The sequence below is a fragment of the Trematomus bernacchii genome, unplaced genomic scaffold (genome assembly GCF_902827165.1).
Source record: "Trematomus bernacchii unplaced genomic scaffold, fTreBer1.1, whole genome shotgun sequence".
NCBI lineage: Eukaryota > Metazoa > Chordata > Actinopteri > Perciformes > Nototheniidae > Trematomus > Trematomus bernacchii.
Genome location: NW_022987689.1, coordinates 2,606,828 through 2,678,139, shown reverse-complemented (window position 1 = coordinate 2,678,139; position 71,312 = coordinate 2,606,828). Strand labels below are relative to the sequence as shown.

The 71,312-nt window shown below is 38.0% G+C and overlaps 7 protein-coding genes across 8 annotated transcripts in view; 5 read left to right on the top strand and 2 right to left on the bottom strand.

Moving 5' to 3' along the window:
- LOC117488408 (meprin A subunit beta-like) overlaps positions 1-1,653 on the bottom strand; it is an 8,423-nt gene extending 6,770 nt beyond the window's left edge. The window contains exons 1-6 of the mRNA XM_034137278.1: positions 1,525-1,653; positions 1,411-1,429; positions 1,255-1,305; positions 1,108-1,151; positions 940-1,018; positions 1-43 (exon numbers count right to left, since the gene is read on the bottom strand). The exon at positions 1-43 is cut by the window's left edge and continues 75 nt beyond it. Of these exons, the coding sequence (XP_033993169.1) occupies positions 1-43; positions 940-1,018; positions 1,108-1,151; positions 1,255-1,305; positions 1,411-1,429; positions 1,525-1,599 (311 nt within the window). The 5' untranslated portion in view covers positions 1,600-1,653. The remainder of the gene's footprint in view (positions 44-939; positions 1,019-1,107; positions 1,152-1,254; positions 1,306-1,410; positions 1,430-1,524) is intronic.
- Positions 1,654-9,316: 7,663 nt separating this feature from the next.
- On the top strand, positions 9,317-14,549 carry opn7a (opsin 7, group member a). Its single transcript, XM_034138258.1, has 5 exons — positions 9,317-9,404; positions 10,664-10,826; positions 11,123-11,250; positions 12,819-13,153; positions 13,932-14,549. The coding sequence occupies exons 1-5, from the start codon at positions 9,317-9,319 to the stop codon at positions 14,547-14,549; spliced, it is 1,332 nt and encodes a 443-aa protein (XP_033994149.1).
- A 3,742-nt stretch (positions 14,550-18,291) lies between these two features.
- ripk1l (receptor (TNFRSF)-interacting serine-threonine kinase 1, like) lies at positions 18,292-23,415 on the bottom strand. The gene is made up of 11 exons (XM_034138024.1): positions 23,340-23,415; positions 22,820-22,982; positions 22,032-22,188; positions 21,812-21,949; positions 21,490-21,721; positions 21,225-21,374; positions 20,917-20,993; positions 20,720-20,795; positions 19,965-20,558; positions 19,692-19,832; positions 18,292-19,144 (listed from the first exon to the last, which is right to left on the bottom strand). The coding sequence occupies exons 2-11, from the start codon at positions 22,978-22,980 to the stop codon at positions 18,855-18,857; spliced, it is 2,016 nt and encodes a 671-aa protein (XP_033993915.1). The 5' UTR covers positions 22,981-22,982; positions 23,340-23,415; the 3' UTR covers positions 18,292-18,854.
- A 2,295-nt stretch (positions 23,416-25,710) lies between these two features.
- On the top strand, positions 25,711-29,789 carry dusp22b (dual specificity phosphatase 22b). The gene is made up of 7 exons (XM_034137724.1): positions 25,711-25,898; positions 26,338-26,371; positions 26,464-26,546; positions 27,274-27,323; positions 28,108-28,182; positions 29,079-29,250; positions 29,336-29,789. Exons 1-7 carry the CDS (start codon positions 25,878-25,880, stop codon positions 29,474-29,476), a joined length of 576 nt encoding a protein of 191 aa, XP_033993615.1. The 5' UTR covers positions 25,711-25,877; the 3' UTR covers positions 29,477-29,789.
- Positions 29,790-29,885: 96 nt separating this feature from the next.
- Positions 29,886-39,072, top strand: irf4a (interferon regulatory factor 4a). Its single transcript, XM_034137723.1, has 9 exons — positions 29,886-30,520; positions 31,811-32,010; positions 32,197-32,383; positions 33,105-33,187; positions 33,325-33,499; positions 33,942-34,022; positions 34,379-34,777; positions 35,749-35,861; positions 36,786-39,072. Exons 1-9 carry the CDS (start codon positions 30,511-30,513, stop codon positions 36,933-36,935), a joined length of 1,398 nt encoding a protein of 465 aa, XP_033993614.1. The 5' UTR covers positions 29,886-30,510; the 3' UTR covers positions 36,936-39,072.
- A 23,891-nt stretch (positions 39,073-62,963) lies between these two features.
- foxq1a (forkhead box Q1a) lies at positions 62,964-64,220 on the top strand. Its single transcript, XM_034137130.1, has one exon. It carries the CDS (start codon positions 63,123-63,125, stop codon positions 63,963-63,965), a length of 843 nt encoding a protein of 280 aa, XP_033993021.1. The 5' UTR covers positions 62,964-63,122; the 3' UTR covers positions 63,966-64,220.
- A 1,345-nt stretch (positions 64,221-65,565) lies between these two features.
- On the top strand, positions 65,566-68,818 carry foxf2a (forkhead box F2a). 2 transcript variants are annotated; one of them, XM_034137192.1, is made up of 2 exons: positions 65,566-66,862; positions 68,271-68,818. In XM_034137192.1, exons 1-2 carry the CDS (start codon positions 65,908-65,910, stop codon positions 68,438-68,440), a joined length of 1,125 nt encoding a protein of 374 aa, XP_033993083.1. In that variant the 5' UTR covers positions 65,566-65,907; the 3' UTR covers positions 68,441-68,818. The 2 variants fall into 2 exon arrangements, with proteins under 2 accessions (XP_033993083.1, XP_033993084.1); XM_034137193.1 differs by having other exon boundaries at positions 65,572-66,862; positions 68,274-68,818.
- Positions 68,819-71,312: the final 2,494 nt, after the last annotated feature.

Here is a 71,312-nt window from a genome sequence, read left to right as displayed (position 1 = left end):
TACTGCTCAAAGGCTTTCAGAATCACACCTTTTGCATTGATCTCTGCAGAGAAGATGATAAAGCAATTATGTTGAAGATTATGAAAAATGTCTCACAGACCCTATACTGTATAAAGTAATGCTGTGAATATTCATAAAAGTCCTATAATTATTTAAATGTCAAGGTTCAAGATCACTCCCATAAGACTTGAATGTCTGAATCGACTGTAAATGACTGAACATCAAACATACAGTACATCATACCCCCTGTGGTGTACATGTTCTCACTCACTCGCTCTAACGCTTTGAGCACAAGTTTGACGTCATTAAATATGACATACCAGTATACAGATATTGGAAATATTATTTCAAACAAAATCAGTTTGTTTTAATGTTTCTGCTCGTTTTAAACATTAGTCAGCCATATAACATGTAAATGTTTCCTTATTTGGTCATTAAAAAGTATTTCTGGTTGTTTCCATATGTTGTCACTTGTTATCAAAAACACAAGTCTATAGCAAAGAGAAGTGTCACCACTTTTCTAAATATCGTATTTCAATGACATAAAAAACAAATTTAGGTGGGAAAAAATGTATGACTTTTGCAATTGCTATTCTTTTTTACATATACAACAGTGAGAGATTGGATCCAATGTCACTAAAACACAAGGGCTGAAGTCACTTAAGATTGTGCAACTTTTTTAAAACACTATATAAAATACTTAACTGCAAGTCCTGCATTTAACGATGTACTTTAACAACCAAAAGGTCAAGTATTCTTTATGCAGAACGACGAGTCATTGGTTATCATTGTATGATTGGATCAGTATTATCAATACATTGACGTGTATGCAGCACTTTAAAAACCTAGTTGGTAAAGATGAAGCTTTTATAACTGCTTTACTGTATGTAGTGTTGGGTAAAACAGCTTGTAAATCCAGGCGGCAACAGCCACTCTTACCTAAGTCATCTTCCATGTAGTATGGGATCGTCTTTGGCCACCTGTACTCATCTCCTATTATGGAATTTCTCGTTTGCCTCTGTAGCAGTCAATAAAAACAATCACGAAGACAGGAACTTTAACAGCTTTATTCCATATCGAAAAATAAATGAAGTTATATTGACATACCTCATCAAGCACGATGTCCCCCTCTACAAGATTCAACCCTGCCTCTATGGACACCAAGCACAATAAACAAATGGTGAACAATGCTCTCTGAAAAGTACACTAAAAACCAATAATGTGGAGGTATGAGGATTAAAAATGTCTACATACCTTCATTGATGTCAAAAATGTCGAGGTCACGTCCACCGTCAACATCATAGTCTGTGAAATTGGTTATGAAAATAACTGTTAAGAAACTTTACTGAAAAGAAAGAAAATCAGAATAGTGACAAAAGTAAATCTTGCTTAAAAAACAAAATAACTCACCTAATATTTTTGTTGTGGGCTAAACAAAAGATAACAAAAATGTTATTCATTTCAAGTTGATTTAAAATGTCTAGTTATCAAACTACAGTACAACAAAATGAACCAATTCCTCACCAAGCAAAGGGTAGCACCACATAAGAGGCAGGCAATGTGAAGAGCAAATACACTCGTAGGTTTTCCCCCTGCCATGTCCTAAAATGTCCCTCTACTGTACATGGGACAGTGCAGACGACAGGTACTGAGCTATTACACTTAGAAGGCAGAAATAGAGGTGCATGCAGGGAATAAAATGAAACGTGATCACAAGTGTATAATTGACAGAGCTGTAAAGGTTCTGGGTTATACAGCAACTTTAAACTTCTCTGCTATCTGTTCACACATCTTTTTGCAGATAAGATGCAGAAAAACACTAAATCATGTAGCCTAATTACCTTCCAGAATAAGAGTAATGTACTGTATTCCTAAATTATAATGATTTGTTTTAAGAAACTGTTCTTACAGTTATAGATATTAATTGCAGCTGTTAAAACAATGATTTTGCTACTTTTGGTATGCTGATACGTCATAAAATGCAGCCTCCTGAAATTCTTGGGCAGTTTTGTATTTTCCTCAGGGTTCTTACAGGCAGTTCAAAGCTCATGACAAGCCAATGTTTGGTTTATTCTTGTCAGATAACCATTAACTTGGACTCTCTTGTTGTAGTGGCTTCATGGGCATTTATGAAACGGCAGCTCTGACATACTGTACGTGGTCTATACAATTCCTTTGCTCTGCCCTCCAACAGTTACAGCTTACAGCAAATTGCAACAATATGTTTTTTGAATACTTCTATTTTTAGTTATTCCCTTACACAGCAGCACATGCAGAAGATGCACACAATGTTTACTGCCTATTGTTAACACTGCTTTGTGCTACATCGATTGTTGACTAATAGAATATGAAGCTCGGGTCCTTATCAACACAAAATGATTACATCAAATAATTCCCCGCCGTCACTGTACTGACTCCAGAATCCAATTATGGAATCAAAGAAGCATAATTATAATTGCCACTCAGCCGTCGCCAAAATGAAGTGGCCAAGGGGCATGGATTTTTTTTTAGAAAGGGCACATTTTTTTAATGCGTATTAACAACAGCACAAGGTGGCTGTTTCAATATCAAAGAATACATGTATTAACCAAATATATTTTGAATTCTCCCTCTATTTTTCTGTCTCTCTCTCCCTACAGTATGTGCCTGCCACACTGACAAAGAAGCCAAGATTCCTCGTGTTTAAACCTTGAAAATGTGTGTAGGTATTGTCCTCACTAAGGCCATAACATACTTTTTTTGCAAATATCTAGAGTTTTGAAATATACGTTTTAGCTATCATGCTCATGTCTTGGATCATTCAAATGTAGAACCTCAGTTCAGAATGAATTTAAAGGTGCCCTATTATGCTTTTTTGGGGGTTTTCCCTTTCCTCTAGTGTCTTATTGGCTGTTGTGCATTGAAATGGCCTGCAACATCGGCTAAAATCGCAGATTCCCCTCCAGAGATGTAGTGTTATCACTTTGTAACACTCGCGCTTCTATTGGCTAGCGCTCCAAAACATTGTACATAAGCTAAGGGGTGCGACAGCTCAAAGCAGATGACCAATCACAACCGAGCCAGCCAGCTAACCAATCAGAGCAGACTGGGCTCTGGTTTCAGACAGAGGGTGAAAAGAGGTGCTTCAGCACAGGCAGTATGAGAAAAATAAAGCACTTTTATATCATTAAAGCTTGTAAACATGTCATAGTAGAGGCAACAAATACAAATATCAATCTGAAAATTAGCATAATAGGGCCCCTTTAAATAACTCCTCACTTTTAATTGCACTCCACAAAACATTGATAACATTTGCTGTGGAGTGTAATGCAACGTGTTCGCTGTGTTTTTTCTATTGATGTTTTCACAACGAAATACAATTGTAGGGTTAATTAATATCTACATATGGTATGATACAGCGGCTTTCTCTAAAACCTCTTAACCAGCAGGATACTGGACCCACACAATCCCTGGGCATCCTGCAAAGAAGTAATACTAACTATAATGTCAAAATGGTTGCTGTGAAACTGGCCCATCACAGTAGAACTAGGACAAAGCTCAAAGCTCAAGGAAACAATCAAACACAGCTGTCCCATTGATGCATACTTTGTTATGTGGTGTCACATTTTGGGCTGTGGTGATTACTTATTGATGTTTCCTCTGCTGTATATTGCTCAAAAGATGGATTCATGCATTATATGTAACTATTAGAGCAGAACTGATGCAGTTCAGGCTCTGCATCTTTCCCCCTGTCACTGAACCCAAGAAGATGTAATACTATGTGGAGCAACTGAACATCTTTGCCAGAATAAAACCAGGTATACATTCCTGGTCTGAAATCATGGTGCACCTCACTCCGTTCTATGTATCAATCTCCCGTTACAGTGAAGTCCATACTAGAAAAATGCTTGTGATATTGCAGTTTGAACATGACATGACTTTTAGTAAGCAAGACAAAAAGCAAAACTTAGTTTCCCTTTATTCACTAAACCAGCTAAAAAACAGCACAATTGAAATGCTGCTGTATTCACATAGGAATACTTCTTTATAATAGAGGCAGTACTAGTCACTCACACTTATAGAGAGAAGAGCTTTAAATGAAATATATGATCTGTATATATGGGGCTGGGGAAATCATGTTCACTGACACCAGATGAGATCAGTCCTGCTGTGAGCGCCTTCAGCTCAGCAGGACTTCAACATTCCCTCCCCCACATTAATAATAGGCTCACTCCTTTCATTGATCTGGGGATCAGAGGATGAATGCATCCGTACATTTCTTCCACATTAATATTTTAAAGTTTACACATAGATTAAGACTTGCTTGCATAGCATTTGGTAAAAATTGTTTTTGTACACAGCATCTCTGGTAAATCCTCCATTCAGTTGAGGGTTCCAGCAATGTTATATTACGTTCAAATTAAACGTTGAAGGCATCAACGTTTTATGATAGTTGTGAACTAGAAACTATTTTATTTTCTCGTTTATGTCTGTCTACTGTTGCTGCTCTACCCTCCCTTCTCCACCACCAGCATCCAGGCAATGTCCATGGTCCAGGGAGATCTCCAGCAGTTTGTTATGACCGCATCAACAGTTTAGTAAATGCAGGATTGGTGCCAATTTCTGTATTTGATGTGCCTTCTAACTGATCAGCTTTTAGTCATCATAAATAGGATAAGAGCCCGTCTGAACATATAAAACAGTCAGCCATACACATGTATCAGCACGCAAACATTGTTTTAAAATGAAAAGGATCATAGTTATTTGCAGGTTGTTTTACTGAAAAAAAACGAATTTCGGACTTCATCTATGAGCTCTGAATTTGTATTGGTATTTATGTCTGTGTGTGGGTTTAGTTCTTTAAAAAAGCAAACTCATAACTAATAAATCCCAAACTTCTCAACAAATAAACTAACGCACACAAAGATTATGGCTAATGAATCTAAACAAATTAAAGTAAGAAGAAGAGCTGAAAGGTGTTAGCACCTGATGGGGGTGGTCCCTTTTAAGGGCGGGCGATTATCCTCAGGACTTTTAACACAGGCATTTGTGCCTCTCATTAATATAAAAATAGGTCATCATTTCCAAATCAATTTGAAAAAAACACCTTGGGTTGCTCCCTTGTTTAACTGTGCAGATTCTGAGAGTATAGATGGTTATGCATGGTTCATGTATAGTTTGTTTTGAAAATAGACTTGTTTTTTTTTTTTAAACCTGAGAACAAAACACAACCTTTTAAAATCTAAAATGGGACTAAAGGAATCTAGGTGAGAGTTGTAGGAAAGTAATTGACAAGTATTATACATATACAGAAATGAATGTCCTGATAATTTAAAACACAACTAGTAGAAACTTTACTTTATTGGTCTCTACTGTTAATATGCTGATTTCATTTCCACACATTCGTTCTTTTTTTTGCAATGTCTCCACCCAAAACTGCCAATAACAAGAAACCTCTTTTCGTCATCCTAATGTCAGTGGACACATGCACATACCACCAAACCACACAGTCAGGCAGAGATGGGAATTCATGGTCTGCTGATCATTTCATCTGCCTGCAAAGGCCAGAATTATTCCTAAACTTTACAGTCAGCGCTCAATGATCTATGAACTAACACATTTAAGCACTGGCTGATGGTGTTACTGCGTTGACACCCTGCAGGAAAACTACCACTGATTTCTGAGTTTGTACTGCTTTTATGTAAGTGTTATCATTTATATTCCTATTATCATGTTTACATACTCTTTTTGATTATGTGTTGTTATTAGTTATTATTGTTTTATTTTATTTTTTTATTATTATTTTTTTTATTGTATATATTATTTTTTTACTTTTTATCTCTTAAATTTGATCAGTGTCTTTTGTTGTGAAGCACTTCGGGATTTGTCTTGGCAGATGAGAAGCGCTATATAAATTCAATGTATTATTATTATTATTTATTATTATTGTATTATGGTTTGAATTGCAGTGTGGTGTTTCTGGGAGGTCATGAAGCACAATGTAATATAAAACCAGAGGCCAAACATAATTCTCAGGTTTTGTTGATATTGGTCTCTTGCTTTCTAGTTCCATGTAGCTGCATGAAAAGTCTCACCTCATGGGGCTAACTGAGACTTAAAATCAATGCAGCAAAAAAATAAAAAAGTAAAAGCAGCACTAAAAAATTCATTGATTTTTTTTGTGAAATAGAGCACTGCTCTTTAGAGGCTAGGAACATCAAACTTGAATGAATATATATGTAAAATTCATACAATGATATGTGATAATGAAGCTCAGAAGAAATGCATGCAATGCATTTTAACAATAACATGTCCTTCTGTTGTAACGCATTTTCAAAACATGCACTAACCAGATATTGGACTTTAAATTGAAAACATGAAAAATGTATTGGCCCAAATATAATAAACACAAATGCTCTTCAAAGACTGCACACATACACAAATTGCAGGTTATAATTGAAATGTTAATCAGATGGAAATCAAACTCTGGTGCATTTAATTCCCTATATACTGTAGTATATCTGTTTCACAAATAACAGCTTACATTGACCCTCTGTATGTGCATACAATCTGTCATAAACACTGTTACCAATACATCGTGCTATGTTTTAGAAGAAGCATGATTAATATTCTGCACAATCCTCTGGATATATGACTCTCTACAGGCAGCCTTTCCTCGCCAGGCAAAGTTTGCGTCACATGCTTATCCTGTATTCCCCGCAGACCACTTTGATGTTCATGCTCACGTTTATTTTATTATGGACATTTATTTATTTATACCGTCTGTGACCATCACAATCAATCCTTCGACCACAACATTACTCTTGGAATTCAGTTTTCATCTCAAAAGTGTTCACAATCTGTTCCAACCCTCGTGTGTGTGTGTGGTGTGTGTGTGTGTGTGTGTGTGTGTGTGTGTGTGTGTGTGTGTGTGTGTGTGTGTGTGTGTGTGTGTGTGTGTGTGTGTGTGTGTGCGGGTGTGTGTGTGTGTGTGTGTGTGTGTGTGTGTGTGTGCGGGTTTGGGTGCGGGTGTGTGTGTGTGTGTGTGTGTGTGTGTGTGTGTGTGTGTGTGTGTGTGTGTGTGTGTGTGTGTGTGTGTGTGTGTGTGTGTGTGTGTGTGTGTGTGTGTGTGTGTGTGTGTGTGTGTGTGTGTGCGAGAGAAAGAAGCGTGCCAGTGGTAGCTAAGGCAATATTTTTACTGCTTATAACTCTTTTGAAGATAATTCATCCCCGCTTCCAAGGTCTGCAAACTGGATTGTTTTCCTTCCTTGGACAAATTAGAAAAATCATTTTCACGGGCCACTACATGTGCCCTTGACTCACAGAAATTGATTTCTTTCTTTTTTTTTGTGGGGGATATGTAATATCGAGATGTAATTAAATGCTACACATCCTTGCTGGCACAATGGGTGAACAGGATGATTACAGGACTGAAATTGACATTCATCCTATAAAAACCTAAATATTCACATTTAACCATGTCAACCCCATGGACCCTTTGGCAAGTCAATTATTACAAACTAATGTGTGTGGAACAGGACTGCTCCGTCTTAAATAATTTCTATTTAAATTCCGGAGCAGGAGCAAGGTGTCCAAAGATTAAATGTTACAGTATTTCATGCTAAGTTACAGCCAAAAGGGGGGAAAACGAAAACAACAGAAATGTTTGAATACTTCGCTTGTGTGCAGCAGTAAAGGTATTTTGAAATGCACACATTGTGGTTGAGTTGGCTTTGTGTTAGAGGATGTTGTGTTTGATAAGAAACAGAGGTTGTAAAGTTAATGTGGTGACTTTGGGATTTTGCAAGTGAAAAGTAACCCTCTTATTGTGTTCCACAACCATTAGGGGATGTTGTCTGAAAAGGGTAACAAATGCCAAACAGATGTGATACCCAAAAGTCAGCACTTAACCTTGGTTAAGATTTTAAATTGAAATTGCAAAAGCACTATGCCAATATAAGGAGTCTCTGTCCCCTGTAGTTTGTTGCCAAACAAAGTAAAATTCTATTTTTATATATCATATATGATAATAATTGTAAACTCTCTTAACTCTAATATCAATACAAATTGATCATGATGCATTTTATGCTTTAACCAGATTAAAAATAAATGTACTGTAGTTCCAGATGTGTATTAATATGAGTGATTACTTGAGCGTTTGTACAGTTGTGAATGGGTAACCAAAGAGCATTTATGAATGGGTGGAGAGGGGCATGTGCACTAGCATAAATGAGTTTTCTGACACTAGCCTGCAGGCACATTGTTAAGATTAAACAAACCCATAGTGTGCTTCCAGGAATGAAAGCATTTTAATTTTGGAGATTACCAATGATGACCAAAAATAGATTTACGTGAGTGAGCGTGTGTGAGTGTTAATGAATCTGGAGCTCCAGCTCATTACAATGAAGTCTCCTGCTTCTCTTTACACAGAAGTGAGAATGAGATACGCCCTCTCTGCTGCTGAGGAGCCACAACACCTCGGATACTTCATCTGGCGCAAACTATACCCAATGGGGTTAAGTTTAAAAAGTGATTTCGGAAACGGAATGGATCAGAAGCATTATTGGAGGACGCGGATATAAGCAATTCAGCAATCGTTTGTCGAGGTAAGCATTTATGTTCGTAGTTATTTAAACCTATAAAACCATGTGGTATTGTAATCAATGTAAGGCTGATGTCGCCTCCAGGCTGGACAACTATTCAAATAGTCTACAAAAATGTACAAGGCTACCATAAATCATGAAAACTACCGAACAAGGCTATTAATGTATTTTTCATCCAAATCATCTGCTAAAATATACACAACTTCAAGCATTGTGATTACCTTCTTTAGGTGATTCGTTTGTGCTGTTCGTTATTACGCGCGTGCATTGTGGCTTTGCCGCTTCAAAATCACAAGCCAGTTTGTCTAGCAGCATGTCTAAAGAATATCCAAAATTGAAACTCAAAAACAGTCCCCAACTGAGCTAAGAATACATAAAAAAAAAACTTTGACAGGACAATTGCTAGACAAAAATGCTGTTTTACAGGATAGGAGTGTAGACAGACAAAACAGCAACAGGAGAGACATTATGCAGCAAGATGCATACTACAGTAGGAATGGGAATGGGAACAAACGGTTGCACACAAAGAGCTATGATCACACATGGCTGTTAATTAGTCACATACTTCTTATGCAAGAACACTTTAATCAAAGCAATATAAATGCTAATACATTACTTTTTTTTAGGAACATTTGCAAATCCTGCATTTTTAGGTTCATAGCTTAAAATATTATACTTTAAGTGTGAGAAAGCACTTATTATTGCTCTTTAAAAAACGGTGATTCTTTTTCCAGATGGCCCTGATAGATGAAGACATTGCCTTCCAATCCAACATACCTGTGCCACTGGATATAACCGTGGCTGTGGTCTACTCTGTTTTTGGTGAGTAAACTCTGCAGTAATTCAAAACCATGTTGGTCTTATTTAATCTCTTAACAGACAGTAAAGAGTTAATAACACCAATATTGCTGTCAATACGTTTTTTACTCGTTCTGCTGAGGCTGAAACGGGAAACAGCATGGAGCAAGCCAGCACACTGTGAAGCCTTGGAGGCATGTTAATTGTTGTATTCTTCCCAAGTATATGTATCACATCTATCAATATTTACTCTATTGATGTCTAAATCCTACTGTAAACACACATCAATATACAGAGCCTGTAGTGTTGCAGCATGTTTAATCTGTTCTTCCAACAATGCAAGCAGCCTCTGGTGATAGGTTCTATATCTGGGCAATGTATACTGAAAAAAAAACACCTGCCATTCGGTAGTATTACTGGAGAAACCTTACATTTGAAGATAGCAGTGATGCACTATTAGAAGGTAACCAAAACGTGTTTTTAATGTAATACGTTTTTGAATTAATGTTCAGCTTAATGGAGTTTTATGACCATACTGTAGGTGTGTTTTGCTTCTGCTGTATAGTTCTCTTTGTGTCATGTGTCTGCGTCGTGATTAAAGCCATATAACTTCTGAGGCTGTCTCTGTGTTATGCTTTGCCTTTTACTACATGAATTAAAGAATCATCTTCAATTGTAATACTTGGTTCATACTAAGCAATGCTGGTTATCACTTGGGTAAGTAACATGTTTAAAAAGCCAGCAAGAGTAGAGCATTAGTTAGATTTTTTAAATGTATCCAACAGAAAAACCCAGGTGGATGTTGCCAAAATGGCAACACCCTATTCTTTTAGGCCACCTCCTAGGGAACTTTCTCGTGTATTGTATTGTATTTGTATATGAACATAAACAACAACATATATGGCTTGTGAGTGCACACTGCTGTCAAGCTATAACATCATGAGAAAGACTTCAGGGACGCGCAATGAGTGCCTGTGAAAGACACATTTAATGGATTCTTTTCCCAGAGAATTATTTATTGATACCCACCCTAGTATTAAAAATGTATATTTATGTATTTATATGATTATTTAAAGTATCAATGGATTTGACAGTTTTTAATCATGATTTTCACACAGTAACACAAATACTGCCATTTTGAGCAGCCAATCCAGGTTTAAAACATGAGAGTCTATTTGTTCATTAGTCTAACAAAATAATAAATACATGAAAACTATACGCCATAATTAATTACATTCCTGTGGTACACAATTTGCTCTGAAATCATTCGGTCTGTTTTCCAGGAGTATTATCACTGTTTGGCAACAGCACACTGCTGTACGTCTCCTTCAAGAAAAAACACCTTCTGAAACCAGCCGAGTACTTCATCATCAACCTCGCCGTCAGTGACTTGGGCCTGACTCTGTCCCTCTACCCCATGGCCATAACTTCAAGCTTCTACCACAGGTATTACATATGGCACGTACTGTAGCATTAACAGGCATGAAAACTACCAGAAAACGAGATACATTGATGTAAACCATATTAGAAAGATTGTAGGTATAGCTTTTAAATCATACTCTCTTTCATATTTCATGGTTCATTTAACTATATGGTTGGTTAGGGGTATGATTGCCTGTGAGGTTACAGATAGTCATGCTCATGCTATTCTTCTTTTACCCCCCTCACCTTCTCCCTCATTGATCTTTCCTCTCTGTCTTTGCTTTTTTCTATTTCTCTTTATCCCATAACCTCCTATGTAGGTGGCTGTATGGGAAAACAGTGTGCTACATATACGCTTTTTGTGGCATGTTGTTTGGCATCTGCAGTCTGACGACTCTGACCCTGCTCAGCATCGTGTGCTTTGTAAAAGTATGTTGTCCACATTACGGTAAGTTTTCAAAAAAGATTCTATTTCTTCCAACACAATGACACAGCATTTACCATCACACCCCTAAGTGGCTGATTATTGATTTATCTGTTCTACAAAACAAAATGTTAATCCCCTCCATTGCACATTAGCCTTTCTTTGATGACTGACTCAGGAGCTGCACTCACTTCTTGTGATGTTGGTTAATTCAGTTTATTGAACCCTTCTATTTGAGAATGAAGATATTGTGTTTTCCCGAGCACAAAAGGACTTCTATACATAACTCTTAATTATAAGCACTTTGTTAAGCAAACCTTATCTGAATCACTTCAACCATCGAAAGATACCCTTTGAAAATGTGAGGCAGCAAAACAAAGATTTTATTGCATGAATTGTAAAGTCTTACTGTGGTCTCCCACCACTGTATATTTACAGAGGTACTAATTTCATCACAACTTGACAGTAATGATGTCTGAGTAGATTAGACATTTAGGAGAAATATTATATTCTCCAACCTCACCATTGATGAATCATTTCCTGTGGGGGGGGAGAATAAGTGCAAGATGCAATTTCAAGGACCATCTACACAGTTGTTTCAAAAAGCACAAATGGCAAGGATGCTGCCCATGAAACCATAGGGGCCAATTCTGGTCCACTAGCTGTGGTGCAATTACTTTTAATGCACTTTCTGAAGATCATTACAATTTCACTGAGGAGGCTCATTAGGCCGTAACCTTGGTAGTGGAAGCTTTCCTCCTGAAGATTGAGAGCTATGTTTTTTTCCCTTTGTTGCGAGCACCAACACTCACACTTGTTAAGACTTCCTTGATTCAGTTTTTCTATGAAGCTTAAGTGTTTGTATTTTCAAGGACAGAATCGGGAACGAAGTCTCAAACAAAACAAAGCTGAAACAGTTTCATTCATTTCTTGTGTGACATCCTGGACTATATTCAGGATGGACAACAAAATGTGTGTGGCCCACAACAACCATCAAGGACTGTTGTGCTCCAATCAGTTACACAAGCTTGTTCGCATACTGAAAGGCAGCGTGAAGTGCATCTCCTCTCTGTGACTGCTCCATTGCAGTTGTAAAGGGGGCAGTGCCCTCACATATTAAGCCTTGAGCTACCCAAGCCCCTGTAACTGTGACTAATATTTTCATCATGTTCAGAACATTTTAAATTGTCAAGAACCACCACTAGAAGAAGAAAAGTTGAATAAACATCGGGAAGAGAACGTAAAATATATTGTTAGAATAAAATAACCTAACCTTAGATGAAAGTATGATACTCACATTTGAACAATTAGCTAATATCCCCCTTTAAGTTAACTTTAAACATGTAGCTCTCAGATGCAGTCAGTAAACACTATGTAGGTTCTTTTTTACAGGACGCTACAGTAGCTGTGCTGTTTATTGTAAGTACGAGCTTTTGAGAACATGCAGATTAGGGCATACCTCTTACTACATAGAGAACCAGGGTTATCGAACAACCTACTTTATCGTAGCATAATTTGTTTGGGTATATCAATAAATAATAATACTGCTTTCAACTTCATGAAAATATAAACTAAATGTTTTTTCCCCCCAGGTAACAAGTTTAACCCTGTCCACGGCCGTCTGCTCATTGCCTGTGCTTGGGTCTATGCCTTGTTGTTCGCTGGCTCTCCGCTGGCCAACTGGGGGAAATATGGACCTGAGCCTTATGGCACCGCCTGTTGCATCGACTGGCGCCTGTCTAATGAACACTCGACAGCACGTTCATTCACTGTGGCGCTGTTCATCTTCTGCTACATCCTTCCATGCTGTGTTATTGTGGCATCTTACTCGTGCATTCTGGTCACAGTGAATGTATCACGTAAAAATATGGAGCAACATGCATCGAGGAAGACACACATGAGCAGCATCCAGACAATTATAATTAAGGTAAGATGATACACACCTCTCCGTTTGGAAATATTCTTTTGAGTACTGGCTTAGAAACGACATGTTCTTATGGTCCTTTATAGCACCATTGAAATGATTATGCCCTCATCTTTACTGTGTCTCTGCATGATCACACCCCGGGAGAGTGTTATTAATACTCTGAGATCAGTAATATATTAAAGCTTCTGCTCGAGACAAGACTCCTGTGGAGATTTACTTACTCTTCCATATGTAAAATAAATTGGAAATGACCTAAATAGATCCGTCAGTGATAGAGGATCTATTCCGGTCAATATTAGCAGGAATTGGCTCTGGAGATACTTTTATGCTTTTATCCCATAGCAATACTAATGTTGAGGTACAATGTTGTATAATGTTTTTATAATTTTTATGCTATGACGTTTGTATTTTGTTTTTGTCTTTGCTTTTGTTTGCTTTGTACAGCCCTTTGAGGCATTTCTTGTGATTTGGGGCTATAATACATTTTGATTTGATTTGATTTGATGGATAAGAAGCTAACGCTGCTTTTGATGATCGATGGTCATCATTATACACCTCTCTCCATAAGAATAACTTTAATTTAAACAGCTATGGATTACAATGCCTATGTTGCCTTTGACTGATGCAAGTCAATCAATATTTCAGGTTCACCTTGTGCCTTTAAAGGACATGCCTTGTGATTTTTTTGTATGTTATCATCAATAGTGCAAAACAAACAATGATCATGATTCTTCAATCAAATACACTGTTTTCTCTTCTGTGATCTATTTCTTACCAGTTAAGTGTTGCTGTCTGCATCGGTTTCTTTGTGGCGTGGAGTCCGTATGCTGTGGTATCCATGTGGGCTGCCTTTGGGCACGTTGAGAACATCCCTCCTCTGGCCTTTGCTTTACCGGCAATGTTTGCCAAGTCGTCCACCATCTACAACCCAATCATCTACCTAATGCTGAGGCCGAACATTCGCAAGGTGATACGCAAGGACCTTGGTACTCTATGCCACATCTTTCTGAATTGCTGTCAATGCACGAAGGGGTCAGCAAATTGCTGCTCCAAGACAGAGATCAGGGTCCGAATTCGCTCATTGCACAGACAGACAAACCCATTCCCTTCATCCAACTACTCTGCTCAACCTCCTATAGAAACAATAAAGTGCAATGATGCTTTTGAATGCTTCAGACACTACCCTCAAATCTGCAGCGTCCCTAACCCTGCCATCGACGACCCATCTAAAGTTCTAGACAATCCAATTCCCCAAACACAAAGGCAGAAGAATCAAAATGTGTGCCACAAAAAGTCTCTGCTGGCCATCATGTGTGCAAAAAGGACTTCAGAAATAGACAACTTTCACATTAATTTGGAGATGGTTCCAGGCCATGCAAAAGTCGCCTGGCCTTGATACTTATCTCAATTTACAATGTTTACAGAATATCTCTGGACTTCATTTGCTGGTTATGTTCTTTAAGATGTGGCATTACGTAATTTATATATTTCAGGAAATCTTGTTCAGCGATGTACCGTATGCTCCTTAAGTGTTTTGGCACACGCCATGTAGCTATTTTATCTTTTGTCACCCACTATGTTTTTATTTGGTTAATATGACAGAATAGCATTTAAGGTTTAATGCAAACCGCATTTAATAATTTAAAGTGAATGTAATTTGTAAGTATGTGTTCATTTGCAGTGAATTGCCCTTATCAAAGTTGTCAAAAAGTTGTCAAAAAGTGCCCGGTTTGTAGCTTTTTTTCAGATTTAAATAACATCTAAAAATGTCTCCAAAACCCTAGGGGAGATTTAAGGTGTTGAGGAATTGTACCAACTTAATTTTGAATCAATATTTGACTACCTAACACATTCCTTGTAGCACTACTTGCCGCATCCTCTTTCTGGATCTACCGTTTCTGTGTATTACTTTAAAAAAAAGCTAGATTTAGTGAAGTTTTCTTATTTTTACTCTAACGTTTGCATAAGCTTGGTCAAGTTGGACGGAGGGCAAGTTTCAACATAATTTGAAGCATACTGTTTAAACTTTGAGAGTTAATGAAGCTCCTTGATTTTAATGATGTTTTCTTTATAGTCAAATGGTTGAATCTGTAAAAAGAATCATTTTAAGATAATATTAATTATGAGCCTGCAACAAAACAAAGATAATCTCATCTCTTTGATCAGGACTGTATGGATGTGGTTTGACTGACTGCGATAAAACAATATATTTTATCAGACTATGGTCCAAATATTGCTAAATCCATATTGGTGCAAACACCAATAATCAATTGAAATAATCAACACTGATTTAACTTTCATAATAATAATAATAATGAAAATTATGCAAAAATAGGTTATTTCTGACTGCTCACTACAAAGTAATAGTATATTGGATAAGTACAACACATGATAAATGTATGATTTAACAGTGGATCGCTTACATTCAAATCAAAGCTAACGTTCTGCACTTTAAAGACATGGATAGTTGATTTGTAAATACTTGTAGACCTTATTAAGGGCTTGATATTTAGTAATCTGCTGTTCGCATTATCTTAGTAAAGCCTGGGTTAAACCTCAGGCAATTGACTGGTCACTGTGCGTGTATGCTGATGATGCAACTAATATCTGTTATTCATATCGTTTCTGCACTTTGATACCATGAGTCTCACTGTTCTACCCAGATTTGTCCTGGATGATGGCTTTGCAGGAGAACACAAATATAACTAATTTCAAAAGTGGTAAAAACATCCATCCCCTGTCAACCCTCGTATTGTTTTCATGTGACAACTGCAGGTTTACAGTTTATGGTGCTTGATCAATTATCTATGTACAGTACACACTGTAAAACTAAATGTGGCAACATAATACTATTGTTATGGTTCTGCACATTAATGTCTATCTATCTGTATTATGTGAACCTCAAGTCATTATTTTTGTATACAATGAAAATGGGATGTTTATAGTTGATTTGTATAATATGTTTGACACACATGAAACAAACAATCAATGCAATCCAATATGTAGCTGCAGATAAATGTATTATAGGAGAAAGATTATCAAGGTCATGTTGTTTGTAATAGTTGTTGTTTGTAAATCCATTGTAAAGTTAACATGACTGGAATAGGATTTAGGCATTCACTCAGGACCAACTATGAGACAGATCCAACCTTAGCTTTTTAGACACTCACTGAATTATTACCCTCAAATTATTCCGTGGACCTACTGCTATACTTCATCTATTCCAAATAGAATATTAAGCCATGTCCTAATTGTCATGTAAAAGATGTTGCTGATGCAAGGCATGCTGTTTTAACAAAGGTTTTTAAATCGTTATTTCAATCAACAGGGTGCCATTTTAATATCATGCCTCAATCTGATAGAACCTGGATGTAATTACTGTTAAGAAGCTAGAAAGCCTGCTCACATTTGTATACCAGGACATTATCAATAGTCATTCATGGGTTGAAAGGAATCATTGTTATAGTGTTTAGTGGAGATAATATTAAACCTACCTAGGGAAGGAGAACAGCAGTGGCTATCACTATAGCTCATCATCAGATCATCATCTGTAATCCCTTTCATGGAAGTTCAAACAGTATTTTTTAATGAAAACAGAGAGAAAATTAGTCTTCCTGTCAGGTGCATTTGGGGATGAAAAAAGAATACAATCCACTGTTTATTCGTCTAATGCTCAGGAAAGAATATCTGCATACAACACACTGTCATGCCCATATTCAAACTATAGTCTATGTCATTGTATGCAGAGCCCTCTAGAGTCTAATGTGGGGTTTTAATGTTATCATAGTCTATATCGGATGAAAAATACATTATTATTGTCATTATTGTAAATTTCGACTTGTTCAGTTCTGTCGCTTGTTTAATTTGCTTTAAAGGGAAATGAGCTTTTGAGTGATGTGATATTTAGTGTGTCCCAATCCAATACTCTATAGTGCATAGAGTAAATACTTGATCTTTTTGTATATTGTCTTTGCAGGTAGCATATGAAAATATCCACATACAGTACTTAGCTGTTTGTTCAATCAAACAGGAACCTTTAATAGTCTGCAATCTAAACTTCTAAATACATAATGACAGATCATTTAAAAGTAATTTACTTTGAAGTTCAGTTATTTGGTTTTTTGAAAGCTTTTCACAAAACAGTTTGTTAAATGTTTCTGTCCCATTCTGAACACTTTTCCTTTCATGTTGTGCATGGTATCGTGGAATAAAAGTGTCAATCAAGAGAAAAGTAAAAAAACAAACACATTTTTGAATAAGTATATGGAAAAAATTCTCAGCACTCCCTTAGATTAAGGATGACGTGTGGAATTGGGATACAGATATAGCGTATACTTGTAGTCTAAACTCATTTGTTTAGAAGTGACAGCTCTGTTGATGTTTTCATTATATTGATATCAATTTAAGAGTTGCAGGGGATAAGCAGTTATGTTTAAAGGAAAAACTAAAAGTAAAACCATCTGAAAGTGTGTAGTTCCATCCATGTAACACATGAAATTAATTTACTTTGGGATTTTATAAACATTTGTTCAGTTTATTTAGAATATCAAAATGGCTTTTAAAATACAACTGGTTTTGAGTAAAACTTGTTGAAGAAGAACACAGTGAAGACATTTTTTTTGTTACAACATTTTTGTAATGAAAAGGAACAAAACATCAAATCTTATAATTGAAAATGCTATACAGTACATCACAGCAGCGTATCAGTTTAAAGACAATCTGACATCATGAGAGGAAATCCACACACTGATCATTCAAAGGAATAGCTCAATGCCAATGAATTCACCTTTACTGTGATTTGGGGAAATGTAAGAAGATAATCTACAGCAGGTCTCAAGCTGAAGGAGACAGACTTTATGTTACTCATCTCATGAGTGTCTACTGATTCCCACTGGACACATGGATGACAACAAAAATGCAAATGTATTGTGGACTTGTTCTGTCTTTCTGTGAATACATACTGTGTGTTTTCAGCTTCTTCCATTCTTACAGAGTAGCTGACCCTGCCTGTTCTGTGATTGAAGTCTTTATTTTTGTGTTGGGATGGAATAAATGTTTACCACACACCATTTGATTGTCCCTAAATATGAGTTAATATTCAGTTAAAGCTACAGTAACCGTGCACAAACAAAAAACAATCATAATTGACATTTTATATAAAAAATATTACTTTTGTAATAACTCTTGCTTAGACTTGTCTCATGTGTCAACTGTAACACATTGTTTGCAATATGCATAATGTACTAATCATTCAGGCTATTATTGCTTTTAAAACAGATTTTGAAATTCCATATTAAGAAAAGCCTCAAATTTGAACAAGCTTGTCTTGCTATAAAAAGTTATAAAGTCATTTGAAAACGTTCACAATAAAAGTAAAGTCCGTGTAACAATTTCTCAAAATGAGTGAGTACCAGAAAGTGAAAACAGTTCACAGGGAGCTGTGAGGATTTAAAAAAAGTAACAAAAGGAAACATTTCAGTGAAGAAGTCAAGTGAGCTCTTCGGTTTTCAGTTTGCCATTTCCAATGCTTTGAGCAAGACACATGTTGCGAGAGAGAAGGTATTTAAAATGTGTCCCATAAATCCGAAAATAGTATACTTTTTGGTTGAGAGAGCCTTTAAATGTTGCAAACGGTTAATAAAATGTGAACATCATGAGCAGAGGGTCCTTTAGACGGAATGAGGTAAAACGTTTCTCAGACCTAGGAGGAAGAACTGCAGGAGTCCAATATTTTCTGGATGACATCTATCTTGATGTGGCCATCCAGAGCACGACAAAGCTTCCCAATAGTGCAGCCAATACTTCCCTCCTTCATTTTCCACCGATCCAGCATCTGATGCACCATCTCGGGGAGGCCGTCACGGTAAGAGTCGTGCTCAATGGTCTCTATTTCCACACTGCTCAGACCCAGTCGCCGTGCACATCCCTTCCATTTTTTACCGATGTTGTCCCTCAGTATGTCCAGGTGACCCTCGGTCACGGCATAGTCCTCTGAAGGACAGAAAATAAACATATTTAAGGACGACTTCATTCAACACTAATGATAAATTGTTTTAAGTTTACCTCTGAATTTGAAATACCTTTGCTTTGGACTATTAGAAAACTGTTGTTCTCATCTGATCTCACATGCAAAATTACATACTTCATTGTTAACTTCACCATTTTACTGCTTTTGACTAACTACTAGAGACGGAAAAGATAACTGGATTAATCGTTTAGTTGATCGACAAGAATGTTTTGGCAACTATTTTGAAAATTAGTTTTGAGTTATTTTCCATTTATGACAGAATGTCTGCTTTTCATGTTTGTTTATAATAGCAATTCCTTTGGACATTTGTTCAGATTGAAAACAAGACATTTAAAGATTCCATCTTAGGATCTGGAAATGTTTGACTATTCTTGACATTTGACGGCAAAACCATAATATTCAATTCATTTTGATTGCAGTCCCAATTAGTATCCTATTTGCAAAATAAACAGTAAACATATAGACAAACTATCATCTGTGTTACATTAAAGAAAAATTCCCATGGTTTACCATATTTCAAAATGCCTTCTTTGATGGGAGAGGCATTCGAAGGCAGAGACATCAAACTATTGGAGGCCTCGTGACCTCTAATACTCATCGAGTTGTTGCTCCCAATCTGGATCCCGCTCGCATTCTGAATGAAAAGAGATCCTGAAACAAGCACAAGGCAAAACACATTAACACAGTCTCTCCAACATGTCAGTCAAAGCTGGCAGAGCTGTGAAAACCACAGGCATCTAGAGCAAGAAGAAACACTTCATCAAAAGACATGTCTGTTTGTACCTGGATCTTGTGGTGAGTAGCTCTTTGAGGGTGCAAGGAGACGCCCGGGCTTGATATCAGGAGCAGACGTATCAGACACTGGGTAAACTGGCCAGGACTGCTGGCGGTCATAGTGGGAGTGTGGATGTTGCTGGTTATATTGTGATAGAGAAGGGCTGCTGGCAGACAGTGGCAAGTGGCATGGAGAAGGTATGGAGGAGTTCATGGAATTATAGAGACCAGCAGTAGGGCGATACGCCTCCTCCTGGCTGGTGGGCTGCACTGGCTCAGCTTTTGTCCAGGATTGGACAGAGGATGCACAAGAGGGTCTGTCTGGTTCTGGTTGCTGGATAGCTTGATCTGAATTGCTGAAGTGGTTTTGCAGGAAAGGATTTGAGTTGCCTGGATAGATTTCAGCTTCAAGCTGGTTGTAGCTGCCATGTTTGTGGTACTGAAGCTCCCGAGCCAGCTTCTCCTCCAAAGCTGAAGGGCTTCTGAATGCCTTTGCGTCTGTCTGAAGAGGTTGCTCATATTGGATGTCATGCATGTCCTCAATGCTGGCTTCAACTGGCCCAGGTACACTTCTGTCTGAACTCATCAAGGGAGCTGGGCAATCTGCAAGGTGAGGAGAGATGTCAAAGCGATAAAGCTACTTGATGCCACAATGTTTATAGCTTTCTGAGCGTCGAAGACAAAAATGTAATACATCCCGCACAGGGTGGACATTACAGTGTATATATTATAATCAGCTCATCAAGATTGCCAACAGTACTCACCTGGCAAAAAACATTCCTGGGTCATTGACAGAGTTTTCATCTTCTCAACAAGTTCCTCTGGGCCTTCATATAATTTCTGCATAAAAATCACTCAGAAATGTTATTGATATTGCCTTATTTTTTACTTCACTTATTTTAATGTCACTGTGCACAGAGGATGAGATTGTACAATAAATCATTAACATATATATATTTACCCTCAGTTCCTGTACATCTTCCTCTACAAGAGGTTCAAGCTTTTCCATGTAGAAAGGCAGCAGGAAGTCATAGCCCTCTACAAAAAAAAGGGAAAGATAGGAGAATAATTTTCATTCAACAATATAATGATATCAGGGTTTAAACATATATTCAAATCAAGCCTTGGATTGTAAAAAAAAACAACAACAATGAATGATTTTAATGTTATTTTCTTTGTGTCTGAACACATAAGACTGTCATTTTCCACTGAGCCACCTTAGACCGCATGCTAATGTTTTTACTCCACACACACACACAAAAAGCACACCTTTAAATGTTGGCCTTTGCACCGGATTGTGATCCCAGCCCCTCTTCATGAGCTGAAGGATCTCTACAGGCGTATCTTCTGGAACAAGGTACTCTGCAGGTCGGTCCCCGTTACGGACGCACTGGCTGATGTGTTCTTCACTCCTTGCATCTAGAAACATATCATTTGCTTTTAGGGTTCTGACAATAACCAGGCAGTTGATGTCTTACAAACAGAGCCTCAACGTTTATTATTCATTCGAGCATTATTTGGCATCCCAACTCACTTGCATATGGCTCCTGCCCTGTGATGATGACCCAAACTACGATTGCAAAGCTGTAGATGTCAGACTTCTCAGTGGAGACTGTGTGTATACTCTCCAGGTGCTCAGGGGCCATGTAGCTCAGTGTCCCAGCGCCTCTCGTCCCTGCTGAGCACGCTTTACGACTCCTTCTGCTGGACTCCTCCTTTGTGAGTTTGCTCCATGTCAGGCAGGTGGCCAGGCCAAGGTCTGCAATCTATGAAACAAAGAAAAAAGACATTTGGGATTACCATAAATGTACATGCTTGCTGTCAGAATCACAAATAGGACCGAGTTTGTGATATACCTTGATGTGAAAATCCTTGTCAACTAAAATGTTTTCCGGCTTGATGTCCTTGTGTATGACGTGTCTCTCCGTCAGGTAAATCATCCCTTCCAAAACCTCTAAGATGATTCTGCACTTGATGGATAGTGGCACGGAGACCTGGGAATAATTAAGTGCTTTTATAATTCAAGTCATATATAAAAAAAGTTAAGCTTGCCAACTATGGATGAAATCTGCTCACCGTATCTAGCATGACCGACAGATTGCCTCTGGGGAGGAGTTCCATTACCAGCGAGCAGTCTCTTTCTTCCATGATCACACCCAGCAGCTTCACCACTCGTTCATGGTTCAGGCTGGCCATGATGTTCCCCTCCTCCAGCAGCGACTTTTTATTCTCCCTGGAAAGTACAGTATTAGTAAAAAATAGTAAGAACCAGATATCCGCCTGACAAGAGGCAACTCCATTTGTTGTGCAAAATAAATCCATTCCAATATATTGTCATCATGCACACAGTGAAATACAGATTTAAATTGTGTAGGTATCACTATTTGGAGATATTACGTTTCATTTATGCATACCTTGCTATAAATAACAGTAAAATCTGAATCTGAAATGTCCTTTTAAGAAATCCAATTCTATGGCTACAATACAAATATAATTTAGTAGATGTTTTTTTTAAAAGAAGGACTGTGGCATTTTGTCTGTAAAAAACGGATGTTGGACCTAGACTACATCCGCATTTCAAGTATTTTTCTTTTTTCCTGTAAAAAGGGAAGTTCGAAAATCTGAGTTTCTTCATTATGCACAATATGGGTAGGCCAATACAGTTTATCTGGGATTACACAATATTTTACACAGGCAACATTCTTCCATCAGTATCTAAGGACATAATACAATTATCCTGTAAAAAACATTATCAGTCCACTACATGTTGTAGAGAGCCTGACTGGGCACATGATGCATGTTACCATTGAAGCAAGGAGGAATACCCAGCAGACCAACAATGCATTCAGTAACACATAACTTACTCGTTGCGAATAGGGCCTGTATACATGGTCTTCAACACCACCTGGCCGAGGGTTACATGGTAGCACAGGTAAACGTCTCCAAACCCTCCATAGTCCAGGGCCTCTTTTCTGATCAGATCAGCCGATCTCATTTGAAAGGAAGACTGCGACGCGGTGGCCATCCCTGGTAAAATAGCACAATAAAACAGCTGAACCACACACACGACAACTCAGAAAAAAAGCATAACAAAGCATAACAAATTCTTAAATTGCAGAATAAAGAAATGTTTCATGGAGAGAAACTGGAAGTCTGACGCGGTGACTCAACCATCCATAACGATGATAACACTTTGACAGGCTGAAGTTAAAAGGTAACTTCAGCCTGTCAAAGTGTTATGATCGTTACTAACGCGTAAAGTTATCCGACAGTTTCAGCAACAAGAACTTTACTCTCTAAATGTTTACCAAACTCTTCACCCGACGAACAACATTATACACCAAATCCGCTATTAATATATACAAAATATAGAGTAAAACCCACCGAAAAAGTGCTGGACAAGCTAAGCAACGCTGGGGCACTTGTAGTTCCGGGATTTCCGCGACGTCCTCGCTAGAAGCGAAACTCTTTGGACATAAAAGACTACAAACAGGCTAAAAAGTGGATACCAGATCAGGACGACCAACAAACTCAGATAGATATTCATGTGTACAAAATACAAACCAAACACCGAAACACCCTATGAAAATCATACAGTAATGAAAATGCAGGATACAATGTTAAGTTATTTATCTTATTTATCAGAGTTATTTATCAGAGTTTGTTCATTACAAGTAATTTTTTGAGATACAAATTCCTCGAGCCCCATTGTAAATCTTGTTGCATGGCAGAGTCGCCATCTACTTGTAACATTTATTATCGCAGACTAAACCACCTTGCATTTCCCTGTAACACTAGCTTTACAATAGATTTGATGTTGTTACCACACTGATCTACCTGTCTTTTTACCTCCATACAATGACCAGCTGTATCAAAACACCTTTTGTCATCTAAGAGAGCAACGCTTTACCAGAACCAATGAGGAAGAGAAATATAATTTTGAAAGCAAAATGTCACAGCAGCCAAGCTGAAAATGCCCTAGCTTTATGCATAAAAACAAATAAACAAGTTCATTGATAAAACTCATGTTTATGTGAAATTGAAGCAGGAAACCACTTGAATTGTAACCCCTTCCAGCGTAGGCGATGTATGACATGAAGGCCTACATCTTGGGCAGCCTATCTGTGAACGCCCACACTATAAATTCCTCCTCTTGCACACTAAAACCACCACAAAGCAGTTTCATATTTACCTGTATTGTAGTGTCACGTTTTTCTGAGCAACACATATTTTTGTTTCTCTATCATTCATGTTTATTGCTGGTAATCTTCAGCTAATTTAGAAAACTATTCTGCTGTGCAGTGTATCGACCTATGTGATTAATGAACAGAAAAGTCAGTGCATTTAACATTCTGATTTGTGTGGAAACTACTTTCCAAGTTGTTTAATAAATGGCTATAGGACTAATTTTGTTAAGGTCGCATTATCAGTCAGCTTTTCCAATCATTCTTTACAGAAGTCCATGCAATAAAACAACTTTATGATCAACAGCACACATGATTTCAGTTATTCAACTATGAGATTATGGCTATTTTAGACTAATAGAGACCATAATAACAGTATGATTTATATGGAGGCGCAATGTATCAGCATTGAGTGGACTGATATCCAGCCCACTTCATATTTTCCAGCTCCAATCATGGTACAAGAGGCAATTGCGCATGTGGAGCAGTGTTTAGTAGGCAGACACCTTCTTTTATAGTCTGGTGGTCACACACTGCCCATCATAGCAACAACAGATCACCAGGAAGTTAAACCACTGTCGCCTGCGGTGTCAACGTGCTGTCAATGTGCTGTCAATGTGGGGCAGTGGGTAGCACTTCCTGTTGATGTTTTTAACGTGTTTATAATCAGTACAGAACAGCTGCCATAATTTCTCTGTTAATAGCACTCCTGAAGTTACCCATGCTGTTGATTGCTTCTTAATTTATCTTATTGTGGATTGAGGTGATTCACCAGAGTTGATAATGTGCTACAATAAGATAAGATAGATAAAATAAGATAGTACTTTATTGATCCCAATTTGGGAAATGTTTGTGTTGCAGCAGCATGACAAAAGACATGGCATTGATGTGTAAACACAGCTGTTATCAATACATTTTATTATTATCCAACTGAACCTGTCACAGCCATTCGAGTGAGTCAACATCATGGATGTATTAAGAAATGGCTGCCATGTACAATGCTAGACAGGGCCGCCCCTGGCCAACTTGTGGCCCCACGCGCAAAGTTATATGATGAGGTCCTCTGTGTCGCGAGCGTCGACGACGACGACGGGGGGGGGCGGGGGTTGGTGCTAGTGGAGCCTCGCAGCGGCGAAACTGTGGCGCGCATCGACTGTAGGTGCGCCTCTGCAAAATAAAGAACCCTCCGCAAGATGAGGCCCCCTCCGCGAGGTGAGGCCACATGCAGTCTGTGTGATCGGCCTGTAGGGAGGGGTGGCCCTGATGCTAGGTTTCGGATTGCCTTAATGGAACAGGGCCAACATTAATGCTAAATAATAGCACAGGTGTTTACACTGCAATGACAAAATGTGTAGGCCTGTGAAATGAGGCTTTACTGCTGGTTATTAGGGGCCTTTTTTGTTTTGTTTTGGCAAAGTGAATATTATGGTCCAAAGGAACTGGCACTGGCCTGCTGCCATATAGGTCAGATTGCCTGCCATTTTTCAGGAGAGAGTAATGGTTCAATCTTCCTATACTGTGTATCCCTGAACGTTGCTGTCCTTGTATAAAAAAACTACAGTTCCCAGCATTCAACGCGTGTAGCTTGGGAAGCAGTGCTCTGCTTTGCTCGGAAACGGAGCTACTGTATTTGTACGACTACAGTGGGTTTGGGAAGCCGTCAAGCCGCTGGATAAGCATTTTTAAACAACGAGGAAACACAGCGTGGCATTTCTTTTCAATTAGACGATCTTTCAGCATGGGGAATGGCATCAACAAGGTACGACTCTCATCTGTTGCAAGCGACTAGCGCTGAGTTCATATACAAGTATTCCTCAGTGTTTTTGAGAGTAATTAAGGCGATTTCATTTTACCATAAAGTCTTTGAGATGTTTATGGAGAAAAAAAGTTGCGTTTATTAGATTGGCATGATTTAATAAGAAATTACGTATTTTTAAATCAATGTAACATATGCTTTATTACTTAAAGTGGTGAATATTTAACATAATGGGGATTATTTTACTGATATTGTGGTAAAATAATCTCGTCAAAAGCTCTGAAAATGTCGATTTGAACCTACCATTTCTAATTACCACTTCATATTTTCAGGGTGTCATTTGAGTCAGCTGTTTCAAATTCCCTCAGCTGCTGCACCTCCTCACTATGATGCTTTGACCATGTCTGATTCTGAACTTGATCTCTGTCCTTCTATACTGTAGGTCCTGCCTGACTTGTACTTGGGGAATTTCAAAGGTGTGTCTAATTGTTTTTTTTAAACCGTTTTATCTTAGTTATGACCCCCCATACCAATTGTATGTGATTGTGTTGTTATTTCTTTGTCTCAGATGCCAGAGACCGAGAACAGTTAGCCAGAAACAACATCACACACATCCTGTCAATTCATGACAGTGCAGCTCCCATCCTCCAGGTGAGAAGCTCATCTACTTGTTATACATCTACTGTGACATCTTGTTCCCTTAGTTTGCATCTATATTTCTCATTAATCTCTTAAACAGAGTGATAAATCAAATGAGGAGGAACAGATCTGATGGGCTGAGCCCCCTCTTGGTGAATTAGTACAGTGAACATGATAAGAGAACTCATTGTCCATAAACCAGTCTGTCAGGTTGGTAAGGAAAATGTTCTGTTCTTGAGCAAACAGTTGTCAGTCCCGAGTGAGTAAACAGTAAGAAGGAGTTTCATACTCATGTGATGGTTGAAGTATCATGAAAAATGCCAGTCAACAACAGTTGGTTGGGTCAATGTGCTGATTTGTGTGCCTGCGTGGGTTTAAGAGTAGGTGTTTGTTTTTGCTTCAGCCACTGTGGATTGTGCTGTTTCGCTTCATTATTTTTTCTATGTAATGGATTTTGAGTAGGTTTGCAAAAAACTGCAAATGCATAAGAAGCTTCAGTTAAGGGCTGGGCGTTAAGAAAATTAAGTATCACACAATTTTCTATTATACTATTATTTTAATACATTTATTAATAGATAAGCATGAATAATGTGGATATTTCTTTCCCAAATAAAAAGCACAGCCTGTGCTCACCACATAGCCTTCAGTGATATTTATCACCAGCTGTTTGTTATTCTGTGTTCAAATTCATCAGAGTAAGTGACTGCGGATAGGTAACTATAATACTTTTTTCCCTCAGGAGATGACCTATCTATGCATTTCAGCAGCTGACTTGCCCACACAAAACCTGTAAGTACCAAAATGTGCAGCACAGCAACAAGGCACAGAACAATTAAAGGCTGAGGCAGAGAGAGAGTACAGCATGCATTTGAGGCTGCACTGTGTGGGTGTCTGAGGTTCATTTCTTTCAGCCTAACGTGTAAATGATATGCTTTCACAAGCTTAACATTAAACTAGACTTATTCTCTAAACTAGAACACAGCTGGATTCAGCTCTTTGGTGCATGGTTGTTGTTTTTTAATTGACATGAGGACATGACATTCCCAAATGCATGCTAAGAAAAATCAAGAGTGGTGCATGTATCACAAAATGATACCCTGATTTAGACACACATGCAAACACAAATCTTCTATGGCCAAATTCACATATCAGACGGTCTTTCAGCAGGAAGGAAGTCCAACAGCTCAGTTCTGCAGCGCTGTGTCTCTATTTATACCACTTGCACATGCACATATTTATACACACGTACTGTATATATGCACGCCGATGCCCTTGTCACCCTTACTGCCCCTGTTGCCTAATACCTCTTACATTCACACTGCGAGGTGTTTGAAACCTGTTGTGCGAAATATGACACCGACTTTCTCAAACCTGATATGAACACACCCCCCATCCTGATCCATCCGTCAGGTGCAAAACATACTACTGGTATGTAAGAAAAACTGTTAATAAGCAATCCACCTTTAGTGTCAGTAAGGACAAAATAACCACACATAGTCACCGCTCTTAATAGTAGTTCTTGCTGTGATCTCATAATGATTTGTTATGTTAACAGACTTTATTTGCTTCACAGGACTCAGCACTTTAAGCAAAGTATAATGTTCATGCACGAGTCCCGCCTGAAAGGAGAAGGATGCCTCGTTCACTGGTGAGATTAAGACTGCTTGTTATATCTATACTTCAAAGATTGATTCAAGGTTCACTCACAGGAAAGAGATGCTACCCAAAAGCTGAAACAGATCAACCAAGTACACAAGTGAACTCATGTGTAACTGCTGCACAGAGGGGATTAAATGATAAGCAAAAGCCTATTCTTGAACTTCCCGAAACAGAGTACAGTAACAAGGCTGACCACATTGTGTTTGTGTACTGGGGTAGCTGACCATATGTTCACAGGGGAAAGTTATATTTGGTTAGACTGATGGTCTTCTCAGAAATACAGGGGAACAAGAGGCTATTTATAAACATCTGCATGTTACCGTTGATTTTACTATATTATTAATTGAGTTAATACTTTATATTTCTTTAAGATGTTTAAAGTGTTCATCCGATCAGTTTCCACACCATATTTTACCACTCTGTCAATGTATTTTCTCTGTCTATCTGGCATCGTCAGTAGTCGGGTTGATATTGCCTAGTCACTAGGCCCTAGTGTATATTTTAATCTGATATTTACTACTGTGACTCTACTGTGTATTTTACACAATCCTCCTATACAAGGTGGTTTAGTTCTAGTACTCATATAGTATATTTACATGTACATTAGCTGCCTAGTTTTTAACCAGGTGTAACCTACTTTAAGGGAATGTTTACATAAGTATTTCAGTTTTACAAAACCAGTAGGCTTATTGACATTCCTCAAACCAGGATATGATATGTTACGTGCGCAAAACATAGCCAGAATATAGAACAGTACCAAACCCAATCATGTCCAGGATGCTTATGTGCTTTTGACACACTCTTTAACTATATTTACATATTCAAAAGAGATTACAGTTTGGGTTCATTTCATTATACTTATTGTCCATTCATCTATGCTTACAGTTTGGCAGGGGTGTCCCGCAGTGTCACCCTGGTGGTGGCTTATATCATGACGGTGACGGGACTGGGCTGGCAGGAGGCGCTGGCCGCAGTCAAGGTGCTCCGGCCCTGTGCTGGGCCCAACAGGGGCTTTCAGCACCAGCTCCAAGAGTTTGAGGCTACTCAAGCCAAACAGGTCAGTGCTAGGAACTGGAGAGAGTGCACCATCAGTGTCTTGCATTTCGTATGTTTCTTTTACAAGCTGTTATTTTTTTCTGCAGTTCAGAGAATGGCTACAAAATGAATATAAGGACAACCCTTTCAATGATGAGGCCGATCTACGTGAGTTGCTTGCAAAGATGACTAAAGCTGATGGTGAGAGCGTAGAAAAAAAGGCCTGTACTCCACCTGGAGGTATCTGATCAGATATTTGTATGAGATATTTTGCCACTCAGCCTGGAGGATTACACCACCATCTGATGCTACAGTACTCTTGACCTATCTGGAGAGCTAATATGCTTTAGAGAGGACTACTGACAGGAGGTTTATCGCCATTGGAGTAATCACTAAATATTATGAACACTCTAAGAGACAATTAACATGTTACAGCACATATTCATATTTAGTATGGTTGATGTTTCTGGTGATGTTGTTTTTTTAATTTATGAATGCTGTGTTTTTTGTACTGTGTCACAATAATTTAAAGTTGAGAAAAATAAAAGGGGTACACTTAAACGCTGTGGTGGGTTGTCATATCAAAGGTGATAAGAACACATTGTGTTGTGTTCACATCTCTGTTTCCTGGTTGTCTTCCTGTTTGTCTAATGTGCAAGGTAAGTCATGCATGGTGACATCCAAAACACCAAGAGCACATTCTGTAATCACATGATATTTTATGACTTACTTACTTGCTATAAAGCATTAAGAAAAACATACATTTCAGAATGATAAGAGATTTGATAGTCTTTAAACTGTAGATAACTGCAGGGCATGCGCATTGATAGCCACTGGAGGGCAGTAATACTAATGTAGCCAAAAACAAATGTTCGGATTCAACCATGTGTCTTTTGACTGGTTGGTTCCTCATGCCTCAATTTAGTTTCCCCCGTATAACAGGAAAAAAAACGAATCAACAGTTGTCACTGGAAATTAGACTGCACGTGTAGGCTTTTAGTAAAACAAAAAACACGTGGGGGAAATATTTTGCATTGGAAAAATGATGTACAGGTAACTGTTCCACTTGGTCCTGGTGTCTGCTCACGGTTTCAGAGGGATTCCCCACCGCAGTGCGTTGGCGCTAAGTTTCACAGAAATGAGTGCCTGCCTGACTGCTGCGCATCTCCTCTTCAACTTCTCAGAGACCGAGAGGCCCCTCCCTGTAACAAATCAAGATGTGAGAACATTTAAGAACAGTAAACCGAGACCTTAATAACAGATTTCAGCGGGGAGAGTTCGCATGATCAACGGTAAGCTGCAGAAGCTCCTTTTTTAAATGTACATTGTTATTCATTACATTTGTATTGAACCAATGAACCCCAGCAAATTCAGTCAGGATACAATGCTTGATCTCAATCACCTCTGTAGCATCAAGTTTGCTAGTTCTAATCTAATGATAACATTGGTTTGTTATTGAATTTAGAAGGTGTGTAAGTTAAATACATCTTGAAATACATTTAAGAAATACCAAAACTGAACTGTTCACATTAAGTCATAGTGATAAGATGTATTATTAGCATAGCCTATACAGTACAGTGGTGGAAGAAGAACTCACATGTTTTACTTAAGTAAAAGTAGTACTACCAGATTATATTAATACATTAAAGTACATAAGTATTATAATCAAAATATACTTAAAATTACCAAAATTAAAAGTAACCCATTTTAACAAATATTATATCACTGGATTCTAATTAGTGATCCATTTATGGTAAACAATTGTAATTTTGCAGCTGGTAAAGGTGGAGATACCCTCAACGTCCTTATTATATCCTTATTTATAATAGAACGTCATCATTCACAAGTCAATTTAATCTTTGTAATAAAAATATGAACCTACAAAGTAACTAATCTCTGTAAATATTACAATATTCTCTTCCAAATGTGGAGTAAAGGTTCAAAGTATACAAAGTAAAGTATTTTCACATTGAATTTGAGTAAATTACAAGCACCTTGATAATGTAATTAAGTATATGTACTACTATATTAAAACATGCATAGGCCTACATATATTGCATCATGTATAATGGCAGTTGTCTTAAAACTCTGCTATAATTTAATTATAGCTACGCTACAGTACGTCTGTTTCTAGTCATACATGTCTTAAATGAGTCAGTTATTTTCTCTCACAGATATGTAGGTGCTAAACGTGAAGTAGACTTCCCACATGGACCTCTACTGTCATATCCTTTCTTTTTTAAATCAGTATGGCCAAAAGAATCCAAAGCATGGCTAGTTAAAATTCATTCAAATTGATTGCTAATATTGCAGCTATAGGGCTGCGGAGGGGAAGTGCTAACTAACACTAACATCTCTTTTATCTCTAAAAGTATTGTAATTGAAAAGTCATTTTAGCTACAGTAGAAATTATACTAATGAAACTTGTACTGTTTTATGATAAACCAAAAATCTCGTCAATCTTAGATTCTCAGATTAATTTAAAGAAACACTTTACATTACAACAAGTAGAATTATAACTGCATCACTTTACTGGGCCTACTGTTCGGTTAGACGCTATATTTTGTTCTTTATTTTTGCAGAGATGAACCTGGACGAGGACAGTGGCTTGACAGTCAGCTGTGGCAACGGCAAACTGAGACAGTGGCTGATAGATCAGATTAACAGCAAACTCTATGGTGGCCTGGTCTGGGAAAATGAGGAAAAAAGTATATTTAGGATTCCGTGGAAACATGCAGGAAAACAAGACTATAACAGAGATGAGGATGCTGCTCTCTTCAAGGTCAGACCATCCTACCTTTCCTCTCACACTGCACCCTCCAACTGTTATACACATATATAGATTTTGTTGAAGTGTTAATGCAAAAAACTATTCGTCAGAAGGCCAACTTAAAAAAAGTGTTGGTACTTCAGTCATGTCTATGTTAGAAGAGGTAGTGTATATTAATCTGCTAAATGATTGTTTCAGGCATGGGCATTGTTTAAGGGAAAATATAAGGAAGGAGTCGACAAGCCAGACCCCCCCACATGGAAAACAAGACTACGCTGTGCTCTTAATAAAAGCAATGACTTTGATGAGTTAGTGCAAAGAAGCCAACTGGACATCACAGACCCCTATAAAGTCTACAGAATAATACCAGAGGCAGCCAAAAGAGGTACGTGTATGCAGACATCATCTATCTAACATACAGTGTAGTTTGTGAGAAGCACACTCAGCCACCAATGCATGTGGTGACAGATGTTTCAAGATAAGTAAAATAGTTTATGCTTAGAATTTGATAACAGACTGTAAAATGTAAAGCTGTTCCATAGCTATGGTTCGTTTATGTCGTTTGATTACATTACACGACACTCCTGCATTTCACATAGCATCTAACTTTATTCACATACTATTGGCCACATTTCACATATGCACCTCTGCAGTTGTGTCTGATGAGGCAGGAAGCACAAAGGAAGCCAAAGCATGTACCAAAGAGGCCGTAGTGCTTTTTTTAGAGGGCTTCGGTTACTAAGCGCAGGGTGCACATAACACAACCAGGCGACCTCCAGCCTTGCATAACCAAGTGTCTGCCATCATACAACAGTTTTTGTCACACCCGAGCAGTTCTTGCTCTCTGAGCTAGCAAATCGAAATCAACAGGATTTAGTCAGTTGTCAGTTGCAATTACTTAAATGAAAATACAGGACCTCACAAGTGCTCTAAGCATCATATATACTATATACTTATTTTTTAATATAAAACTGTGTTATGATCCTTGATAATTGTCAAATATGTTAGTACTTCTTTTTTTTGGAGGATGGTAGAAGCACTGCTTTCGTAGCAAATATTGAGGACCAATTATCAGATTTTCTTTTACTGCTTTTGTACATCCACAGGTATGAAGATGAGTATGGAGGAGACACCATCACATGCAAATTCCCTTGGCTATGTTCCTCCATATACGTCTCTGCAGAACCAGGTCAGCAGATTGTTTTGTGGCTTCTGCATGCTGTAGACTGGTCCATGCACATACAATTAATCTTCAGTGTTCTGATTGCAAATGTCTTGGTTTAATAAAGTCTTTCCGGAGTGACCGTCCATGTGGTTCCTTCTCAGGTATCTGGTTATATGGCTTCTCAGGAGAGAAGGGACTGGAGGGATTACTCACCCCCAGAACAACAACCTCTTCCTCCTCCACATCATCACGGGCCACATGCAGAGCTGCAGTATGGTTCGAGCCACTACCCGTCAGCGTTTAGTCGGGCGTGGCCGGGGTCACACACAGAAAATGGTATGATGTGGCCAGGATTATAAAACTACAGAATATATAGATGGAATTGTTGACCATCTATGTGAGTGTGACTCTAATGACTAGCAGATGTGGTGCAATTCCTTTCTTAAATTTCATTTGGTGTACAAGACACCTATATCTAACATTGTGTAATGCTTTTATTTTATAAAACTGGCAGTCTGACATAGAATAAAGTTTACTGATGCAAAATGTAAAGAAAGTGTGTAATCTTACCTATGTATATCATTGTGTGATGCTCGTATCCATCTCTTAACTGCAACTTTAACAGGTAAAAAGGTTTTATTAGTGACTTGTAGGTAATCCAGTGTTTTAAAATGTCTGCGATTAAATAAGACCTTCATTCCTGCAAATAAGTGTCGCAGTAGCTGTTGACAACTACTACTCTAATTATGACCATTGTTTTTTTGTTTATACTGCACAGGTTTCCAGCTCTCCTTCCACACCTACCTGTCAGACTCTCAACTGCCTGTGTATTCATTCGACCAAAGTAATGCCATAACAGGTATGAATCATCCTGCACTCATTTAACATACAGTATACAGTATGTGTGGACGTATTCAGAAAGACATTTACCCATGAGCTTGTTTACTATTTAAAAGATATTTGCATTTACAGAAGAAGAAAAAAACTCAAAAACATTGTTAAATCCGTTCTTACTTCCCCATTCTAAACTCATGATAGTGAATAGTTTTTTTTTTCTTGAAAGGGGTGAAAATATTATTGTAATTATAATAGAGAAGTGAGTGGTTCTCTGCATGCCAACAATACTGAGAAAACAGTTGTATTTACGCTTGACATTTCAGGCCCCCCAATATGTTCAGGCTGTGAGTTGATTTAACGCTCCTCTCTTTCTTCCAGATTTCAGCCTGCATGTGTCCTTATACTACAGAGAGTCTATGGTGAAGGAGGTTACCACCACCAGCCCAGAAGGATGTCGGATCACCTCTTCTTCCTCCTCCTCTCCGTCATCTTCCTCCTCTTCATCCCCAAGCTCAGAGGACAAGCTTCACAGCGGGGCGGAAACCATCCTCTTTCCATTCCCGTACCCCGAGTCTCAGAGGCAGGGGGCTGACATGCTTCCTATCGTACTGGAGAAGGGTGTGCTTTTGTGGATGACGGCTGATGGGTTATATGCTAATCGCCTCTGCCAGGGACGAGTGTACTGGGAGGGACCCATGGCTCCATATATGGATAAACCCAACAAGCTGGAGAAGGAGCAGCCATGCAAACTGTTTGACACCCAGCAATTTCTCATTGGTAAGCACTCATTTTGTTCCGAATTTTGTATAAAGGGTTCTTTTGACTAGCCTGACAGCACATTCTCCTCAAAGGAAGCATCATATGACAGCCTCTATCCATTGAAAATATAAATATAATACAATTAAAATTGTAAATAATAGTCTTATATTTGTAATTGTTCCTAAAGTTGATCTGATCTTATTTTATTAAATGTATGTCTTCTCCTCTGAAGAAATATTTTAAATTAAAAAGTATTACCATGTAAGCAGCAATTTAAAGTACTTTATATACAGTTAGGTAGTTTGATTTTACAGCCATGTTTAATTCCATGATCAAATGTTGTGTATATAACATTTGAATATGTACAGTTGTAACTTAAGCTGTCTGATAAATACACTAAAAAGCAAAGATTTCCTCAATAAAGGGATTCTAGTAACACATAAGTAATTTAAAATTCTACTAAAGTACATAAATTAATTAAATGTATTTTCAGTACAGGTATTCAATAAATGTATTTGTTATCCAATGGACTAGATGCTACTTAGAAACAGAGTTTATGGATTTGTCATTTACTGCTAGTTTAACTTAAACATTTACAGTATTATGATGGTTGTGGTCATGTTGAAGATTGCTGTGTTGTGAATGATAAAATAATAAGGGAGAGGCCGCAGGTTCTTACGCTGGGTAAGTCCCTCACAGAAGTAGCACTAAATGATCAAGTCACATTCTTTACAGGGGGCCAAACTGTGTGGAGTCCCCACCCACCTCCTGTGGTCCACCTCACTCTGTGACAAAATTGTATTTTGTGTGACATTTCACAAGGAAATTTCCATCATCCACATTAGTAGTTTCCAGATAAATCACCATGATAAGGGAAAGTGTGCTGCAATTTGGGGATTTTAATTCTTAATTTACTGTTATTTTTAATGTGAAGTCCTGGAGTGTGTTTTTGTTTTAAAAGCACTCATTCATTGCTCTGTTTCTTTCAGAGCTCCAAGATTTTGCTCATAATGGCCGACATGTACCAAGATATCAGGTGGTGTTATGTTTTGGAGACGAGTACCCCGACCCACAGCGCCAGAGGAAGATGATCACAGCACAGGTAACCATAAACTGCAGAGCCTTACCTTGTAATTGAAAGCATTTATTTAAAGCATGGTAGCTTTTAATTAGTGTTGTTATTATTAATAATGGCTATTCCATAATTGGTTTTAGGTAGTTTGCATTAGTGAGGTTATTTTATGGAATGACAGACCTCAGTATTCTCTTACTAACACAACATTCCAGTACATTTTAAGTGTACTTGAATTTGACCTTTTGTTTAGTAACTTGTGTAATGTTTGTGAAAACACCTTTTTAAATGTGTGCCAAATAGGGATAATGTGCAGCGAGGCGGTCATTATTGTAAAAAGAACACCTGAGGGTGAGCCTGACATGAAGCACTAATGTGCTAGCTGTGAGATAGCATGGCTAGCCTTAGCAGAAACTAAATTGTCCTTAAAGGTAGGTAAGTTTGAGAAACCGGCTTGAGATACACTTTTTGTTATATTCCATGGAATGCTCTTAACATCCCGATAGCAATGAATATTTTAAGTGCTTTGACAAAAAATCCATAAAAAAATGTAATCTGTGGAAGCCGTAATACTGTAAAAAGCACGACCAATCATTTTAGCCGGCCCGGCTAAAATAACTGGATGGCCTACCTGCCTGTCAGCCTTCCATCTGTGCACAAACTTATCTCGTGCCCTCATTGGTCTTGTGCGTGTTCGTGTGTGTTGGAGGAGGGGCTCTGTAAGGAAGTGGCAGATTTTCTCCGGTTGTGGATTTTAAAATTCTAGCGATCTCGAGCCGGTTTCTCAAACTTACCTACCCTACCTTTAACAGTTTCCACTTGCTTTAATTGAAAATAACATCAATATGAAATGACGTAAGTAATTCAGTTATTTTTTGCCATACTGTACGACTAAAGAGGCAGTTGCTAAATGCAGTCACATATATGTCATACACATACCTTGTTTTATTTTAGGTGGAGCCAGTGTTTGCCAAAAAACTGGTGCACTATTACCAGCAGAACAATGGCCACTACCTGCGGGCTTTTGATCACAACCAGGAACAGAATGCATCTCTAACCGTCGACTATCCTTCCCAGAGACCCCTACAGCATATTCAGGAGTAACAATCAGACACACACACACACACACACACACACACACACACACACACACACACACACACACACACACACACACACACACACACACACACACACGGGCTTAACTGTGAATGTATAGTTTACCATTTCTCTGTAGATAGTAGAAGCTGGCATTGTACTGAGGGGTAAAGATGGGGAAGACCCTGTTGTTTTCACTTGCACACCTAGCTTCGTAGCCTCTGTGACTGTGTAGTACTGGCTTTTTTTCATTCTACAAGTATTATTGTGACAGTGAGAAGGATGCGGTTTGAGGGTGGGGGGGATGAGGGGAGCGAAGGGCGACTGAGACAGGAAGTACTAGCACAGGTGCACAGGAAGAATGGCCCCTAAGACAAACACTGATATGTCAAAGGGACACAGCAGAGCATGAATGAATATTTATTGTATCTTCACAGGTTTGACAATGTGTTTGTTGCTCTCACACACTTAAGTCTTAAGTGGCACAATCACAAACTCTGCCTTTTAAACTTAGTCGACACAGCTCTTTCTCTGATTCAAAACTTTTATCACATACAGTGCTTGCTGTACGATTTACTTGAGTGAGCAAGTGAAAAGTCAACAATATAATTGCTTGGTCCTTGGTCTTGGTAAAGAAAAGAAGAAGTTTGATTAAAAAAAATGATGTTATCGCTGGTCTGGTGGTGTAGTAGAGGAAGCTACTAGTGAAGCTACAACTTCTGCTGAATCTGAATCTGGGCCACTTTTTAAAGATATCTGATTTTGTTAAATTAAATCAAACTGAACATCTACAACGGGTCACAACGGGTTTTTCTATTTGCTGCATAAAATCATGGCTATTCATTTTTCTCTATTCATTGATTTTTTTTCTTGCTTTATCTTGTGAAATACTGCAAAAAAGGTGTCTGAAACAATCTTCTTTGAAAACCACATGTTGACTAAACCTCTTACACTTACGCAAACCTCTCAAAAGCTAAAAAATAAAGGTTAAGTGACCACTGGCTTACCGAACACAACCAGAGAACCGCTTGGGCCTCAAGGTCCTTCTCCTCAGAGAGTGGGTGGCCTTGACCTGACTGGACTGAAGGTGATTGACTGGAAACATCACACTCATCCTGTAACTTGCAATAAACTGTACCTGTTCCTCTTGACCTGAAACTTAAGGCCTCACAAATGGGAAGAAAAACTACCTTTGTGGTGTGTGTGCAAGTTCAGCCAGAGAAGAGCTCTCTGGTTCCCATGCCTGCGGGTACTGTTGGACTTCTCACACTGGAGGTAACTGGTCCAAACAAAAGCTATTTTCAGATCCTAACAACCTATGGAGGATTGTGTATTTATCATAGGACGTAAACATCCAATAGTGAGAATAATGCAATTCCCTTTAGTGTTTTAAGTCCTGAAGGCTGATGTTGCAGCAGTATAGGATAATGTTTTGTAATGTTTTTCTTCTGTGGGCCAGAGTTTCGATCTCTACATATACTTCCTTCACACTTAAACCACATCACTTTCACAATGGCAAAAGTCTGACCAAAATCACAGGCGGGAATGTTTTTCCTTTTGTGAGTGTTTGCCTAAACCATAAATCACTTTCCCCCTCAAAAAGAGATCTATGATCTCAAGGGACAATCTGGATAAATAAAGGTTAAAAAAATAAAAATAAAATAAAAACATCACAGGCAGTTAGATTCTGTCCTAGTTGACATGTTGTTAACTATTACTTAACCAATTTAAAATCAAATCGTAATAGTAACATTGTTACCAGCTCCATGTACAGTGTAATGTTGTGATAGTGTGTGTTCAGGTGTGTGTCGTAAAGGGCAATGTGTGTGCATGTGTGTAGGTGGGCTCATGTGTGTGTCACACAGTTGCACTATTACTGTTATCAGGAATTGACATTTATGGACTCAGGATAAAAACATGTGACTCCCCCACCTACAACATCAGTGACTAACACGGTCATGCACACCCATTACACGTCACATTTAACAGTTCAAGTAAAACATTCAGGACAAGCTACACAGGAAATCACACAAAAAGTGCATAATAAAGAAATTGTTAGAGCTTTTTGTACAAAGTATCTGAAAAATCACAATGAAAAAGGAGTATAGGTATATTTTGAAATAAAATGATGAATTGTCTACTACTCATGTCTTCTTTCATGTATTATCTTTAAAATCTCTTCTGATTTTCAAACAAAGGGGTGGAGGATGAGAGAAAAAAGACAAAAAAAGCACATTCACACTTTTACCATGGTGTTTCCCCCTCTGCAGGAAGCCACATCATTTGTAGTCAGGCTTACGTTTTTCCGCCCGAATGAGCCGTTACTCCAAGCGACATCGGACAGCAGACATCTTAGTCAACTGATGCCCCAAAGTTCACACAAATAAGGTTATTACGGAGAAATGAAACTACCATGAATGCAACATTTTCACTATTTAACCAGACAGCTGCTTAATCTGTTTAGACAACTGGTGATACATCATACAAAATGATACTGCGTTGATCTTTATGCTTATTTTTTCCACCTTAAAAAAAGCGCCAAAATATATCTTCACAAAAACCAGTGTTTATTTGATGTGTAAATGTTTTGTATTATTTTATTGCTACTTTTCCTATCCATGGATCATATGTTTTGGGTGTTTCACTGCTAATAATACGATATAGCGGCATTATCATGTTAACTGTATTAGTTGTTGATACTAATACATTAGTATGATTCTGTTGTTGTGATTTTGAGCTACATATTCAGGAAGCATTTAGTAGGTTTGTGCATTTATTGTATGTTTATTTCATCTGACATCAATGCTCCGAGGCAATAAAGAAATGGGGGTGTATCACAATAAAACTGGAGCAATCTTTTGCTGACATCTGCTGGTAAGTGTAGAACAGATCAACAAATAGCTCAGAATCAGAGTTATGGCGAGATGAGACAATTTAGGACTGATGTAGAAAATGTGTGATACATCTTCAGACTTCTAAGCATTATTTAACCTTTGATGAGGAGTCTGATTTGACTCTCTGTTGTTTTAAAGGATTACAAGTTGGAACTGATATATCTTGCTAAATCCTCAATTAAAGTTGAAGTCATGTTTAATGGGATTGAAAAGTGTACTCTATCCCTAAGCTGCAGGTAATACAATACTGTGAAGGTGTTGTACATACAGTTCTATGAGAGGTCGTAGTATTACAGTGGTCATGCAATACTATATACTCATTTGTATCTGTCATTATATAATGTTAGATATAAAATAGTGTCCAGGGGAAACTGAAAACAAAAATATGTAAAACCTGCTCCCCCTGCTGGTTACAGTCCTTAACTTTTTAAAACCTTATCCCTGAGAACATACCTGTGGTAATTCCAGACTCAGAGTCCATGACCCCAGTTTGTTTAGGGTCAGACCTCTGCCCTGGATTTGATGACAGTCCTGTTTAACCCTAGTTAACTCTGGCTGATGCTGCTTGTTGACCTCGTGGTAAGAAGGGCGTTGACCCTATATCCCTTTTTTTTTTAAACTAATTTTGATCCTGCAAATCTACCAATCATCACTTACAGGCCCACTGCTGAGGCTATCTACTTATAAAGCAATAGGCATGGCTGATGGGAACAATTGCCAAGATAAGTTGTTGACAGATTGTACTATTAGGACTTTAAACAAAAGCCAAAAAAACTGACATGGGTGTGTTTGAGTAAATACACTTATTATTAATCTCCATCTTTTTATCATAGTATTACTAATTATAATTATATCTGGCCATATGACATACTGTATGAGGCAGGAGAAGTGCTTCCCATAAGCAGTAAATAAAATCTTTATCGCATCAATAAATCAGCTTGAATTGTTTTTAAATGTCTGTGTTTATCTGAGACTCTTCAGATAACAATGTACTTGACCCAATACATTACGATGGCAGGAAAGCAATAACAGTTGTCGGATAAGGAGCAGCAAAGTACTGGGAAACATTCAGATGACTCTGGACATGAATGTAAACAGATAAGGCTTGATAAGCAGAACAATATGGTGTCTACCTGGCACGCTTAATGTCATCAGACAAAGAAGGAAGTGCAGCATTCTTTTTAGCGCAATGCAGATTTCCTTCAAGGTTAACAACCAACAAAGTGACTGCACGCAATAAATTAAATGACCAGCAGGGAGTGATGTATCCCTGGTTGGTGTGTATAGTTTTGTGGAAATACAGCATGAATTCTGTATGCAAAGTGAGAAAAGAAAGAAAGAAAAACATGATGTTTACACATTTAGGTTGGATTGCAGTAATCAGTGCATTCACAAACCCTTTGATCGCTCTTAATGGCCCAGGGACATATCTCTCTGTAACACCGCTGCCCCAACAAACACATTCACACATGCAGTGCACAAACGTATTGTATAATGAATTCCCTCAATTGATTTGTATTCACATTACCCAATCCTGCTCTCTTGTTGTCCTAATTTCATATTTAAAAAAAGCATGTGATTCCACATCTTTGACTTTTGGTCTTTCTAAACACCAATACTTTGCTTTGAGCATCAAGTGACACACACAGAGACAGAGGTGGTCAGAGTGACAGCTCGTGGGCCGTGTTGCGTGAGAGTGACTCGGACTGTTCTCAGACTCTGTGTGGTCTGGGTGTGTGGTCTGCAGCTGACATGCAGGGAGGAGGACGGGAGAGCCCTGTGAGTGTATGTGAGTGTGTATGTGAGTGTGTATGTGTGTGTGTGTGTGCTCATGTGTTTACTTTATCCAGAGTCAGGCCCAGGCTCTCTGCAGCCACGGCTTGACTAGAAAGCTCTGCCTTCCGCCACTCAGCAGCCCCGGTCTGAAAGATAAACACACACTGCCACCACTTTGACATGGCTCATCTGAGGATCATTTTTATCCATGTATACATATGGGACCTGAGAGACCTCTGGGTTCCAGGGGCTTGGGCCTGTGTGTAGTTTCCGAAACTGAAGCCCTGTATAGAGTAATTGTTCAACCGCTTTAACTCACATTATCGGATTAGAAATTTACACAATTCCTTCAATTTACTTAACTACAGTGTTTTCATTGACATATATAACATACTTGCAATTGTGACATTTTCAAAATCCTTACCCTTTGTATTTTTTTCCTAATCCTTAGTGTTTTGCACAACCCTAGGAGCATGCCCCTATTTTAAACTACACATGCAACGTCACATACAGTATAATCATTTTGATCCTTCAATCCTAGTTGATGACCAGATTCTTGCTTTCACTCTAATGCGTAAACCTATCATTTAATGAGACGTCTGATTTGCTAAGAGTACAGTTCATTATTTGTTCAATGCATCTAAAATGTTGTTTGGGTTTTTCGTATTGTTTTCTATCGTTTCTTTTCCTGTTTGTGTATGTTGTTTATGTTATGACTAATCACTATTTAAGTCTTTTTCTTTTTCATTAAGTCTACAGACAGACCTAATTAAGCCACAAAGGAAACATAGATTATTTGAAGGTCTTACCTTAAAGATCATTCAGTGCAGATTCACAATGAAGGAAATTAGACCTCATACAACCTCCATTGGTCTTCCCTCCTGCACACACACATCAACCATTGGGTTTCTCTACACTCCTCTCCCTCTCCCACAGCGATCTCAGGGGAAGGCTATGTAATGCAGCACTGCTGAGAACGCGCCATGAAAATATAAATACAACCTCGCCGCATTTCAACCATGTAAATAAACAGGGCCACCCAAATTTCTAATTAGAGCTGGTGTGGAAGGCAGGAAACGGGGTAGACAAGAACAGACCACACCCCCTTCTCTCACTCCTGCAAAGAGTCCAGGTCGGGGTCCAGGTCCGGGTCGGGGACATGGGACAGTAGAGAGGAGAACACAGCATATAGCACCTCACAATGTTGTTTTTGCACATCCTCCTATTCTCACTAACTGTGCTCCTCCCCATTACCTCTCAAGGATGTGCCTCACACAGACTTCCACACATTCAAATATGGGCATGGAACAAATGCATGGGATATTAAACGTATACCTATGAAATCACTTAAATCTTGATAATGCATAAAATCATTTTTGGTTCACATGTCTCCGCCTTGCGAACATTTCATTTAGTCCATTTTGAGAAACCAAGCTTTACACCAGCTTGCCTTATCAGTCTAATCAAGGTTATGAGGCGATTCCTATCTGGCTGAAATGAAGCATTCTCGCTGTATTCCCCGTCTTCTTGGAACATCTAGGCACTGTTATTACGCAGCTAAGCCCAAGGACCACCCAGGAGCTGGGTTCTAGCTGTGCGAGGCAGAGGCCGGGTCCTTGTTTTGATAAGAAAGACAAGTCTCCTCTAAGGAGGGATGGTGCTTTGATAGTGCAGCAAGGTTTCCCTGATAGCTGGCGGATCAAAGTCTGATAGACTGGCTTGGCATTCAGCAGGTCGAACTCATGAGCCTGTTGGTCAAATGTGTTTCAGCTGCGGTTGGTTGGCAAACATCATGGGGCCTATTAGTTAAGATAAACATACAACTTAGTGAAATTACCCCAGAGAGTTAAAGAGCTGTGTCATGAAAGTCACTTTCACTCCAGATATGCCTGTTAGGGGGATAATACCACGTTTCTTAATGGCTATAATTCACCCGGAAAGGGCAGAGCTCATTAGATAAAATCTTCGGGAGGAATCTGAGGTATAATGATATGTCCTAAGTGTGTATGCTGAATGCTTCAACAACTTGGACATTGGGTACCTTTAAGTTGTTCTTAAATGGCACCAACTTATACCCTAAAACTGTGTCTTTGGAACAAAAAGCTCCTCCGTCCATCATCCATTGTTCTGTGTTTATGTTTGATTGGTCTCCGACTGCAGTGTGTCTTCCCTCACAGGCTCCCAAACAGCCACACAGGAAACAGACAGAATAAACACAAGGCTCAGGAGATCCTCTCTTTACTAGACTCTGAGCTGCAGAAACTCAATGTAAACACGCTGAGACACTGGCTACTCATTTTGAGAAAGTTTGTTAAACCACAAGCCGTCACTCAAGAAGAATGTTGACCCACATTTAAAAGAGAGAAACAAATTCATGAATATTTGCTGTGCTCTTTAACTGCAGACTCAAATTGAATGCATTTTCCTGAATGGTCCTGCCACTGCTCTGAAATACAAGCATCTGCAGCCATACTGGCTATTTGAGGTTGGTAATTTGAGCTTAATTCTAAGGTCGTCATGCTACCATGCTCACAGGGAAAATGCATGCTGATGTTAAGATGTGAAGCCGGTAATGCGCTAGAAGTTCAGCCGATGCTGGATAGCCTACTGTCATTCATTTTAAATGTATGAATTGTTAAACCATTATAATAGGATTATAGACAAGATGACGGTACAGAAACAGGTATGGGAAAGCCACAGAAATATCAAAAGCAAATTTCTTGGCAATTTATAAAATTGCTCGAGACATGCATTTTCAACTCAAATTCAGGGGATCAATAAAATCCTTAGAATGCATAATGTGGGCACCATACATTTGTAAATAAACATTTTTGCTTATTTACTATTTTGGTATGAGTGATAACGGACTTCTGATGCTAGAGAAAAAGCTTTTTTGATTCGTCTTCTGGGGAAGATGAATGTCTGTATGAAATGTTATGTTAATCCATCAAATTATTGTTGAGATATTTAAGTCTGGACCAAAGCGGTAAGGTGACCAACATTGCCATATGGTTAGCATGGCTAAAACTGAAAATAGATGATAATATTAGAAGTGAACCAGTGAGATGACAAAGATTCATAAAACCTTATGTAATCTCTGAATGAACAAAGTAAAACACATTGAAGCTTTCATGAGTGAAAGCCTATAGATTGATGTCCAAATGGCCTCTCAGTTGCTTCTGTGTGTGACGATCCTCAGCTCAAGATTCAGACTGCAGAGTGGATTGAGAATATGGGAAAAGACAATAAAGCAGCATTCATTTGCAAATGCAGCGCTGCAATTACATTCTCCGAGGTGTAAAATGAAAAGGACACACAGCAAACTTTACACTAATATTGACCTTCCATTAAATGCGACTTAAAGCTTTCTGTCCTGCTTAAATGTTAAGACCTCTTCAAGCCCCGGGGGAATGTATTTTTAACAGCAGTGTGGAGGTTTTAACAACCTCGGTTAGAACAACATGCTACAGACTGGTACAGCAGGGAGGCACCCTGGTGCTGGATTAAAAGGGCTTCCGAACATCAGTAGAAACAACATCGAGATGTATTTGCCTAAAGAATATTCATTTGCTGTGTGATAAAAAAGATTAGCGACAAGCTGGTCTGTCAATAGATAATGAATGGAGTTCTTGTGTGCTAGGTTATAGTTTTAATGCTGTCTAAGTCAATCTAGCCTGAGTTGTGGCTTTATCTCATAGCAGGGTACATTGCTATTTGCTACTACATGCAATAAGATATCTGGAAAACTCAAAGCATAATGTCTGGGATATTCAAAATATGCAGTGTGGGACTAGTCTTGTTTTGACTATATAATGCAATAATTTTGAGTAATACAATTCAACTTGGTGTAAATCGTAACACCCGTAGCTGAGAAGCTTTCTGAAGATGTAAACACAAATTCCATTTCCCTTTACAAAGTTTTATACAATAATGAATTATGTGATTTTATAATGACAGTGAATCAGAAGTTGAGCCTATACAGTAACTGGTCAATTATGCTGTAAATGGTAACTAGGATTATTACAATTATTACAATTTTACATTCAAATAAATATATCAAAAGTAGTCCAATAGTAGGCCTTTGTTTGTTCTAACGTTGTGAAATAGAAGACAAATGGCAATTAAATTTAAGCTAATTTAATACATTTAATTTACAAATCTTAGAAAAACATTTGAAAGCAATTAAAACTACAAAGTTGAAACACTGCTAGTTTAAGTGTTACTCTTATTATTGCTTTTTGATTTTGCAATAACATAAATGTTTTTTGTTATTTTCTGTGACACAAAATATCTGTCTTTATTTTTGAAAATGCACTAAACTTTGTAGAATATTCCCATCTAACTCAAAATGATACACACTGAATGTATTTCTTTCTTTCTATAGGACTGCAACGTGCACTAGGTTCGAGGCCCATAGTAAATGCACCAATTCCATGTTTTACTCTCAAACCTAAGCTTGAGCCTGATCAGTTTATTGCTTGCAATATAAATGACTGTATTGTATACTATCAGTGCTTTTTTGTATAGAACTGTTGTTTTTGGTAATATGATCCTGGGAGTTTTTTCATAAACCCCCTACTAGGATACATTGACACTTTAAACATCATTGCTCAATGATAACCTACTGTAATACATTGTATGCAAATGTCACTAAAGACAACTGAGCAGCAGGAATGATTCATAAATAATATACATTTGAATAAACTCACACATTTCCAAGGCTTAATTAACATAACATTCCCTTGTAGAGATCATCATATGTAGTGTGAAAATATTAAAAACATGGCATGCTGTTTACACACATCGACCATTTCAAATCTTTTGAAGACAAGTTTTTATGACAGAAAATAAATGTGTTTCTCTGTGACATTGTAATGTCAGTGTAGTATTTGTAATGGCTCATCAGCTCTTTACAGCTGAGACACATGGGCCAACCTGTCTCTTCTGCCCAGCAGGGGGCATGGTTGAACACACCTCTATGAACATTTTGAAATGACATATGGCTACTGTATACACACACCAGTTTCCTGAGAAGGTGAGAGACTTTTCTATGTCCTGTCCCTGACTGACATTCAAATTATTATTTGAATATCAAGCTTACAAGGAAGGAGGTTCGAATAGCAGTATGTTGATTCGTACACAACATATATAAAAATGTTAACAAAATAGGTTATCGTGCCAACACAAATTAATGGAACTTGAAACATCAATGTTATTATTGAAGCAGTTGATTTGAATGAGCTGTTCTCTGTGCAACTTGTACCCACCCTGTTCCACGGTAGTATAGGTTGTGTGTGTGTGTGTGTGTGTGTGTGTGTGTGTGTGTGTGTGTGTGTGTGTGTGTGTGTGTGTGTGTGTGTGTGTGTGTGTGTGTGTGTGTGTGTGTGTGTGTGTGTGTGTGTGTGTGTGTGTGTGTGTGTGTGTGTGTGTGTGTGTGTGTGTGTGTGTGTGTGTGTGTGTGTGTGTGTGTGTGTGTGTGTGTGTGTGTGTGTGTGTGTGTGTGTGTGTGTGTGTGTGTGTGGCATCAGATCTTTGATCAACCCACTGTGTGCACGCCTTGCACTGGCACAAACAAAGCATATTGGTTATTAGTTCCACATAACTAATCCTTCCTGTGGCTTAATTACATAGACTGGACACTTAGACATGACCTTGAAAACGTATTTGCTCGTTTCCAAATACTTCCTCTCATGCTTAGTCATTGGTTAAGTGCTGTGCACACGATTATATTCATGATGCAATACTCATTTGTTGGGTTACTACAAATTAGATTTAGAATTAAGCCCTGCATGATCTTATAAGCCCCCAAAAAATTAAGCTAATGTGCAAAGAAAAAACAATTACACTTCAAGATAACGTATACACCTCTTGATTTTATTATATTGTAGCTTTCGTAAAATAGCATGATAGGTGGATTAGTGACATGGACACTGGAAAAGATATGCTGCTCTTTCACTCGTATGAAATACCAACACATTATAATTGTCATTTTTCATTCCAATGTAAAAGTGCAAAGTTATTTAAGATGAAGAGTTTAAAAAAAACTAGTAAAATTAAGCAAAAAACAGCATGATACAAACTGCCAAAGAGAGAGAGAACAGTTATTTATTTATTTATAAAACTTCCCGTAATGCCTTTGGAAGATTGAGCTAAAAATATATTACACAAACTTTAGTTCACAAAGATAATAAATACCATCAAATATGGCAAACATATACAGTCTCGACGTGCCAGTTGTATCTAACGTGTTTACAAACCCCAAGTCATTTCAACTCTCTACGGTAGTTATTGGTGGTTGTAAACATTACGTCAAGAGGAAGTGTTCCTGAAAAAGTAAATTTTCAAAGCTATTGAGCTGTTCCTGTGACTTCCTGAACATAACAAACTGACTGCAGTACAAACAGGAAAATATACTATTAAGAATTGCTACTGTATCATTTCACTCAGTGTTAGTCATTATGTTCAATTAGAATGAATACTGCATTGAACTAAATAAATGCTTTTTTAATAAATGTGAGCACCATAGGTAAATATGTCACTAATTCATCACTATAATTAAATTGTCTTTTTTAAGGGAATAAGAGAATGTTATCTACATTATATAAGAAGCACTCTACACGTGTAAATAACACACACCCTCTTTTTAAATAGGGACAATGGTAGCCAAATGCAATTGCAGTCAACAGAAACATGACGTTTGCTTGCTAAGTTCTGATCTGTGCTCTCTTTAGTGTTACTGGTAGTTTTGGTTCTTATCTTATTAGTGATTATTGCAATATTACAGGCATTTCTAAATCAATAGTTTGAAAAAGAGAGATCTCTAATGCAGCAAAACAACAGTTTTATTAGGATTATTTGGAGGTTTACTTGGTTTGGTTTCTTGCAGTCAGAGATGTTATAGTCAGAAATATGTCTCTCTTCAAGTTGACATATTATCCTATATATGATGTGTTGCCTTCATACACATTAAACTTTGAGGTAAAATACATGTGTTTATATATTAAATTAAAGCACTTTTACTCTAAGTGTATTGCAGTCATCCCTCTGACTCTCTTGATTCCCTATCTGACTTTCTATCTTGATAAAATAAACAATAGCTCACTCAACAGAAAGATTAATGGCTGATTATTAAACATTTATCATGTAACTACTGCAGCCATGTGAGAACAATGCACCCTAGGGTTACGCCAGGAAACATGGATCATATCAATCACATTATCAAATGCATTGTTTAGAAAGTAGGAGTGTCGCTTTTGCACTAAATGCCTTAATGTGGTTAATATGATTCAGAGGCCATTCTCATTTGTAGATTATGTATCAATTACTGCTTTCGAGGTTTGCTTGTGGTGAGGATATTATTTAAAATTAAACATTTAAAAAAAGAAATGATCAAATGCCCACGAAAATCAATTATTGTCTTGTTAAAAGTGAGACTTTTTATTTGTAACTCCAACTTTAGAGGGCCGTGCAGTCAGAGGGGGAGAGCTGTGTCTCTATAGCGTGACTGGGCAGAACACAGCTGTCAAGAGGTGTGGAAAAGCCTCTCTGCTGCTCTCAGCTGTGAAAACAGTTAACAAGAAGCCCTTCACACACACCCACACCCACACCCACCCACACCCACACGAACAAACACAGAGAGATTTCATGTGATATTAAACCTTGTGACTTTTTATCTATGAATAAAGCCCTGATCATGTCATAGATTACCGTATTCTCTACAGTTCTTTGGCATTGTAAAAGATAAATTACTGCTGATAAAAGTGTGGATTAGAATTAGTATAGTGCATCTGGAGCTGATTATTTTTATCAGGTGGAAACAATACAGCCCTTTAGACAATTCCAGCAATAAAACAGTTCCCCGGTAGCTTATCTAATATATAGGGCATGATAAAAACTGGGGTTTGTGAGAGTACTACGTCAGAAAGCTGAAGATCAGAGGCAAACTACTCATATACTTTATTTGGTGTCAGCACTGCAGTTGAAATACAAATAAAGTCTTTAAATAACAAGGCATTGTTGAAATACATGCTATTTGCTTTCTAATCTTCAGGTACACCTTGTCCACCTGCTTCTCTAAATTCTGTCATGGTCTAAAGATACTTTATTGTTTTAAAGGATGTCTCAGTTCCGTGAAATTACCATATAAATATGGTTAAAGATTAACCAAGGTGTGGCCCATACTGTCATAAAACAAGAGTAAAAGGTAGTCAGAGAGGAAAAGACATCATAGCTTATCGTTTACTGGATATCCTATCTCTGTCTGGTGTTCATGAGTTAACATATTGAGCAAGTATGTGTGATATCTGTGATAGATAGGCTTCTTGAGATGCTCAGCATATTCACCTTTTTAATGCACAATAGAAAATATGTGATCAGAATACTTATTATAGACCCTACAGAGTGGCTGTTTCATTCCAAGTTGTCTTGTGTTGTATACAAAGACGGTTAAATCTATTTTTCACAATTCTTTCTCACATAAATTAGGGATTTTTAGAAAAAAGTGGTTTGTGGTCTCAGGTGGCTCTCCCAAGGGACCAGTCTCTATCTGGACCCGGGGCGTTCCTATATCAGGAAAGTTGTGAACGTGAGCCTCAGGCGGTGCCAGAAGCAGGTTTGTTTATGTCCTAAAGCCCACATCGCGTGCCAGACAGGAGTCACCCTTGTCAACACTGATCCCAAAGCATAGAATTCGCTCGAAAGAGACATTAGTCATTGCTGTTTACTATACTTTGTGTCTTTCTCATCATTTAGCCTATTAAGTAAGCTTTAAAATCCCTAGAAGAATGACACTCAGGAATTTCAGAGCTATTTGTAAATGTATGCCTCACTGCCTCTCTTCGGATGGTTTAGATACGGGCCTCACCCTAACTGACAGCTTCCATTCAAGTTATGCTATTTTTATAATGGAGCTATTTTACTGTCATCACTTAATGCATATCTGTGCTAAGGGGCTCAGTTTCAAATCCTAACCTTATGCATTTTTTTTTACATTTTTCCAAAGTGGCTGCACACAAGATTTTATATGACGTTAATTGCACTTTTTCTTAGGTTGTAAATGAAGGTTAAAGGAATAATAATGACACCAAAAAAGGCTTTGAATGACACAAGGGTGCATTTATTGCTGTCAATCTTTGCCAAAATCATAATGAGAGGTGTTTAAAACTACTCCCAACGTTACAGCTTTACAGTTTCACTCAGAGCGGTTGCTTAGCAGTTTACTGTGTATGTTTTTAACACCGGTTAAGAAACAGTAATAAAACATAATTTATTGTTTATGGACAGCAGTGATTCAAGTTTCCAAAGAGCAGTTATTGCATATTATATACAATTAAAAACATATCTGTGGGAAAAAAACAACAACTTGATTCAGAGGGCAAACGCAACAATGAAAGTGAAAAGCTCTATGATATAAAACACATTTTCACAAAACACTGACTTGAATTACTACAAAGAAATTGCGGTAAATTGGTCTAAGTCAAGTTTATCCAAACACGTACTGTAGTTGACGATGTTGAAAATAAATGCATTAAAACTACTTTGCTATGTTTAGGCGACACATTTTCTTGGTAAGGGTTTAGAAAAAAAGATCATGGTTTAGCTTCAAAGGAGTAAAGATTACTTAAACATTATTTTGATGTCACACAGGACACACCCTTCTCCTGGGTCAAAGGACTTCATCTTCAAAAGATCCTTCAAAGGCACTGTCACTGTGATGAATTGTAATGCTTAGGGTGTCACAAAAGACGTAACAATGTGATGGCACATATTTCTACCTCATGGGATAGCATCTAAAAACAGCCTCTATTAATCACCATTCATTTTCAGGGCCCTTATTATTCTGCTCTTATTGTTCTGTTCTTTTTATTTCGCAAAACAACAACCTAACCCTGTATCTGAATGGCTTGCTTACTAAGAAAAGCCACTGAGGATTTACGAAAATGTTTTTCTAAAGGGAACCTTGTGTGTCATGATGAGTCATGGCTTGTTTATGTCTTTCTGAATGGACATCACAACCTCCTACAGTTAGGGAGTGATTTTTCCCATTGCAATATATCAACAGTAGAAAATCTCATCTCCTTTTTTTTGTGGACTGAATTCCACCTAGTAACACTACATTCATATGTCTTGCATGAAAAGGGCTGTAAATCAACAAACATAACTGGCATACTTCTCATACTACTTCTGTTAACTTTAAGATGTTTTAAAGGGTGATTTAAGAACGTCCTCCTTGTTTAGAGCCTGAGGTTTTTCACTCATCATAACTTTAGTTATACGGTTTGCACCTGCGTTGTGAGGAATTTAAGCTATTCCAAAAGCCTTACTTTCCAACTCTCTTGAAACTTGATAGACTGTGTTAATTGTTGGCTTTTAAGTGTATGAGAGATCAACATCTTTGTACTGTTGAGGATATTTGATCCTATTATTGCCATTTTTTGTCTAGCCTGCCTGCATTATAGCTACTTGCCATTTTCATTTTGACTAAAACATCTCGCAAAAGGAACAAACCTAAGAGGGATCTTACGGAATAAATGAAATCAAAAATAGAAGAGACATGTGTCAAACTTAAGCAGACAAAATGCCAGTCTCCCATGTGTGTTTCTGTGGATACAATGGCATTGTGTTATTGCCTTTTCCCTGACTATTTTTGTACCCTTTTACCTCATGGTTTGTTGTTTTGTTGGTAGTGGTTGTTTGATGCTGAATGTGGATCAGATTACAAAGGCTTTGTTTTGATCTCGCGCCATAGCACGGCGGGCTTGGAATGACAAGAGGTCAATGGACGGGAAATGCTTTCATCGTGCCTGACTCTTTGACTCCGGCTCCATTGTGCTTATGGGCCAAGTTCACGCTCCTTGATGGGGTTCCCAGATCATCATTAGGTACCAAGCGCCGCATCATTTTAAGAGACATCACTCAATTTAGCTGTTTATCGAAGTGAGTTCTAATACAGTGACACAGGGAAACATAGAGATAATATTATAGTTCATCTTTTAATATAAAAACAGGTGATATTAATATCCGTATAGCCTATATTATGAATATTTTCCAGATACAAAGATATTGCAATACTTCACAATAGTTGGATTTCCTCTGTTTTCCCTCTGAGTTGTATCGTCTTCCTCTCTCATGTCACAGTCTCCGTCAAATCCCGTTGGATTTCCTCTGTTTTCCCTCTGAGTTGTATCGTCTTCCTCTCTCATGTCACAGTCTCCGTCAAAGGTAAGAGACAGACCGCAGACCCCCAAAGGATGGATATCGCCATCCTTCAAAGAGACAAAAATAGAAAATACAATTCACCTACTTTGACCTCATCATAACCCACCTTTCCTCCCCAGACCTGAAAAACACTGGGTGTAGTAAAGAAAACATCCTTTCACGACTTGTCCCACTGCCAGCTTCCTGGAAAAGGTGTACCCAGCCTCCTGCAGAGGGTCTCAGAAACCTTCCCTGTTTAGCAGCAACAGCTGGTGAATCATCGCACTGGGCTGTAAAATTCCCACTGAAGATTTAACAGTAAAAATAGATTTGGTCTGTAAAATACATTTAAACAAACAATGGCGTTTCTCAGATTTTTAAAGCATAAGGTATGTTATGTTTGTCAGAAAAACAATTGACTCTGGGATGAGGCCACTGTGTATGTTTGACAATGTCTTCGGTCATCATATGCACTATCAAGATAATCCAGGTGTCACAACTCGGTGACGTTCTGAAGTGCTAACTGTTGAGCATCCAACCATCTGGGAACGTGTTAGCGCTAGCTAGACAGCCAAGATAGCTATCCGAGCTTTCACAAAGCCTATTTAAAAAGGCAGGACTGTTGTGCCGTTATTTTTGCCTCACTGCAGAGACTACAATGACACACAGTACACACACTGCCAAGTCATGCTGTTGTGTTACAGGTCACACTTTTTTGGTTTCTGGAGTGTCACCATGATATAGCATAATGTAAAAAAAGAAGAAAAACAAAAGAAGAGTTGGTTAGATAACTCTGGTCTTATTCTGTAAGCAGCTATTGAGCTATGATAGTTTTCTCGGTTTGGATTCTTCGGCCAGTTACAATGAACTTAAAAGTGGACATTTTGCTGAAGGCTTCTGTTGAGAAACCTTGATTCTCCATTTCCACCACATCACCAAAAAGATCTGACAATGTAAGAAGAGACTTGACATTTATTTGACCACAGAGGGATTCAAGCTCACCAGATTCTGGTGGCCTTTCAAATCATTCTCTTATATGGTTTCAGCCTTCCCCTCATGCATACACTTGGCTCATTTTTAATCAATCATGTTCACCAAACATAATCAGGAATGTTTATATAGGCGACATGATTTATGCTTCTTTATCTGATGTAACTGATCTGACAAATGAGGTATGATTCATTTAAAGGGGTGGAGCTGAGACTCTCACACACCTTTATTGGGCCTTGAAATGTTCTTTGATAGCCATGCCCAGACAGTCTAAAACCTTGACCTTAGCCTTTGTGTTTAACTACAGGAAACACAAACACACGAGCCAGTGCCAGTTAGGCCTGGAAATACCTGATGATACTATTAATTAGCAGTCATAACAATATGATGAAACCAGCTTTTAAATTACAATTGTAATTACTGCTGATGACTTCAAACACTATGCATGTGGTTGTAATCTCTCTTAGATCTCGGAACCTGGGAGATTACAACAGAAGAGATCATATTTCAAGCACAGTTTACATTCTCCTCATTGTAGACATACCACACACCAAGACACATTCTTGCTTTGTTTTAGAGTGAGATAATAGTTCTTAGTAAACAGAGGCATGCGGTTCATACACAATGAATCATGTCTTGTTCTAAGAAAGTAATTTGTTTTATAAGTTATCCCTTAGTTTATTAGACTTGTTGATTCTTATTCGATTAATGTTTATCGTGGTTTACGTTTTAAATTTCACAATTATATTTTAGAATGAGATACTACCGACCTTATGTGCTGCATTAAACATTCTTACTGTTGCTTAATATTAGTTATCTGACATCTTTCGGTCAGTCGGTTCATATGACACAAATGTGTGCTTAAAGTGGGTGAGATACAGTATGTGGACTAGTGACATTCTTTTAAATGACATCTGCTTGACTTCTGCCATCTGACAGCCAAACCTGAATTCATAAAGATTTGATGGAAGAGATGTGGGGTGCTTCTTTCAATTAATAAAATCTGACACTTGTTTGTAAACGCTGATAAATAATCAAATTTGTCTCCAAGTTTAACAATGCTAAAGAGACTGCTCAGGTGACACAACAGGTAAACTCTAATAAACCGAAAGAACAACTCAATCTCAACAGAAATGCCAAGTTGAGATGACGCCGTAATGTTTCCCTCAGCAAAATTAATTTAAATAGTCTACATAAGTAATAAAACAGACAGAGAATATAAGAGTTGAAAGTCTTGGGTTGTGACAAAATAAGGTTTAACTTTGTGTTGTATAACTTTGTATAGCCAAAGTCAGCATGATTGATTCAATGGGGAACGTTAGTTATAGCAACCCATTCAACAGATGTTTAGATTTTACAATTTGGACCACAGTTGTTGACAGGCCGAGCGACATTGCCATCCTTAGAGCCATTTCGCTTGGAATAAAATGTTGACCATGTTCAATCTGTGCGACTGTTTTTAGTCAAACCCTGGACAAAGCGCTGATCTGAGGCAGCTCTGCAGTGAGGCAGAAGGAATAGAGGTGTGTGGATTTCAGTCAAGCTTGTTAGCCATCTTGGGTGGCAGGTAGGAGCCGGCTAATTCACCTTCAGGAGAGTTTGTGTATATCCAAATAGTCATAGGAGATCCATTACTGCAACCATCATGTGTGCAATTGCACTCTTAAAGAGACAGTAAGAGGTCGGTACCACACCAGGCCATGCGAGCCCACACACTACTTCATACACGCACTCATCAAACGTGCTGTAAACATTCCCCATACAGAGACATTTCAAGTAAACTTCCACCAAGCTTGAGGCATTGTGCTGAGCTGAGGTCCAGCTGAGAGAACAGATCCAGAGCATGTCTGGAAGTGTGTGGCTTGGAAATAAATATCATTAAACTTAGCTGTCAGATGGCATTTGGCTCTGCTGAGTGTGTGTACCGCCATCCATAAGAGTTTGGCTTTCCCCCCATATGAGCACTGGTTTTTCTTTCTATCTTCCCTTTCACACACACATGCTCATATACATGCACATGTTAAAACCACCAATCCAGAATGAACAGATGCAAACAGATGCAGGGACAAATCCATTCACTCACTAACACACTCAAACACATGCACATACACTCAGACCACCTGGGAGATCTGTTTATGGAACCCAGCAGAGACCACACGAGAAACAGACGTAGCTTCTCGCTTTAAGCACCAAAGATCTGTGTAACATCATTCATTTACATCCAAAATGACGTTTTTCCCTAGTGGAACATGGATACAAAAAATCATGCTGTGATCATAGACAAAGACATGCTGTTGTAAACAAGCACACACTGGTGTTCCAGGTCTGTTGCTAATGCATGATGGTAAATAATTTTGCGTTGCCTTGTGGTGTTTTATAAGGATGAGGCAATCTAATTAGGAACGACAACCTTGGTAACAAAAACAACAAATATACAATGTGGCAACTAAACGCGAAGAATACACGAGAAGATAAAGATGATTATTATCCTGGTTCCACAGTACATTCAATCTTCTTGACAGGATGGCATCTGCCCTCTGATTGACTCTATGTGAGTAGGTGTAAATAAGGCGTGTGCTGGTAAACGCGTGTTGGTTTCGTGCAAAGCCAACATTTTACAGGCACTCACCTAAAGGGAGTTCCTCCTTCATTTGCACGCAGAGCCCTTTGTTGTCTACGCTGTGAGCATTTTTTTCCCCTGTCTTCTTTTCTCTCATTTGAAAATAACCCAAACAGGTCCTGTAGACGTAGTAACGGTGATATTATCTAAGCATACTTCACCTTAAGGGGATCCCATCACAGAGATTTTTTTCCGTCCTGCACGAATATGGCCTGGAGGCTTGAAGGCAGGCAAAACAAGTTGAGCACAGTTAGGGCAGGCTAAGCCCTGCTGAGAGCTTCTGGATTCTTTTTTTAACAGGTTGCTGTAAATAGTCATTTTGCCTGGTTAATACTTTTGAAAGGACTTTTGGTAGCAAGTGCATTATGTAAGAATTCAGACAATTTTGTTTTGTAACATGATTTTAAAATATATATATATTAAAATATCAAAATCGTAGTTTTGTGTAACCATAAGCTTGAGACGGATTCACTGAGAAATCCAAATCCAAAGTGTAAAAATTGAAAAACAGAGACTTCAAATACAGTGTGATTAAAATGTGGATCGTATCAGAAGAACCATCAAGATCCCACATGTCGACATACGAAAGCAGCCTTAAATGTTTAGGCACATGGCAGCAGAGCATGGCCTCACGCAACTTTTGTCCTTGCAGATCAAGGCTATAGATTTCAGTTCAGTAGTCATGCTAGCATTTGACTTGTTTAAAACAAGAAAAGATTTACTGGAAATGGTGTTAAAGAAACTTTACTGCACAGAGAGCTTTTCAATACACACAGTGTAAGAAACTCTACAGATCTTTTAAATATATATTATAATATTTAATCAACTTTTTCGGCTTGTTTTGGTTGCCAGAGAACCATGTGAAAATCCTGAATAGTGCTGTTGTTTACTGGTAATCCCCCCAAAAACACGGGTAGAGTGAGGTGTAAGAAATCCAGGATCAAAACGTTTTAACATTTGTGATACTCTGTGGTCCCACTTTGCAAATTTGTCTAAACTAATTGGGGATAAATGTAGAGGTTATGTCAAATGTTATATATAGAAGTAACAGCGTCCCAGATCAAAGAAACAAAACTCTGCAGGTCCTTCAGTTTCCAATCATTGCGAGGAATGTCATAATGTTTACAATACACGGTCTGCTTTACATTTGTTTCTGTGTGTAGCTGGATTGTCATTTTGAATATAACCAGCTTGTCATGATAATCACAGAGGGAAATACGGGGAAATTGTTCAGCTGTTTCTCTAGTTTAGCAACGGTTAAGCTTTATGCTTGTTTCCAGGAATTGCATGACGGCAGCATTAACATCTGACCAGTAACATGCAAAAAAGGGAGTGCAAACAGATGAGAAAGAAGATCCATTGATGTCTTTAATTACAGAGTTTCAATTTGCATAAACATATTTATAAATGTTGAATATCTTGTTCCAGTTTATACAGGGCCCTGTCTCAGAAATACCTTGATCATTTATTTCCATACTTCTCTTGCATTTCTGTTTTGATCCCTGCAGTCGCATTACGGCTCTAACTTCCTTTTTGAACCTCTGTATTTGACGTGATAGAACGAGGGGATTTACCTTTTGCCCCCGACAACACGTTATGTGCACAAACAGAGAGCATGCCTTTGCTTGTTTACAGCTTTGAATTTATTCTATTTTAGTTATGCGGTGCCATGTTCTGAAGCTTTGTAAACAGAAAGAAATGACAGAAAAAAAGTTATCAAGTTTGATGTTAATTCATGCGATGATAACCCTGATGTCTCTCCGAAAACGATATTGGAAACCAAACATTTCAACCAACCAAAGTATTCAACCTTAAGTGGGTGCAGTTTTTCTTCATCAATTCTTAAAAGAACAACAAATCGACTAAAGACTGAACATTTGAACACGAAGGCCGGCCTTATTGCTTTTCATACACAGATTGAGACACTTATCTGGCCTTTCTCTCTACCATTGTGTGATGACAGTACCAGAGTTGCAGCCCTGCAGATTGCCTGTAATAGTTTACAGCATGAGACTCTGTCAGCTTACATCCGACCTCAACAGAGATCTCAGTACCAGAAACCTCGTATCCAACAACCCCTCCCTTTATGCTATGTATTTGTTATGTTTTACCCCCAATGCCAGCTTTTTGTACAAGAGGAGTTAAGTGGTGTATTCACACATAAGTTATGCATGACGTGCACTAAACCGGTGTCTAGTACCTTCTAACCTTGTGCCAGGAAGCTTGTAATGGTTTTAACTGAAATATTCTCTGATGCAAATATGCAAACAAAATAGGATCTGCATCAGTTAGTCTTCACAAGATTATTTATCTTAATTCACCCCCACAAATGCCTTTTTTTCTAGTGTCTAGTTTTACATTTGACTTTTACCAGTTTTTGCCTGCTTTGGATTTATAATGTTATTTTTCTCGAAACATATATGGATATAAACGAGGAAGCACACAAAGCAGTGTATTTAAGAATGGAGAAGCTGGGATAACGTTATTGGGTGTTTAAGTAGACCATATGTAAAAATGTAATGTTGAAAAATGTGAGAAGATTGGCTAGATGGGCAAGAAAACAATAGTATAACAACTAAGGGAAAGGGTTGAATCTGAAAAGGATTTGATCAATTAATCAAAAAGGGAAAAAAGGGAAAATGCCATGATTGCCACAGAGAAATAAATACAAAGCTACAAAAGATTAGACAGAAATTAGGATTCTGTTGTACCAGAGCAACACATTTCTTGTTATGAGAGTATAATTATGGTTTCTTTGAACCAACATACTGAGGGCGTAAGTAAAAAAGCTCTTACTTATCTTTCTCATCCTGTCGATAAACCCTCTCCATGCTCCTTCAAGTCATTATTTCTTCCTATTTGTTTGGCAGCTCATTTTCTTTATCTCCATGAAGACAAGACCAAAATAGAAACTTCCAAACCCAGCAACAGGCAGGAGCCTGCTTTCATTCCTGCTACTTCTCCTATCAAGGGACATGAGAGAACTTGAACTTCGTTAACAGTCCTCTTTAAATGTGTGTCTCTAACATCACCTATATTTAGGGCATATTAAAGGGTAAGGCAAAAGTCTAAACTAAGACATAACATGCTTTCAGGTGAATGCATTTAAAGGGTGGGACCAGGTATACACTATATGAAGAAACATGTGCGGCCAAATATACATGAAGAAACAAGCTGATGATGACTAAGAACACGCACATGTTTGTGCAAAACCATAATGCTCAAGTTAAATACTGAGACGCTGGTAACATGGTTTCAAAACAGAGCTGTCAAAATACTATAATTAGTGGCTGATGAAATATTTTGAGGTGGGACGTATTGTACAACGGTAATAAACACACGGCTGCCATAAATAGCACGAGGGAATGCCTGGAATCAATATGAAATTCTGTTTCTATTTTGAACCTTTGAATACTCTGAAGCCACTCAGTGATCTTTACGCTCTCAGCAACATAATCCTTTGCAAAACATCTGAACATTTCAAATGATCTGCTGCCTCGCACGCAAAAGCTTTGTGTTTGCATAGAGAGACACACACAAGCCTTGAGCGGGAGTTATGCAAACTAAATACATGTCAGGTTGACATCTTCACACGGTTATTCTTAGACATTTTGTGGACTCTGCTGCAACAGTTTATATTACTGAAGCGCTAAGCAGGGTTTAAAGAATGAATAAGACATTAAAGAAAAAGTGTCAAAAGCTGTCCGGTGTAAAACAATGATCTACTACGTTTAAAATAAGCTGAACAGTCTATTACTGACAAAAGTATGAATGTGAATTCCAAACACAGTACTAACAAACAATAACACAAATGATAGCAATAGGGTTGTATATGTATTGTTTTTTTTAGTGATTTGCCATTTAGAATACACATTGTTTGCTTAATGTAGAAGAAATAAAGTGTCTTGAAGGCTTTGTTTCATCCCCGTTTCAATATATACAGTGCATTATAATTTCACCAAACCCTTTGAACTGATTGACCTACAGTAACAGGAAAACTCCACATGAATTACATCACACAGCACCTGGTGTTCTCCACCATTTGCAGTCTTAGCCACAGCTTTGTTCTACACCTGTAGTCAACTAAGAATATTTATTTTTGTCCTTTAACAATGACTGGTAAACTATTTTCCTTCAAAAACAACCGCAAACAGAGGGAACAGATTAGAAATCATATGTGACTGTGTCTCTTTCATTAGTTAATGCTGGTCCATGTAACCTTCCAGACATCAAAGTACTGGTTAAGTGGAGCTTAAAACATTGTGAGAGAACAGGAGGGTCGAGGTCAGAATAGTTAATGCACCACATACACTCAACTGTAAGTGAGTTTTCATGCAACTGCTGCATGTGCGGAGAAGTATAAATGTAGTGTACTGTATGTTTTTTTTTAATGTTGGCATCAGTTAGTAATTCTTTACAGTTAATAAACTGAACTCTGTGCCAACCAATCACTGAACTGTATCAGCAACAATCAGGGTGTTGGTCACTTATGTCTGGTTCACAGTGTTCCTCATTCCAACAGATCAACAACAAGGGATGGTTCAAGGCCAGAGCCAGAGATGCAGTGATGCAGCCAAATACATATATTCATCTGTAATGTCTAAATACATTTCAAAGTCATAATAAATATGGAGCTTTAATGGACATAATGCTGTTCAGAAATTGTCATTATTTCATTACAACACTATTTATGCTGTACTCTGAGGATCTTCCATGTTATGGCTTACAGGTGTGTGCTTTAAAACGTAAAAGTCACGTAAAAGTGAAAGTTATTTTATGATCAGCTGTCTTCAGAGAGCCAACATGCTGTAATGTGCTTTTAAATCTCACAACACTTATATTGACTCATGAACAATAAGAGCTAGTTCCAATAATATGATGGCAGTGAGACAGTGACTGAGGACTATTAACTGAACTAATTTCTATACAAATATACTTTATTTACTACTCTTTATTATAGTATAGTAGGTTCAGCAAACCTTTTTTTACAGTTGTTTGCCCCATTTTATCTTCACTGTCTTGGAAAAGGCTTATACATAGTCACTAATGGATTAGCAATACATTTAGTAAAAACTCTATAATGCAGATTTAAATGTTGGTGATCCATTAATTAATAGGTTTCTCACTTTTCACTTTTTTTCCTTCCTTCACCTTTGGCAGTATATAAGGCGCACATATTCCACTGTGGTTCCACCCGTAAAGCTGTTATTAAGTAGATCCTCATGTATACAAGAACACAGAGACACACCACAGCCTCACAAGCTGCTACATGCAGTGACCAGAATGAATATGTGGTATTTGAGCTCCTGTCATTGTGTGGTTAGCTTAAAGGAATCCATCTTTCACATGCCACCTTTCAAAATAGTGACTTCACCCTGGTTTGGGTGTCACAGACAACACAAACAGATCACTACCTGAGTATTATAACAGTCACTCCTGCACAAACAAAAAAACATCTTGAAAAGCACATATTGCATAAACAAAAGTTTAACCACTTGTCAGAGTAACAACATATCAGCGGCTAATGTGATGTCAACATTGGTTTACAGGTGATGTACTGTATGAGGTTATTATGTTTTCCTTTTGTCTATTTGGTGAAAATATTGCAGCACAACCAATGAAACCAGCGGTTTGGCCTGACACTTTGCAGTAAGACCATCAATTATACCAATATGCGTTGTTGAGTTCAACATGACTGCCTGATGAATCTGAGGGAGTGAGTAAAAGGAGAAAATATCCGCGCCGTGGAGTAGCACTATGTAATAATTGCTATTAAAAGCATAACATAAAGTTGAGTTTAAAGTAAGGGTCTATTCACCTGAAACTTTGCACCGTCTCTTTGCAATTATATCCATAGTGAAACCCTGATGTTCCAACCAAAAACCCAAAAGGTTGGTTCTTCAGAAAGAACCTCAATTACAAAAAGTAAATCCCAGGTAGATCCACTATCTTTCAACTGAGTGTCTGTAAGGACCAGGCATTATTTGTTTTCATACAGATACCCCAAAAACAATGGTTTCTATGTAGGCTGTAAGGAACCGAAGTGCACTCCTAAGTAAAGTGCTTGGATGAGAGAGATCTTAAGTGAGGATCTTTCTGCCACAGATGTTTAAATATATCACTATCTAAACATAAAGGTTACACAAATATAATTAAAACAATATACAACATTTCTATATGAACGGACAGATTAGGCTACAATGCACCCTGATATTGACAAATGACACTTCAACACCTGCAGGCACCGCACCTTTGAATACAAAGGAAACATACGCCACCTGGTTGTCTCAGGTGAAATAGTCCCAAGTTTCTGCCAGCTCACATTTCACAGGTGAGAAAGTTATAAAGCTGCACTGAGCGTGTTTCCAGTTAACATGATCATTGTTTGTTAGTTTCTTATATGCTCATGGTAAAAGTTGTATGATCACAGTTTTAATATTGACAACAAATATATCACATTATAGTGTTTTGTGATGCTCCAAATCTTTTAAAAGCATTTAACTCCGCCCACTTGGGTTGGTCCTGAGGTGAGCCGGCTATAAACAGCTGCTCACAGAGTTGTAGGTGAGACTGACTTCAGCACTGGCAGGTATGACAGCTCAGCAGAATTTATTCGGAGTAAATTCAAAGCTCTCCGCGTCTTGACGAAAATAAACCGTACTTTACGCAGAAAGCAAATTGGATAGGTAATATAAAACGGAACATACTTCAAAGACAATGAAGTTGGAGGTGTTGTGTGGTAGCCACTATAACACGAAGCATTTCGAGATGTCCAAGGATGCAGAAGGGAGTGTGCGCTCTCCCCTTTCTGGCGAGGAGGAGCTGGGTTCGGATGGAGACTGCGTGGCGCACAGCCCTGCACCTGTTACTCCGTGCAACAGCGGCACATCAAAGCCGTACACTCGGAGACCCAAACCCCCGTTCTCGTACATCGCTCTCATCGCCATGGCCATCCGGGACTCCTCCTCTGGAAGTCTGACTCTGGCAGAAATAAACGACTATCTGATGAAAAGATTCCCCTTCTTCAGAGGCAGCTACACCGGCTGGAGGAACTCTGTTCGACACAACCTGTCTCTGAATGACTGCTTCCTCAAAGTGCTCCGGGACCCGTCCAGACCTTGGGGAAAGGATAATTACTGGATGCTCAATCCCCAGAGCGAGTACACCTTTGCTGATGGGGTGTTCCGGCGCAGAAGAAAACGCATTGATAAAAAATCAAACAGAGAGCCAGAGGCAGAGGAGCCGCCGAGCATTCAGCAGACTGCCCCCGCCACCAAGACTGATTCATGCGTCAAGTTTACAAGTTCCTTTGCGATAGACAGCATCCTCAGCAAACCTTTCAAGAGAAACTCAAACATGGGATATTTACCTCACCCCCCTGCCCCCACCCCCACCTGGCCGCACTACACTGGACTAATGATGGCTCATTTGAATACACCTGCCTCGTTTGCATACGTCAAGTCAGCCTGCTACATGGACATGGACTCCTTTTCTGCGCATGTGCCAAACGGCTATCAGTGCGGACTGGCGTCACAGACAGTTCTACAATATCAGAAATAAATGTTTATTTGATGATTAACAATCCTCATTGTGGACTGATGATGGACAAAAAGGAGGATTAACAGTTTACTTTATTTTAATGCCAAGGTGTTACAGAATTGTTGTACCATTTTAAGCATTATCAGATTTGATATTTTATACAGAATTGTTTGTTATAAATGTTACTGAACTGACTTTTTTTTTTTTTTTTTAAAACGTGTTTGACTGTTGTGTCTATTTCTTTAATAAAAATGTGCTCTTTACAATGAAATACAATTCTCACTGTTGATGGTCTGCTTTGTATATTGTTAAAATGTTGTTCTTGTTGAGAAACATAGGAGAGTTTGAAACACCTGTTACCGGTGCAAAGGCAATAATATTTTTTCGGGCGTGTGTTCATGTGACTCCACCTTGCCAGATTCTTAAAGAGCTCTTATGAATCTGTTGCGTGAGCGTGTGTACCAGGCCCTGAGGCAACAACAGCATCTTCCTATTTCTAAAAGTGTAATGCTTAATGAGGTTTGCAGTCTAATATGTTATGCAACGTTTGTAGGAGGTTAGATAGTTCTCCTTTATTGATTAGGAAGTACAGGCTCCTTAGAAAAAAAACACGAAGGCCCTATGTAGGCTACTGGCACATACCAATAATAATAATAAAAATAAAAATAATAACAACAATAATAATCATAATAATTGTAAAATAAAAATTATTATGATTCGAATACAGTCTGTATTCTCATTCCATTCCTCAGTCTATATCATTTAAAATGCAACAATAAACTCCCTTATTAGTATTTACTTTCCAGTGTCCATGAAGCTCTCTACTGCCGGATAGGGGCATCCAATATTTATGTTTTCTGTCTGGTGCTGCAAATAGCCGTCGCCTCAGTCACCACACATGCGCAGGAAAGGGTTTGTACAATTGGTGCATCCTGAACGAACACAACTTGAATCCACAATAGGAAGACATGTATTCCAAGTAGGCCTATTCTTCTGAGGCTAGAAAGTAAATTTCCTTGAAACCAGCTGTGCATCCTGGACGCAGCGGGGCTACACGTTTGATGTTGCTGACATTCTGGGTAGATTGTGTTTAACGTTGCTGGTGTGGGAAATTATTCCACGTTTGTGTATTGGTGACTTGCTAATAGCTTGCTAGTAGCTTCAACAGACACAAGTGAAACTAAACTAATGCACACAAATGGCTTTTACTTAAGCTAGCACAAACAATATATTCTAAACAAATTCTAAAACTATTTCTAAGACTTTCTAATCAGTTCATTTCTCCAGGGATATAATCAAGGCTGCAAGAGGTAAACTGACACTAGTGCGTTGTGTGTGGTTGGCACGCTCTGATGGAAAAAGCATGCTTCCTCTCATGTCAGAGATCTAACCCTGAACAGATCCCAAACAAATGAACACTGCATGACTTTTTCTCTCATATACCTTAAAAAAGTAAAACTAGCCATAGTGTTTTTTTTAGGTAGGCTATGAGAACACATTGGATTATCTGTCATGTGGAGATTTATTCATGAACGTTTGTTAAATGATTGTGCCAAATATTAGTATGACAAATGCATTCAGAGGTGTTATGGAAAGTAAGTCGTGGGAGGAGATCTGTCTTACTCCACTGCGCTGTGTCCGGCTTCTTGTCTGGATCCTGGCCAGATGGGGAGGGAGTTCCTGGCGATTTCTTGGAGGGATTTGGGGGGATAGAGGGGCAGAGAGAGATTTAAGAATTGATAGGTGGTCGAGTTGTGTTTGGCCGGGTGGATATACGCAGGCAAAGTCGAGGAGCTTTATTTCCCCTCTCTTGTGGGATTATTGCCAGCGATGGACAGAGAGAGGAAGGGGGAACAGGGCTGGTGGTTTTTGATTGTCACGGTTATAGACGCGCAGAGCATCGCATAAGTAAACTGATCGTTTAAATATTAAATAAGAGAACATTTTGCACATTTGATCAACCATGACGACCGAAATCTCCAAGCAACATTTGGATCCATCTGATGCTCGCTCCAGCCCAGCTCTGAATGCAGATCTGAGCGCGCAGCCAGTGATGGAGAGCGAGCAAAATGCATCACCAAAATGGAAAAAGGGAAACTCTGGCATGAGGCGCCCTGAAAAGCCTCCCTACTCATATATCGCGCTCATTGTGATGGCAATTCAAAGTTCACCGACCAAAAGGCTTACTTTGAGTGAAATCTATCAGTTCTTACAGGCCCGCTTCTCTTTCTTCAGGGGATCCTACCAGGGATGGAAAAACTCCGTCAGACACAACCTGTCTCTGAACGAGTGTTTCATAAAGCTGCCAAAGGGTCTCGGTAGACCTGGTAAAGGGCACTACTGGACCATAGACCCAAGCAGTGAGTTTATGTTCGAGGAGGGCTCTTTTCGTCGCAGACCTCGGGGGTTCCGGAGAAAATGCCAAGCTTTGAAACCAATGTACAGGATGATGAATGGTATCGGGTTTGGTGCATCCATGCTGCCTCAAAACTTTGATTTCCAATCACCTTCAGGCTCATTAGCGTGTCATAACAGCTACAACATAGACTTGATGAGTAATACAGTGCCAGGTGGATTCGATGGACTCGAAAGGGGATATCACGTCCCACAAATGTCATCAGGCTCCGGGTCATCGTACATGGCCGCATGTCAGGTGGCCTCTAACGCGGACTATTGCCCGGACAGCGGCAGCAGCCCCATGCAGTCCCCCCCAGCGATGGTATCCACTTTGGACTGTCAGTCTCCGTATGCAAATGCAGCTTCACACTGGAGTTCACCTGGTGTTTCTTCATACATCAAACAGCAGTCGTTGGCATCAAGCAGCCCCACTTCTCCTGCACTGCACACGGGGATGTCACCTTACTCTCTGGATCAAGGCTATCTGCACCATAATGCACGAGACTCCTCTGACATTTCAGGTAGAGTATTAAAATAGGCATAAGCTATGTTTTGTATTTTGTGTTTCCTGCATGTGTAAGTCATAAGGATCAAAGGCTATGATTTTTTATTTAATTACAGTGATAAGTTATCTTATGCATGCAAAAAGTATATCCTAATTATTTACAAATCTATAGAAATTAGGGGTTTACCCTTTATTTTCTTTATGTAATGAAGATGCATCAAATGTATTCAGGAAAATGAACGTGCGTAAAATACAGAATAGTATCCAAAATGTGCATTTATTGTTCACACTTTGACTTGCAATGTGAATATGGTATTTCACATTAATTTAATCTAATTTGATTGAATTTGTATGCATGCTTTTTAAAGAAGCCACTGTGTTATTGCATTTATAAAAAACAGGCACAATAACACAATACATGATAATACGATTTAAAGAAATGAACGGCAAAAACAAAACTATAAAAACGGAAAAACGACATGCTGTCCAAAAACATATTCTCAAGAATGAATTTAAATATTTGAGGTGCAGCTTTATTCAGGCCTTTTACATCAGAAAAGAAAACGGTAGAGGGTGTTATGTTGACTTATTTCGTTCAATTCTATTATTGTTCATTATGTTCACTGTGTATTATTTAGGCAATAGCTAAATAAAGTGGAACAACTTAAAAAATAAACCTTATTAATGTCCCCAGCATTTAACAGATGGCTATATTAAGGGTAAATAAACAATGTACTATTGTTTAATTAATCCATGATAGCTACTGATAAGAACAGAATTCGGGTTGCCATTTTGTAAAGAAATCCACTTGATGTTAAACGTCTAAGGGAAATGCTTTATGTTTTTTATATTCTTAGTCAATGAGGAAGGTTTCGGAAATAGGGCTGCACTGCATCACCAAAATTGATTTTCAATCATAAATGTTTTCATAATTTTCTTAGCATTTATAACTGCACATTTGATGGATTATTGTAAGGAAAAACAAAGAATACGGACCCCTATATTAATGCACGTTAATGCATACTAGATGGTTGCTTAGAAATGAAACATAATACATATTCCATTTTATATTAGGTATTACCAACATTTGTTTTAAAAAAATGTGTATTAAAGTACCAAGGAAAAAACTCAAACTAAATCATCCACATAATCATTCACTATATGGCAACTCAAAAGTTGCCATATAGTGAATGATTATGTGGCTTGTCACTGATCAATGGAGCATTTGTCAATTGTATTTTATATAAAATAATAAAGCCATACATTATAAACACGATGTAAAATGAGTTTTAGTCAAAAAGAGTCACCAACAAAATCACCAAGTGCTAGCTTACAAAACTGCAAATGGTTTGTGTTATGAATAATACAGATACAATCCTGTTTAAAGAAAATATTTGACACTCGTGTATCCTGTTTGTTTTCAGCAGGACTGTCCCGATACAGCCACTCAGCTCCTGTGTGTGACAGGAAGGACTTCGTTTTGAACCTCAATGGAATCTCTTCCCTGCACCCCAACACCAGCGGCTCGTACTACCATCAGCTTCATCACCATCACCAAAGTGTCTACCAGGACGTGAAGCCATGTGTCATGTGACAGAACACTTGATACAGAACTGTCAAGGACTTTTCTGCTAAATTCATCCCATTGGTGGACTCATTTTGATCAGTGACCCATGGTTATAATGGCGATTTTATCCCAATTTGAGTAATTGAACTTTGACTTATTTCTTAAACGTTTAGTAATGAGTCGTTTTGCCACTCTCATAATATTACAGATTTTACATATAAGCAATAAAGCAGTATTCATATTTGTATTATTACAAATACGTTCACGTACCTGAATTAATCTTTATTCATGCACTATTCATTCTGTGTTCCTGCATTTGCTGAAATTGTTGCTGCAGGCCATTAAAGAGATTTATTTTTAAATGATAATTGGAAGTGATTTTAGCAATAAAAGATTGTACACACACAGTTTTCAGCTCTGAAGTTTATTATTAATAAACATTCAACATTATTATTATGATGGTTGTTGTTGCTGTTTTAATCACCAATGATATATAATCAGATTTATTAGGACGAACATTTTTAAACCAGTGCAGCTTGGGTATTTTTGATTGACCCTTAAATCCCAACTATTGTGAAAAAGTTTGGGTTTAAATCACTTTTTTGATAACAAAAAAATTTATTATTTCAAGTATAAAATCACCTTTTCAAATGTTAAAAGGTTATCAGAGACACTGTCATTGCAAAGAGCAACATCATCACAATTCAGTGCCCTCTTCATTCAAACAATGTCTCATTCTCACACAAAAGAATGTAACAAAGGGTGTTTTTATGTTATCATCTCTAATCAGACATTTTGTGTTAAGAAGAGAATTTTTTTTTAATTATGTTAAATAATTACTTTTTTTATTCAGTTCATATATCGGGGACAATTTGAGTGTACTTTGTGTTTCCAAATATTCTAAAAAGACTGCCTATTTAAATTATTGTTATTAGATTCATGACTAAACAAAAATATATACGGAAGAAAAATGCAAGTTTTATACCCAACTCTGACCTGGAAAGTCTAACATTAAAAAACAATCTTTATTGTTCAGTTTTAATGGTTTTCACGTGACTCTACCGCCACCTAGTGGGTATTTAAACTTAGGGGCACAAAAATAAAATATATAATTCAAGATACGTTATGAAAGTTAAGAAATTGGAGATTAAAATGATATGCAGAACATTCAGTTGGTCATTGAGTCAGGTTAGCATATTAATAAGGCTTATTATGTTTTATGTTGGTTATCCACAAATACATCCATTGGATTTAAATGTAACTGTCCCTCTGAGAAAGCCCCCCTAAAAAACGTGGGTTACCTGAGATAAAATAAGGATTTCCAAATAATTCTACGCTAATCTAATAAAATATGTAGATGTACAATTTCAAAGAATAATTGTAAACAAACATGCCATTTGACTCAGGAAATGTGATAAGTTAAAGGTGATTCATTACAAAAGGTTTCAAGCTCAATTATTTTATTCTGTTAATCTATATTAATTTTGGCTTTTAAGGACTGGATTTTCCCCCAAATGTCTGACAGTCATTAAACTTGAGATGCAGAGCAGTCTATGCTGTACTCAAAGCTCTAAATCAGAACATGTATAAGTATATTAGTAAATAGTATTTAAGCAAGCAATATCTGGTATGGACTGGGTCAAGGGTGACATGACGTGCAAACGATTGAAAACAATCAAGATTCTTCAGTAAAAAACAACTGTAGCAGTAACACACGTGTGTGTCATCAAGTCAAGTGATAAGAAAGTGATAAGAAAGCTACTGAAAAAAATAACTTCAATCAGCAGCTAATTTTTTAAGGAAAATATTATATAAAAAAGAAAGTAAAATCCAATAACAAGGTTTGTCCCATCCAGTGTAAAAATACAGTTCTGTATTGATTTGAAGCCATTAAGTCACATGATACGGAAAACATTGAATAAAATGCCCACATTTTTTGTTAAAAAACTCAAATGTATTTAATAAAAAAAGTCTTATAAAATAGAAGGTGGACTCAAGGTCTTATTTCTCGAGTGTACAAAGCTATATTGTTTGTCACAGAGTGAAGTGACAAACAAACTATTGAAACTATCAAGACTCTGATCTAAAATGGCTGAATTTCCATGAAAATAATTTAAAATAGGATAAAAAACTAAAACCCTATAAACACAAGTCCATGGATGCATGTCCAGTGTCATTCAATTCTGAATAGATTAAGAGTAATTTGATCACAGGACATGGAAGCTATTGAAAAGAAGAAACAAGTGAATTTCCACAAACAAATAAACTAGAAAAAGGTACTAAAATCCAATAAACATGAACGTGTTCCACTTGTTCAGTATCGTACAACAAATTTACACTGATTTGGAATTACTGGGTCCCATGACATGGAAGCTAATAAAAAAAATCAAGACTTATCAATAAAAATAAAAACATGTTTTTAAACACAATATTTGTATAAAATAGAAGAGGCCCTGCAATCCAATAAAAAGGATATGTATCTTGTACAGTGTGGAAATAATACTGGAATTGATTTATGGAGTCAATGCATCACATGAATATAGTAGCTTGTGAAGAAATGAGCAGAGAACCAGCAGAGGTTGGGATATATGTTTTTAAATAATTCCAATATATAACAGTAGGGGGCGCTAGCGCTGTAACCGTCCTGAGATGAGACAGACAGTAGAGAAAGAATGTGCAGCCGGCCTACTGGGTAAAAAGCATGGTAAAAAGGTGGATTGTCATACAGATGTAGAGGACAAGAATGCATACTAAACGTTGGCCAACAGCAATGAGATGAATTAATGAATTAATGAATGTGTAAAACCTGATCCCAGAACAAGTTGAAAAAGTCAATAAAATACATGCACTGCAATAGCCTATGGTTGCGTAGTAAAACCCAGTGGCGTAGCTGTGGGTG

Bases quoted from the DNA above. Each gene is read 5' to 3' on its own strand.
- ripk1l (XM_034138024.1), bottom strand. From the start codon at position 22,980: ATGGCCACCGCGTCGCAGTCTTCCTTTCAAATGAGATCGGCTGATCTG. The intron at 20,796-20,916 runs GTAAATATATAT...ATTTTTATGCAG, and splicing joins AAGATGTACAGGAACTGAGG to AAATTATATGAAGGCCCAGA. The intron at 19,833-19,964 runs GTACAAACAGAC...TGCTTGTTTCAG, and splicing joins CTACTCACCACAAGATCCAG to GATCTCTTTTCATTCAGAAT.
- opn7a (XM_034138258.1), top strand. From the start codon at position 9,317: ATGGCCCTGATAGATGAAGACATTGCCTTCCAATCCAACATACCTGTG. The intron at 10,827-11,122 runs GTATTACATATG...CCTCCTATGTAG, and splicing joins ACTTCAAGCTTCTACCACAG to GTGGCTGTATGGGAAAACAG. The intron at 13,154-13,931 runs GTAAGATGATAC...ATTTCTTACCAG, and splicing joins TCCAGACAATTATAATTAAG to TTAAGTGTTGCTGTCTGCAT.
- foxq1a (XM_034137130.1), top strand. From the start codon at position 63,123: ATGAAGTTGGAGGTGTTGTGTGGTAGCCACTATAACACGAAGCATTTC.
- irf4a (XM_034137723.1), top strand. The intron at 33,188-33,324 runs GTCAGCAGATTG...GTTCCTTCTCAG, and splicing joins ATACGTCTCTGCAGAACCAG to GTATCTGGTTATATGGCTTC. The intron at 34,023-34,378 runs GTATGAATCATC...TCTTTCTTCCAG, and splicing joins CCAAAGTAATGCCATAACAG to ATTTCAGCCTGCATGTGTCC.
- foxf2a (XM_034137192.1), top strand. From the start codon at position 65,908: ATGACGACCGAAATCTCCAAGCAACATTTGGATCCATCTGATGCTCGC. The intron at 66,863-68,270 runs GTAGAGTATTAA...GTTTGTTTTCAG, and splicing joins AGACTCCTCTGACATTTCAG to CAGGACTGTCCCGATACAGC.
- dusp22b (XM_034137724.1), top strand. From the start codon at position 25,878: ATGGGGAATGGCATCAACAAG. The intron at 27,324-28,107 runs GTAAGTACCAAA...TTTGCTTCACAG, and splicing joins GACTTGCCCACACAAAACCT to GACTCAGCACTTTAAGCAAA. The intron at 29,251-29,335 runs GTCAGTGCTAGG...TTTTTTCTGCAG, and splicing joins AGGCTACTCAAGCCAAACAG to TTCAGAGAATGGCTACAAAA.